Raw genomic sequence first — 72,089 nt, 5'->3', positions numbered from 1 at the left:
ACAACACCATTACCCATTGTGATCCAAGTTGTGTCACTCTTGTCAATTTTGCAAAAAATTGACTCATCTCTGGTCATGTGATTGCTGCACCCACTATCAACATACCACTCGTTATCATTTTTTCCAATAGCCGCTTGACATGCAAAAAATGTGCTTCCATCACTTTCACAATTCCTTTTCTCCTCGGTATAATTGGCATGCTCTCTTCTTTGATCTCGACAATCCTTTTGCATATGACCAAACCTCTTGTAATTAAAACATTGAGGTTTACCTTTATGATAACAGTCTTCTTCAACGTGACCCGATCTTTTACAATGATGGCAAAATTTGTTATCATGGAAGTTTCTACCTCCCCCTCGGCCACGCCCTCGACCTCTTCCATAACTTCCACTGCCACGCGAATATTGACGTTTACTCGAGCTTTAGTAGAATCTTCTTTTACACTCACTTTCGATTGAAAGGCACTTTCGATGGAAGCTTCGGTATATCGCTTCATCCGTTGTTCATGCATCTCAAGAGAACCCATCAAATCGTGAATACTGAGTGACGAGAGGTCTTTCATTTCTTCAATAATAGCCACCATATTGTCATACTTTGGAGAAAGACTTATCAAGATCTTCTCGCATACCATTTTGTCGGTCAAGTCATTGCCAAGACACTTGATTTGATTTACAACTTCGATCACCCTTGAGAAGTACTCTTGTAGAGTTTCTTTCTCCTTCATCCTTAAATTTTGAAACTCTCGTTTGAGAGTCAGGAGCTTCACTGTCTTCATTTTGTCGCTCCCTTCAAATTCCTTTTGCAATATATCCCACGCTTCCTTCGATGTATTAACCCCTATTATTCTCGGAAAAAACTTACGAGAAATACTTTGTTGAATAATAAATAAGGCCTTCGCATCTTTCTTTTTGTTCTCCTTTAACTTTTTATCGGATGAACGATCTGATGATCCTGCGGCATCTTGATCTTCAATGTGTCTGTTCTCCACCAAATCCCACAGATCTTGTGAGACTAGGAGTTTCTTCATCATAACACTCCAATAATCATAATCTTCTCCGTCGAAAATGAGTTGAGCTCCTCGTATCGGCCAAGAATCTCCTAGCATCGCCATGGATCGATCTTGAAGCTCTGATACCACTTTGTTGGGTTGAAGAGAAAAAATAAGGAACGAAGGTTACAAAAGGAAATGAAAGTATTATTATTTTGTTGTGATTCTCCAATCATCCCATTACAAGGTAAATATATAATAAAAATCAAAATCGTTTCGTTATCTTATAATTAAATATTGTAAATTATAACCTCCCAATATTATCCTAATCAATACCATAATTAATTAAAAATATTTATTTTAATTAAAAACATTAATTTCAACACATATCAGAATATGTAAAGCCTTCCAAAATAGGAGTATCACTTCCGAAGCATAAGCATGTTTTCGCAGAGCCTCGAAGATATCTGAGAATCCACTTAACAACCAACCAATGTTCTTCTCCCGGATTGGAGAGATACCGACTAACAACACCAACTGCGTGTGCTATGTCCGGTCTTGTACATACCATGACATACATAAGACTACCAACTGCAAAGGAATAAGGTACATTCTTCATTTCATCTTTCTCTTTCTCACTTTTAGGACATTGTTTAGAACTTAACTTGAAATGACCTACAAGTGGAACTAAAACCGGTTTTGCATTTTTCATTGCAAACCTCTCAAGTACCTTCTCAATATACTTCTCCTGTGATAGCCAAAGTGTTCTGTTCTTTCTGTCTCTTATGATTTCCATGCCTAGGATCTTCTTCACTGAACCCAAATCCTTCATCGCAAAAGACTTGTTCAAATCCCTTTTGAGCTTCTCAATTTTTCGCAATATCTTGTCCAATAATCAGCATATCATCAACATAGAGTAGAAGAATAACATAATCATCAACACCGTATCTCTTGATGAAAACACAATGATCAGAAGTAGTCTTACTATACCCATTTGCTTCCATGAAGGAGTCAAATTTTCTGTACCATTGTCTAGGCGCTTACTTGAGTCCATACAAGCTTTTCCTCAACCTGCAGACAAGATCTTCTTTACCTTTAACTTTGAAACTCTCGGGTTATTCCATATAGATCTCTTCCTCCATTGAAACAACAATTTCTCCAGCAAGTGGTATCAGAGCTGAGTTCGTTTGATGGTGATTCTTGTATAATTCAAATGGAAGAATCGTTGAGTAGTAATATCACGATGATCAAACTCGCAGCTACCAATTACACAATCTGGAAGTCACGGATGGAGGACTTATTGTGTAATTATGATTATGAAGATACTATTTTTGGTGATAAAGGCAAACTAGAGGCTATGACAGATGCAGATTGGAAGAAGCTGAACAGAAAGACAGTTGGTAAAATCAGACAATGGGTTGACAACAGTGTGTATCAACATGTGGCTACTGAGGTTAATGCTCATAAAGTGTGGACTATTTTGAGTGAGCTGTATGAGAAGTACAACACTCAAAACAGAGCATTTCTATTTAGGAAACTTTGCTCGTTGAAATATCAAGATGGGTCTTTTATGTCTGAGCATCTAAATGCTTTTCAGGGGATTCTAAATGAGTTGACTGCGATAGGAATGAAATTTGATGATGAGTTTCATGCTATGTGTTTGATTAATTCCCTGCCTGATAGTTGGGAGACACTTATGGTTTCAATTATTCATTATGTTCCACAAGGTAAGCTCACTTTGAAAATGATGAAAGAGAGCGTGTTGAATGAAGAGGCTAGAAGAAAAGAACAGAGCTTCTCGACTCCAAGTCAGGTGTTCGTGACCGAGAGAAGGGGTAGAAGTAAAAGTAAAACTCTAAAGAATCACAATGGTAGTTCAGACAGGTCACATGGAACATCCAACTCGAGAAAATAGATTACATGTTATCATTGTGGCAAGCCAGGACACAAGAAGTATCAGTGCAGATATTTGAAGCGGGAACAAAAGGAGAATAAGCAAGATGGAAGTAGTAAGGTTGCAGATGTGGGTGGTAACGACATTGATATTATTTACGACAATGATAGTATCAACCTTGTTTCTCAATATACACGATGGGTGGTAGACTTAGGTGCTTCTTATCATGTCACCAATCGTTGTGATATATTTGCTTCTTACATTAGTGGACAGTTTGGTTCAGTGACGTTGGGAAACCATGTTATGTGTAAGATTGTTAGAAAAGGAGATGTCTATTTGGATACTAACACTTCGTGCAAGCTACTTTTGAAGAATGTTCGACATGTTCCCAATATTCGGATGAATTTGATCTCTACTGGTATTCTTGATGATGAGGGCTATCATAGTTACTTTGGTGAAGGAAAATGGAAACTCACTAAGGGGTCTTTGGTGATAGCTAAAGGAAAGAATATCGGTTCTCTTTATGTGACAGAGACTAAATCTTACGGGGGAGAAGCAAATGAAGTTAATGATTGTTCAACACAACTTTGGCATAAGCGACTTGGTCACTTAAGTCAGAATGGCATGCGAGTTCTCTCCAAGACAATCGATCTTCAGGGCTTAAAGTCCACAGATTTGAAGACATGCACAGATTGCTTATTTGGTAAGCAACATGGAGTTTTCTTCAAAAGTTTCTCTCCATCTAGGAAGCCTAATATCCTAGATATGGTTCACACAGACATATGTTCTATGGATTCCTTGACTTTAGGTGGTGCTCATTATTACATCACTTTTATCGATGATTTCTCAAGGAAGGTGTGGGCTTATTGCTTGAAGACTAAGGATCAAGCATTTGTTTACTTCAAGTTGTTTCATGCTGAAGTGGATAGAGAAACTAAGAAGAAATTGAAATGTGTTCGTTCGGATAATGGTGGCGAATACAGAGGACCATTTGTGGAATGCTGTAAAATTCATGGGATCAAGCTTTTGAAGATTGTGCCAAAAACACCTCAACAGAATGGAGTCGCAGAGAGGATGAACATGTTTATCAATGAGAGAATTTTGTGTATGTTGTCTCATGTTAAGCTGCCAAAATCATTTTGGGGAGAGGCAATGAAGACAACGGTTGATCTGATAAATCTTTCACCCTCAAATCCTTTAGATGACGACGTTCCAGAAAGAGTTTGGAGAGGTAAAGACGTCTCTTATGATCACTTGAGAGTTTTGGTTGTAAAGTGTTTGTTCATGTTCCTCGAGATGAGAGAGCTAAGCTTGATAGCAAGACGAGACAGTGTATCTTTATTGGGTATGGCCACGGAGAATTTGGGTACCGATGTTGGGATCCGGTTAACAAGAAACTCATTAGAAGTAGAGATGTGGTATTCTTTGAAGATCAAACCATTGAAAACTTTGAGAAAAAAGAAAAGCCAAAGTCTACGGAGAAGGAATTGCCCGATAATGGTAGGATTCGTACACCAAAATCACAGCCCAATGATGTGGAAAATGCCCAAGTTGAGGTTGATGAGACTCCTTTAGTTGATGTTGTGCCAACAGAGGAAGCTGAACAAGATGATGATGATAGTTCTCTAGAGCCACCTGATGATCAACATATTAGAAGATCTAGTAGGCAACGACAACCTTCTAATAGGTATCCTCCTAATGAGCATGTGATGTTGACTGACGGGGGAGAACCAGAAACCTATCAAGAAGTATTGTCTCATGAAAACAAGAACAAGTGATCGGTGGCAATGCAAGAAGAGATAAATCCTTGCAAGAGAACGAGACTTATGACTTGGTGAAACTTCCGAAAGAAAAGAAGACTTTGAAGAACAAGTGGGTATTCAAGTTGAAGCATCAAGAGAATAGCTCACAACCTCGATACAAAGCAAGACTGGTTGTGAAGGGCTTTGGACAGAAAAAGGGGATTGATTTTGAAGAGATCTTCTCACCGGTTTTGAAGAGGTCATCCATCAGAGTTGTGTTAGCATTGACTGCTAGTCAAGATTTGGAAATTGAACAACTAGATGTGAAGACTGCATTTCTCCATGGTGACTTGGAGGAAGAGATCTATATGGAACAACCTGAGGGTTTTAAAGTTAAAGGTAAAGAAAATCTTGTCTACAGGTTGAGGAAAAGTTTATATGGGCTCAAGCAAGCGCCTAGACAATGGTACAGAAAATTTGACTCCTTCATGGAAGCAAATGTAATTGGTAGATGTTTCAAACCTATAACCATATAGAAAAATTACTCCATCTGTGACTTCAAAATTGTGTAATTGGTAGTTGTGAGTTTTATCATCGTGCCATTACTACTCAACGATTCTTCCATTTGAATTATACAAGAATCACCAGCAAATGAACTCAGCTCTAATACCACTTGTTGGAAAAATTGTTGTTTCAATGGAGGAAGAGCTGCTTCAATGGAGGAAGAGAGAGAGAGAAACAGCTCTTCCTCCATTGAAGCATCATTATATATATAGATTAGTTAGTTAAAATTTTGAACTTTTATTGTTAAAATGTCTCGCGTTCATCAAATTTGGTGTTGAATCTTAAACATAAAATGTTATTAGCCTAGCTGGTTAAAGTGTTGTACTTGTTTTGTTATGTTGCAAGTTCGAACTCTACAAATAATATTTTTAAATTTATTTTTAATCGTTTTAAGTTTATGGGTGGGTCAACCCACAATCCGACCCAAGTATCCATTTACTCTCACATAAATATCCAAATTAACCACAGTTGGGTCAACCCACAATCTGATCCAAGTATCCATTTACTTTCACATAAATATCCAAATTAACCACAACTCTCGACCCGGCAATCCGGACACTTTAAAAATGAAGCATCAATATATATATATAGATTAGTTAGTTAAAAATTTAAATTTTATTGTTAAAATGTCTCGCGTTTATCAAATTTGGTGTTGAATCTTAAATATAAAGTGTTGTTAGTTTAGTTGGTTAAAAGGTTGTACTTGTTTTGCTAGGTTGTAAGTTTGAAACCTAAAAATAACATTTTTAAATTTATTTTTAACTGTTTTAAGTTTATGGGCGGGTCAACCCACAATCCGACTCAAGTATCCATTTACTCTCACATAAATATCCAAATTAACCACAGCTCTCGACCCGGCAATCCAGACACTTTAAAAATTAAGCATCATTATATATATAGATTAGTTAGTTAAAAATTTGAACTTTTATTGTTAAAATGTCTCGCGTTCATCAAATTTGGTGTTGAATCTTAAATATAAAGTGTTGTTAGTCTAGTTGGTTAAAGGGTTGTACTTGTTTTGTTAGGTTGCAAGTTCGAAACCTACAAATAATATTTTTAAATTTATTTTTAACCGTTTTAAGTTTATGGGCGGGTCAACCCACAATCCGACCCAAGTATCCATTTACTCTCACATAAATATCCATATTAACCACAACTCTCGACCCGTAAGCATCATTATATATATATAGATTAGTTAGTTAAAAATTTGAACTTTTATTGTTAAAATATCTCGCGTTCATCAAATTTGGTGTTGAATCTTAAATATAAAGTGTTGTTAGCTTAGTTGGTTAAAGGGCTGTACTTGTTTTGTTAGGTTGCAAGTTCGAAACCTACAAATAACATTTTTAAATTTATTTTTAACCGTTTTAAGTTTATGGGCGAGTCAACCCATAATCCGACCCAAATATCCATTTACTCTCACATAAATATCCAAATTAACTACAGCTTTCGACCCGACAATCCGGACATTTTAAAAATTAAGCATGATTATATATATATATATTAGTTAGTTAAAAATTTGAACTTTTATTGTTAAAATGTTTTGCGTTCATCAAATTTTGTGTTAAATTTTAAATCTAAAGTCTTGTTAGCCTAGTTGTTTAAAGGGTTGTACTTATTTTGTTAGGTTATAAGTTCTAAACCTACAAATAACATTTTTAAATTTATTTTTAACCGTTTTAAGTTTATGGACGGGTAAACTCACAATCCGACCTAAATATCCATTTACTCTCACATAGATATTCAAATTAACCACAGTTCTCGACCCGGCAATCCGGACACTTTAAAAATTAAGCATTATTATATATTATATATATATATATATAAAAGATTAAAATATATTAAAGTAATACAAAATTATAAGAGATAAGTGATTAATGTCATGTTGCGTGTAAAGTACAATAGTTGAATAATCTTAAATAATGTTATAATGGATTGAGTTTAAATAATATTACAGTAATATAAAATTATAAGTTTGAATGGATTAATATGTTACCTAAATTACTATAATAGTTTAATAATCTTAAATAATGTTATAATAGATTGGGTTTAAATGATATTACAGTAATATAAAATTATAAGATTGAATTAATATGTTATCTAAATTATTACAATAATTGAATAATCTTAAATAATGTTATAATGGATTGAGTTTAAATGATAGTACAGTCATATAAAATTATAAGATTAAAGGGATTAATATGTTAACTAAAGTATTACAATAGTTGAATACTTACTAAATGTATAACTGAGATTAAATTATATTAAAGTAATATAAAATATAAACAATTTGAATCATGGCTCAAATATTTGTATTTATATGATTAAACTAAGCATATTGGTGGATGTGAATAATATGTTAGTGATAGTCTCGTAGGATTTATTTTCTCATAAGAATGAGTTATCTAAAATCTATCATGTGCAAACGTATAATTATTCTATTTATTTTTATCGGGCTTATCTTTCAAACTCATTTTATTATAGGCGAAGTTAACACCAGAAGAGTAGCTAATTTTCATGGAGAACAGTACATATTATTAGCAAAATGACAAAAGTACATATTATTAGCAACATGAAAAATGTTCTATCACCCTTAATTGTAAGATGTAAGCAAAAAAAAAATGATGATCATGGTCTTCAAACATTAAAGGCACAGATTACAATTGGATTTTGGTATCAATTTTTTTGGAAATACACTCTACTTTTTGTCATTTTTATTCAAATAACAGAGATACAATATTCGATGTGTTCAATAGCCAAATAAGTGATATTGCGCAAATGGCGCTGATTATTCATGTTTTTGGGTTGTGAACGAAGATTGTTTTTATTTAAGCAATGATAATAAAAAAATTTATAAAATAAATAATTGGTAGTGATAAGTTGATGCTAATTATAATGTTATTCTTTTTATCTACGTTGTATTGGAATAAAATTTAATTCTTATATTTTATAACTTGTTTGTTTTTTGTATTTTCATCTTATTTTATTTCTCCTTTATCTAAGGTCGAGAATTCATATTATTTAGATTCAGAATCTTAATCTTAGTCTTAATATTTAGGTTTGGTCCTAAGGTAAGGACAATCAAAAGGAATCAATTCTCAAACTAACATATTTTTTTCATTTATTCTCAAACTAATCTACTTCACTATTCAAATTCAGTTTTCATATTTTATTTTAATTTAATTTATTTATTTATTTTTATTATATTTAAATTTATTATTAAATAATTAATTTTATTAAAATATTTAAATTATTATTTTTATAAATTAGATTATTTATATTTTGATGTATATATACATTATTATTTATATTTTGATATATAATTTAAATTATTATTTTATAAATTTTATAATTTTAATTTTAATATATATATTTATATTTCAATATATTTAAAATATTTTAATCATAATCATATATAATAATTTAATAATTTATAAAAATAATTACAATCATTCTTCTCTAAATTATTCACAATTTTACTCAATAAATCTTTGACTACGTTTCGTATAACATTCTTGGTCACACCTCCAAAAAATTATGATCTTTCGTGAAAATAAATTATCATATTTCTCTCGACAATAATATTGATTTTCTTGAGTATATATAAAATTATTAACTATATTTTTAGGTTTGGTTTGTTCGTTGATAAACATTTTGACTTATGTTTTTATTATTGCTTCTCAAATGCTTAATCTCGTTATTTTTCACTTTATTTGTTGACACTTTAAACGATTCGTGTTTTTTATAATGTTTTTGTCATTATATTTAAAAAATTCTCATTTATATAATATTTAATTAAACATTTTAAAATAAAAATAATAAGTTATATAAAATAATAATTAAAAGTAAATATATATTAAAATATAAATAATCAAATTTATATAAATAATAAATTAAAATATTAATTAAATATATATATATATATATCAAAATATAAATAATCAAATTCGTATAAAAATAATAATTTTAATATTTTAATAAAAATAATAATTTATATATATATATTTAATAATAAGTTTAAATATAAATAAAAAAATGTGAATTTGAATTGTAGAGTAAGTTAGTTTGAGAATGAAAAAACCAAATAAATTACTTTGAGAAATTAAACGAGAAACAATGTTAGTTTGAGAATTGGTTCGATAGAAGCACCCAAAATAAAAATATATATATATAATTACATCCATGATTAATTCATATGCCACTGTATATATTAAAAAAAAATATAACAAATTAAACCTAAAATATAATTACTAAATTAAAACATAAGAATAAATATATTTTTTTGCTTCACATTAGGCCAGCTTATAGTGACTTTTTAATTTTAATTTAGAAAGAGACAAACTTTTTGAGATAAAAAAATACACTACCATAATATAATGGGCTAAAATTCGATCCGTGCGGCACTAAGCTAAATCGACTCTAATTATAGCTTAAAAAGTCTTTTTTAACTATCCAAGAAGAATACGACGGACTTAGAGAGAGAAAACTCTTGAGAATAAGATTATATTTAAAGAATGCTTGATAAACACAATGGAATACATTCAGAGTATTTATAAGACTTACACATATTAAATTAGGAATTGTCGTCTAATTACAATTTAATTACACTAATTTGGGATATCCCTTCCATAATAAGAATATCCTTACCTAATTTAGAATATCTCTTGTAATCTTTTCCTTAATTAGAATATATCTTCTAATCATTTCCTTAATTAGAATATATCTTTTAATCATTTCCTTAATTATGATATCTTCTAATTTCTTCCTTAATTAGAAGATTCATTGGACTTACTCAGGCAACTGGGATTCCCTTGGGCTAAGAAGATTGGCGCACTAGGAGGCCAAGACTTTAATGAGCCTCGATATCCCCTGGATTGGGTCGTGACACCAATGGGCCGTAACATACTCCCCCTAAGTCGTGGTCGTCCTCGATTCGACCTTGGACTGATACTCTTCAACCTGTTCCTTGAAACATTCCCTACCAATGGGCCGTAACATACTCCCCCTAAGTCGTGGCCGTCCTCGATTCGACCTTGGACTGATACTCTTCAACCTCTTCCTTGAAACATTCCCTACAATCGGTCCCTCGTATCTGTGCACAAGCCCCTTGAGCACGAATTGCATAGACTTGTATTCTGGAATATTCTGGAAATGCACCTCGTGGGCTTGACATGTGCACCCCATACCAATGAGTCATGACATACTCTCCCACCTAAGTCGTGACCGTCCTCAGTTCGACCTTGGACTGATACTCTTCAACCTCTTCCTTGAAACATTCCCTACAACCGGTCCCTCGTATCTGTGCACAAGCCCCTTGAGCACGGATTGCATAGACTTGCATTCTGGAATATTCTGGAAATCCACCTCGTGGGCTTGACATGTGCACCCCATACCAATGAGCCGTGACAATAAACTTATTGATTCACTTATTTTAAATAAGTCAACTTAATTAAATATTATTTTAAATTATCTCTAGTTTATTAAATTACTTAATTTATTAATTTAAAATTAAAATATCTACTAATTTATATTATTATTATTATTATACATATCTTCTTGACAGTTTTATTTTTTAATTATGTGAAACACATACATATTCTCAACATAATTTTCTGATGTTTTGGCAAATGCTGATGGAAGAGTTAGATTACTCCTTTTCTCATTACTGCTTATTGTGACATGGTGAGTAGAGTGCTCGAGAAAAATGAAACGAAATACTTTGAATGCATGGATTGAGTTAATGATTAAAAGAACTAATTAAAACATTGGTTTAAATTTTGAAGAGCTTCCAATTTATTTATATATATATATATATATATATATAATATATAATATGGTGAAGAAGTGGAGAAAAACCACTTCACTAAAATCTATTAGGTAAAAACATCTTAATTGATTAATCATATTTTTTTTTCTCCACACTACATCAAATTTTCAATTTTGAAGCTTTCTCATAAATCAATCTAATTTTATTTTCCGTCCTTTTAATCATTAATTCAATCCAAACTGTCTACAGTATTTCCCTCCACTTTCTTCCAGCATCCTACACACCATGATATTCACATTGTTATGCCTCCTTGAATTATCTCATCTTCATATGAATTTCATATTTCAATATATCTTGTAATTAAATCTCACAACAAATTTGATATATATATATATATATATATATATATATATATTAATCCACTTATGTTTCCTAAAATTCATTTTCATTTTTGTTTCTTAAAGAGGAAATAATAATGTGAGCATTGAAAACGTAACAATGAGTTGGTGATGCTCTTAAAACATTTTGTATTGATTTTTTGATGATCTTAGTTTGATTCAAGAGTTATTTTCATTTTTTCTTAAGTATGTTCCATAATATTCCATAGTGTAATAACTAAATTGGATATCTTTATTAAGTTTAAATGCTGAATTCTTTTATTTTATTTTTTTAATAGCTAATATTATATAAATTATCAATAATAAATAATTTACTATTCAATTATAGTTTTATGATTTTTTTACTCAAATTAATTTGAATTTGTTTTAATTTAATTTTAATTTTAAATATTAATAAATTTATTAAATGAATAAAAATTATTATATTAATAGATTGGTTTCTATAATTTTTAATTTAATTTAATTAAAATAAAAATTAAATAATAAATAATTAGATAAATAAAAGAAAAAATATCATTAATTAATAAAATTATTTGTGTATATTTAAACATTTTATTATTGTTAAAACATTACATCCATATATTTATATTAAAATATAAATTTATATTATTATAATAAATTTATATAAATATTCATATATGTAATTAATTAATTATTAAATAAGTTATATGAAAAAAAAGTAAATAAACATAAAAAATGATAAAAAAAAAATTTTAAAAAAAATGACACTTAACATGTTTTATATGTTTAGTTATAATTTTTTTTTTCTTTTGTCTTATGTGGAATTATAAGTTAAATATTTAAATAATTATGTTTGTTTTAATTATTCGAATAAAATATATTAATATAAAATAGTAATTTTGTAAGATGAATGAATATCCTGTTTAAAAATTTGAATATGCTGATCACTTCTACGCAAGGTATGAAGAGAAACAAAAATAATTTCGAATACATTTCTTATATATTTAATATAAACAACGCAAGGTATGAGGAGAAACAAAAATAATTTCGAATACATTTCTTATATATTTAATATAAACAAGTTTAATTGAAAATTATTTTTAATTTATAACTTTTATTTTTATTTTTTTATGTTTACTTGATATTTATAATAATTTTATATTTTTTATATTTAATTTATTATTTATATCAATATAATAAAAAAATATATCTTAAATATATTAAATTTTATAAAACTAAAAAAGGTCAAACCAGTTAAAATTAAAAAGAAATGTATAAATTATTTTTTAAAATTCATTATAATAAAAAATCTTGATATTTTTTAAAATATACAATTCTCTTATAAATATTTTAAAAAACGTTTATGAATTTGAACACTTTTCTAATTTTTTATATAAATAAAACTAAATAACTTGCTATATAGTTTTGTTTAATAAAATTATTATCAAAATTCAATTATATAAAATTTTATTTAAATAAAATAGGGTCTTTATATAATAAACAAATATTTAATAAAAATTTAGTAACAATAATACTTTATTATAAATTAAATTTGAAGGAAAATTTTTAACAATACATAAATTTATAGTTTATATTTTATTATTAATATAAAATCTAAAAATTCAATATTTATCTCTAAAATAAATATTATGATTTAAAAAAAAGAATAAACATAATAACTTTTTATTAAATAACATTATAATACTTAGAATATGATTAAAATAATAATTTTATATTAAAAATATATAAAAAAATATTAATAATTAAACAAAAACAAACGTAAAAATAAATTCAAAATCAAACAAATTCCCTCAAACTAATAAAAAAAACTTTACAAACTAATACACACTTTTATTTTTAGAGTTTAGTTTGCTATTATTACAGATGTTTCAAAATGAAAATAATTAGAGTGTGTTTAGGAAGACTGAAAACAAATGATTTAATTATTAAGTTGAAAACAGATGATTTAATTATTAAATTAAGTAGATAATTTAATATTAAGAATTTGAATTGAATTTGAATTTGAATTAAAATTAAAATTATAATAAAATTTAATATAGTGTAATTTTATATTTTTTAAATTGTATTTTTTTTAAAGTTAGATTTGTATTCTAAATTATATTTTTATGTTTGTTTAAATTTTTTATTATTATTTTATTATTTAAAATACGACTAAACTGTTAAATTAATAATTTTTTTTATTTAATAAGTTAACCTTTTGAAATATATATATATATATATATATATATATATATATTAATTATATTAATTTAAGAAGTTAAAATTTTAAATAATATTTTATTTTTAAATTTAGAAAGTTAAATGTGATATATTTTATTTTTTAAATATATAAAAAGTTAAAATGTTGAATCAATATTTTATTTTAATAAAAATTGGGAATTTAAAAAAATTAATCCTTGTATTATTTTAATTAATTATGTCAAATCAATATTTTAATAAAATAAATAATATATATTAAAATTATTTTTATTATATATATTTTTCAAATATAAAAATTAAAATTAAATTAAAATTTTATAATTTTCTTACATACAAAAATTGAAATTTATTATCAATTTTCATTAAATTAGAATTAAAATTTTAATGTAATCTTTATTGAATTCATAATAATCATGAGACTGTTTCAGACAAATTTCAATATTTCTTTTATTAACTAACACTAAATTTAAGACTTATTTAATAAAAATAAAGTAGGTGATGTTTTTAGTTTATTTTATTGTTTTGTTTTTCATTTAGATATTCTGTTATTAAATATGATAAATTTTGTCACGTAATTATTTGGTTAAATTTCATTGTTAAATGTACTAAAATTTTGTGGCACTAGTAAAATGAAATTTAAAAATTGTTTTAATGTCAAATAATTCGAATAGACCTATAGCAGTAAGAAAAATTATTACAATAATTACTCTGCAAGCAAAAGCAACATGTGACTCTGGTGAGAAGTCTGACTTGACATTGTGGATGGTAGGCTAGCAGTAAGAAAATTATTATACCTGGTTCTTTTGAATTTTTTTAAAAAAATTATTTAAAATTAATTTTTTAATTAATGACTTCTCAACTATCACATCATTCATTTCATTAATTAAAATATTAAAATATCATCTATTTTAAATTATTATTTTTTATTTTATTCATATATATTAATACTCTTTAAATCTTTTTATAAAAAATAATCATCACCTACTCAACATCCAATCATTACTTTTTTTTCGTTATTTTCAAAAATCTCAATTACAAAAAAAACTATATTCTATTTCTGATTGTATTTGAACGAGTAATTTATAAATCAATAAATAATTAAGACTAGTGAGTTAACTTATTTGTACCATATTTATATCACTAAGCCTCTTTAATTAGCAATTTCTTTCTCTAAACTTTTTTATATTGGTCCGTACAATCAACTGTTTGGTTAATTATAAGTCTAATTTCTGTTAAGAAGATAATTATAAATCTAATTACTGTTCTAATTTTTTTTTATTTTTTTTCTACCTCTTTTTTGAATTACAACTAATTCCCGCAAATGGTTTGATTTGATTGGTCAAAATGTATCCGTGTTTGATTTCTATAAAAAAAAATCACTCATTTTCAATAATTTATTAATAATATTATTTTATTCATTAAAAATATAAAAATATTATTTATTAAAAAACACATGATAAGTCCGAGCCTTGTAAATGCTTATTGAAATAGAATTTTGAATTATGTTATTGTTATTGTATGGAATCATCAAAATACACAAATTTAAAATGAAGCCTTGCTCGGTAACAGGTTGCTTAAAAGATACAATGAGGAATAATTTTGAAAAATTAATATTTTTTTAATAATTTATTTTAAAGGATATTAATATATATAAATAATAATAACTTATTTGCTAATCATTTGAGATGATCATAGGTAACTTATTTATATCACTAAGGCTCTTTAATTAGCAATTTCTTTCTCTAAACTTTTTTTTATATTGGTCCGTACAAGCAACTATTTGGTTAATTATAAGTCTAATTACTGTTAAGAAGATTTTTATTTATTTATTTTCTACCTCTTTTTTGAATTGTGACTAATTCCCGCGAATTATTTTATTTGATTTGATTGGTCAAAATGTATCCGTGTTTGATTTCTATAAAAAAAAAAAATCACTCATTTTCAATAATTTATTAATAATATTATTTTATTAATTAAAAAATATTAAAATATTATTTATTAAAAAGCACATGATAAGTCTGAGCCTTGTAAATGCTTATTGAAATAGAATTTTGAATTATGTTATTGTTATTGTTTTTGTATGGAATCATCAGAATACACAAATTTAAAATGAAGCAAGCAAATCTGGTTGGTTTGAGTTTTCAATTAACTTAAGCCTTGCTCGGTAACAGGTTGCTTAAAAGATAAAAAATAATGAATGATGAGAGATAATTTTAATAAATTAATATTTTTTTAATAATTTATTTTAAAGGATATTAATATATATAAATAATAATAATTTAAAATAAAATATTTTAATTAATAAATTAAATGATTTATAAAAAGGAAGTGAAATAATGTTTAATTTATATAAAATTATTTTAAAAACCATAAATGTCTTACATATCTTTTATGAATTAAATTATCACCTAACATACTTTCGTTTTTTTCTCTATCTTTTTATTCTATATCATTATTTCTTAATTGAAAATGTTTTATGTCACTAATGAAAACAAATATAAGCCTGATTCTTTGGGTTATTTAAAAAACCCATACAAAATCAATTTTCCAATCAATCACTTTTTACCAATCACATCACTCATATTATTAACCAAAATAAAAAAATACCCTCTATTTTAAATTATTATTTTTTATTTTATTTATATATATCAATACTTTTTAAGTCTTTTTATCAAAACTAATCATTAATTTCTCAAAATCATCACCCATCATCCAATCTTTCTCTCTCTTGGTTTTTTAAAAAACCCACAACCGACCATATTGATGTTTTTAAAAAAAATATTAAAAAGTATAAAATTAAATAATAAACTAATATCAAATCATTTGAAAAGATGCTGGATTTGATAGGTCAATGAATACAGTACTATAATTCCTCTTTAGACCCCACAATAGATATCAAATAGGTGTTAAAATAATATCAAATGTGCAGGAGATTATCAAAATTAAGTGTTAAAATATGGGTATCAAATTTTGATACGGGACCAAATTTGATGTGGCCCAATCACAGCATGCCAAGTAGCAGCGCTGGTGGTTACTTTTTGTTTTTTGTTTTCTTTTTTAAATACACTTTTGCATAATAATTGATCAAAATATATATATATATATATCATTATTTTTTATTTTTCGAGATCTATAAATATAGACTTGGTTTGTGTCATTTAGACACTAAAAAATTTCTGAAATTTTCCACCATATTATCATGCTTGTTTGTATCACCTTTTTTTGAAATCTTCAAACTCTTTCATGGATCCTTCACAAAACTACAACTTCTTTTCAAATTACTTCTCAAATCAAGCTCAAAACCCAAATATACAACCTTCGAACCAAAACATTGAACGTCCGGAAGATCTCATGAATACCGGAATTTATCCTAATTTTCCACAACAATATATGATGCCACCCAACTTTGGCATGCAATACCCGTATATAAATTTGGAATAACATATTCAATTGAAGAAAGATCTTGTCATGCACATTTAAAATAAATTTGGAACAACTCTCGATTAGAGTTTTAAAAACACTACTTAACAAATTACCAATATTTAGAGTGTTTGTTTTCTTTTTCGTTTTAAATAATATTTGTATGTTTGATTTACCAAGTGACGAATAATATTGTTTGTGGTTAAAAAAATGAAATTATGCATAAATAATGTGGAAGTGAGAGAAAGTGAAAAAGTAATTTTGATACCTTGAATAACACTCTGCTGTAGAATATGCTAAAAAGTGGGTGTTAAAATAGGTGTTAAAGTGACGTAGCAAGGTATTAAATGAAAATATTTGATACCATGCTGTGAATAGTCTTAGAATGTATGAATGTTGATTTTCAATGGCTAGCTGTAAAATAATAGGCTTTAAAGTATTTTTTATTTTAACTTTTATTGAATTAATTTTTAATTAATCACTCCTCACTACATTAATTATTTCATTAAACAAAATACTAAAATACACTTTAATTTAAAATATTATTTTATATTTTATTTATATATATCAATACATTTTAAGTTTTTTTTCAAAAAATAATCATTATATTTTCAAAATCATCATTTATCATCCAATTTTTCTCTCTCTTAATTTTTAAAAAAATTCAAAACCAAACAAAGCCATAAAGTTAAAAAAATGTTATTTCAATCGCTTCTTTATATAAAAATACTTACTTTTGCTTTTTCAGTTTTCATAATAATAATTATTATTATTATAATTGTGATCAAATATTCATTTTTAAATAAATTAAGAACTTATTATACAATTATTATTTAATGTATTTAATAATTTATTTTTTCAATTTTTATTATCTAAAAATAAAGTTGAGCCCGTTTATTCAGGATATTTGATAGTGTAATGATCTATTTGTTCCTATCATCGGGTGTATTTAATAATATATAACCTAATTTAAATTATGAAAAATGATAAATTCAGCTAAGTGATAGAGAAAGTAAGGGCTTGTTCGGTCCAGGCTATTTAAATAACTTAAAAAGAGAGAAAAATAATTATTGGTAATGATTGATGATAATTTTGAGGAAATGATTATGTTTTTTTGATAAAAAGACTTAAAGGTATTGATATATATATAAATAAAATAAATAATTATAATTTAAAATAGAGGGTATTTTAGTATTTTGGTTAATGACTTGATTGATTTGAAGGATGAGAGGAGAAGTAGAGTGACAATTGATTTGGTTGGATTATTTTGAAAACCCAATTACGAACAAAGCCTAAGTTTAGGGATCTGACGCGAGGCATGAAACGCGGCATTTCATGCGATAAGAAGAAAGAAATTTTAAAAAAATTTAAATTTTGAGTTTTGAATTATGCGATAAGTAAAAAGAAAATTTAAAAAATTTTAAATTTTGAGTTTTGAAATGTCTCTGGAAAAATAAATTTTGGGACTCAAAATGTCCCGAAATTAAATTTTTTATTTAGTTCAAATTCTGGTGTGGGATAATCGGATTTGTGGACTATATATAATAAAATGGATAATTTGATAATTAGAATGATTCTAAAATAATAAAATCCAATTTATACATAATTGGATAAACTCCACAAAATCTGAAAAACTGGTATCAAGTGAGTTATAAAAATTGTGAAATTATTTTACCTAGGCACTTGCTTGAATTATTTTCAAATTTGGATCATGTTTGTTTCCAATCTATATATACCATCTCCTCCTCGATGAAGAATGGAGAATGAAGAAACATGTTGTGCCTCACATTCTTTCAAATCTTCACTATAAAACTACTCCCTTTCTAATATTCAAGCTTAATACTTTCAGGTATCCATTTTAGCTTTGAATCTCTGGTTAATAATTAATTTTTATTATAATATTTATTTTATTACATTTTAAAAAATTATTTTAATATAAATTAAATTATAAAATTATTTTATTTTAAATATTTTATTAATTATATCAAATAAAAATTAAAACACGATATAAATTTAATTATAACATGTCATATTAAATTTTAAATAATTCAAATAAATAAATAGTTATATTAGAAAATAAAATTAATATATTTGAATAATAAATATTAATTAATTTATAAATATATCTCATATAAATTAAATATTTATGAAGAAATTTATTCTATTTTTATATATATAAACTAATTCTAAATAATCATTCTAAAGAAATATATTAATTAATTTAAGTTAATATTTTTTTTAATTTAATAAAATAAAAATATTATAACGTAATTTAATAAAGTAATGATAATAAAATTAAATGACATTTAAATTATAATTATACATAACTGAAACTATTTTATTTATAAAAATTTAATTAATTATATTAATTAAAATAAATATATAATATAAATAAAACTATAACATATTATATTATCTGATATAATATTTAAATTTTAATAATAATAATTTATAAAATTAATATTTATTTAAAATTTTATTTTTTTATTAATAAAAGTTAATACTAATATATTGTATAGTTTTTTAATATTTATTTTATTATATTTTAAATTTTAATTTAATAAAAATTAAATTATTTTATTTAAAAAAAGTATTATTGATTATAATATATATATATATATATTAAAATTTTATTTTTTTATTAATAAAAGTTAATATTAATATATTTATAGTTTTTTAATATTTATTTTATTATATTTCAAAATTTAATTTATTATAAATTAAATTAATTTATTTGAAAAAATATATTATTAATTATAATATATATAAATAAATAGAGTTTTTTATTAATAAAATTTAATATTAATATATTTAAAGTTTTTTAATATTTATTTTATTATATTTTAAAATTTTATTTCATTTCATATAAATTAAATTATTTCATTTACAAAATATATTATTAATATATATATATATATATATATATATATATATATATATATATATATATATATATATATATATATATATATATATATATATATATATATAAATAAGGTTATAATATGTATAAATTTTAAAAAACCTGATTTTTACCAATTTAATCACACAAGGATTATTTGGAAAAAAAATTAGGATTTATCCAAATAATCCTTCATCAAACAATCCAAATAACCATTCATCAAACAATTCAGTCTTGTTTGAAAAGAGGTTTTAAATTTAAAGATTATTTTTATTTTATTTTAGAGGATATAGTATAGGTGAAAGAATAATGTTTAGAGAAATATGATAAAATTATAGGATAATTTTGGTATTTAGATAATAAAATTATTTAATTTTATGGTTAATAAGAGTTTTGTATTTTGAGATAAGATATTTGTTTTTAAGTTTTTTTATTTTGTTTTTCATTTACATATTCTGTTATTAATTATGATAAATTTTGTTACGTAATTATTTGGTTAAATTTCATTTTTAGATGTACTATAATTTGGTAGCACTAATAAAATGAAATTTTAAAATTGTTTTTTAATGTCAAATAATTCGAATAGACATATATCTGATTTTAATAGGTGATTAGGGGTGTTCAATATTTGGTCTGAACAGAATATCCCACCGAATTCGAATAAACCGAATTCGAAATACATTTTCGGTTTTCGAATCGAATTTTAAACCGATTCGAATTTAAATACGGTTTTCGGTTTGGTTTTCGAGTTTAGGTTTCAACTCGAAAACCAAACCGAAAACCGAATTCATTTTTATTATTTATTTTTATTATATATTATATAACTTATTACATATTTATATTAAATTATCATGGACCTCGAGCTCCTACTAGATCCCTATATTAAATCTATAATCCCTAATTCATTTTCCCATTTCTCTAGTTGTCAACACCTCTCAACCGCCATATATTTTCGTCGGCGACACTATTTTACTTTCGTCGTTTAATTGTCGAATATATATTAGCGTTAAACTAAGTTTGCTTGATTTATATTTTTTTATAATTTAAGTAGATAAGATCTTATTAACAACTTATTTATTTTGTTCTCTTTTTAAAAAATATTATCTTATGGGTAGGTGATGTTCTATATTTGGTCTAAACCGAATATCCGACCGAATTCGAATTTACCGAATTCGAATTCACCGAATTCGAATAAACCGAATTCGAATTTATTCAAATCGGTTCGGTTTTCGAATTTGCTTAAAAAAATAAAAATTCGAAGAACCCGAACCGAAAACTCGAATAACCCGAAAACCGAACCGATAAACACCCCTATAGGTGATAGAGTACAATAATTACTTTACAAGCAACATGTGACTCCGATGAGAAGAGACTTGACATTGTAGATTGTAGGCTAGCAGTAAAAAAAAAATTATATCTTGTTTGATTCAGTTTGTTCTGCTGTATATTTGAACGTGTAATTTATAAATCAATAAATAATTAAGGCTAGTGAGTAGCTTATTTATATCACTAGAGTTTTTAATTAGCAATTTCTTTCTCTAAAGTTTTTTTTTATATTGTACTCATATTTGGTTCCTACTGTTTGGTTAATTATAATAGATTGTTTGATTTTTTTATTTTATAAAATTTGGATTTTTTTCTAAATAACCTTTGTTTAATAGAAATGGTAAAAAATTAGGTTTTTAATTAAAAATAGTTATTTTGTATGATGAATGAGTATTCAGATTAAAATAGATTTGATATGTGCATTCAAGTTACGAGGAGAAATATAAATAATTTCGAATACATTTAATATAAATAAGTTTAACTGAAAATTATTTTTAATTTTTAAGTTTACTTGATATGTATAATAATTTTATATTTTTTATATTTAATTTATTATTTATATCAATATAATAAAAAAATATATTAAGAATATTAAATTTTATAAAACTAAAAAAAATGTCAAACCAGTTAAAATAAAAAAATGTATAAATTGTTTTTTATAATTCATTATAATAAAAAATCTTGATATTTTTTAAAATATATAATTTTTTTTATAAATATTTTAGAAGACGTTTATGAATTTGAACACTGTTCTAATATTTTTTATATATAAAACTAAATAACTTTGTTATATAATTTTGTTTAATAAAATTTTATTTTACATAAAATATTGTCTTTATATAATAAATAAATATTTAATAAAAAAGTTAGTAACAATAATACTTTATTATAAATTAAATTTTAAGGAAATATTTTAACAATATATGAATTTATAGTTTATATTTAATTATTAATATATTATCTAAAAAATTCAATATTTATCTTTAAAATAAATATTATGATTTAAAAAAAATAATAATTTTTGTATTGAATTCAATATTAAATAATATTATAATACCTAGATTTTGATTAAAATAATATTTTTATATTAAAAAAATATAAAAAATAATAATTAAATATTAATTAAACAAAAAAAACATAAAAATAAATTCAAAATTAAACAAATTTCCTCACTAAAAAAAATAAATAAAAAATACAAAACTAATACAAAATTTTAGAAAGTTTAGCTAGGCTGGCCAAATGTTTTCAAACAAAAATGGTTAGTGTGAGTTGGATAAAATTGAAAATATAAAGACTAATCTTAAATGGGTAGATTCTTTAATATTAAGAATTAAAAATAAATAATTTGAATTAAAATTAAATTTAATATAATATAATTTTATAATTTTTAATTTCATTCTTTTTAAGTTAAAATTATATTCTGAATTATATTTTTATGTTATTCTAAACAAAAACATATTATTTTATTATTTAAAACACGATCAAATAATTTAATATAATTTTTAATTTTTAATTAATAATTTTGTTTTAATAGATGTCATTTTTTTTATATAGTAAGTTAATCTTTATAAATATATATATATATATAAATTAATTATATTAATTTAATAAATTAATATTTTGAATGATTTTTTATTTTTAAATTTAAAAAATTAAAATTTTAAACTTATATATTTTATTTTTAAAATCTATAAAGTTAAAATGTTAAAATGATGATATTTTGTTTTAGACCATCTCCAACTCATTCTTAAACCCAAACTCATTTTGCATTTTTCCTCTATAACCTAAACTTAAAAAAAAAAAAAGGTGAAAACGTCATTCTCTCCTAAATACCATGGGTATTAGATCATCTCCAACCCACCTGCAAACCCATCTCCATAATAGGTTTTAGCCCTCCAACCCACCGGTAAACTCAACTGCATTTTGAGTTTTTCTGCAAATTCTTTCTCCTCCATACCTAAATTTGCAGGGACACTGTTCACATACTCAAAACTTTTTAAAATTTTCATTTTAGTCCTTTTAGTTTGTTTTTAATTAATTTACATAACTTATTTATATTTTAATTTATTTACCTATTTTATTTATTTATATTTTAATTTATTTATATAATTTATTTATATTTTAATTTATTTATATTTTAAATTATGTATATGTTTAATTCATCATAATTTTAATTTGTTTATGTGATTAATTTATATTTAAATTTGTTTATATTTATATTTTATATTTTTTAAGTATTACAAATTTATAATAATAAATAATATTGTATAAATAATTGATTTATAATTAGAATTTAAAAGTAATTAATAAGTTGTTGTAAAGTTATGGGTTCAATTTGTAATTTTAGATAAATATATATATATAATATTGAAAAAATTAAAAATTATTATAAAAAGGAATATTTTAAGAATATTCTTTTGAGTTTGAGTTTGAGTTTTTGGGTTGGAGATAAGTTACTGTTTGATGAGATGAGATGTTTACTGCATTTTGGGTTTGAGAATAGGTATTTGGGTTGGAGATGGCCTTAGTATTACTATTAACAAACTCATTTACTTTTCAAAATTATAAATAAGTACATTTAACTTTTGGTATATGGATAAATATTTTTTTTTTAATTTACATTTATTTTATTTAGGATGTTTAATATAAAAAACTATTGATATGTATTAATTTTATATATTCAAATTTGTTATATATAATTTATTTTATATTTTTATATTATATTTTATAACTTAAATTTTATAAATTTATAATTTTAAAATTTATTATTTTGTTGTGCATGAATTATTAATATATAATTAATTTTATTAAATAAATAAAAAATATTGAAATTAAATATGTAAAGTTGATAAATATATAGATAATATTAATAAGGTTAAAAAAATAGTGAAAAAAATGAATATTCTAAAAATATTCTTTTGAGTTTGAAATTAGTTTTTGGGGTTAGAGATGAATTGCTGTTTGAAATAAGAATGACAATTTAAAATTGTCCCTCGAAAACCGAACTAAATTGCTCCGTTTGGGACCGATTTTCTCCGAAACCGAACGAGAATAGGGCTGAGATGGTATTTGTGTCCCCCGCCCTAACTTGTCCTCATTTCACCCCATTCTTCCCCGAACACCATAATCATAATTAAATATATTAAATCACTAATATATTTATTTATTCATTGTATTTTATAAAAGCATTAGGATTATTTCTTTATAATAATATAAAATTTTAATATATTATAATATATATTATATTAAAAACATCGTTTATATATAATTTTATTGTATAATTTTTATTTATTTATTTTTAAAAATAATTACTAACGTTGCCCTGCGGGATTCTCCGAAACCGAAAAAAACCGAACGGGACGAGAATGGTATTAAAAAAATCCCCAAAATTAAAACAGAGCGGGAATTTTAAATGCATTCCTCTTCCCGAACCGTCCAATTACCATCCCTAGTTTGAAGTGACATTTACTGTATTTTGAGTTTGAGAATAAGTCTGTGGGTTAGAAATGATCTTATTTAACTTTAAAAAAATTAATCCTGACACTATTTTAATTAGTTATGTCAAATCAATATTTTAATAAAATAGATAATATATATTAAAATTATTTTTATTATATATTTTTTTTATAAACATAATAATTGACATTAAATTAATATTTTACATAGGATTTATAATTTAAAGTATATTCTTATTTAATTTAAAATTAGAATTTTAATATCAATTTTAATTTATACCTCCAAAACTAATTTGGATTGAATTCGGAATCATGTGAATGTTTCAGACAAATTTCAATATTTTTTTATTAACATTATATACCATAACACTAAATTTAAAATTTATTTAATAAAAAATAAAAATAAAAATAAAATATTAGATATTTTTCTAGACTTTTTTTTTCTCACTTAGTATGGGTTGTTTTAAGGATTTTTTTTAATGTTTTTCATTCAGATATTCTATTATTAATTATGATAAATTTTGTTATGTAATTATTTGGTTGAATTTCATTTTTAAATGCACTATAATTTTGTGGCACTAAGACTACCCACAGCAGGGTGTTAAATTTTTTCATTTAACACCCTGCCACGTCAGCTTAACACCTCTTTTAACACCCACTTTTTAACATGTTATACAGCAGCGTGTTATTTAAAGTATCAAAATTACTTTTTCACTTTCTCTCACTTCCACATCATTTAAACATATACATAATTTCATTTTTTTTAACCACAAACAATATTATTCATCACTTGATAAATCAAACATACAAATATTATTTAAAACGAAGAAGAAAACAAACACTCTAAACAAGGATGAAAGAGTTTGAAGATTTTAAAAGAAAGGTGATACAAACAAGGATGATAATATGGTAGAAAATTTCTGAAATTTTTTGGTGTCCAAATGACACAAACCAAGTCTCTATTTATAGATCGTGAAAAATAAAAAATATTGATATAATTTTTTTTTTTTTTTTATTGATCAATCATTATTAAAATGTATTTTTAAAATAAGAAAAGTAAAATCAAAAGTAAATATTATCCTGCCACATGGCAGGATCTCATTGGCCAAACAAAATTTGACACCCGTGTCAAATTTTGACACCCAAAATTTGACACCCAAAATTGCCCCCTCCCACCCTCCTCTTTTTGACACCCAAATAACCCCTCAAATACTCCCCTGCTGCGGCTGGTCTAATAAAATGAAATTTTAAAATTGTTTTTTAATGTCAAATAATTCGAATAGACATATACCTGGTTTTGATAGGTGATAGAGTACAATAATTACTCTGTTAGCAACATGTGACTCTGGTGAAAAAAGACTTGAACAGTGTAGATGCAGTAAAAAATAATATTATATCCTGTTTGATTCAGTTTGTTCTATTATTTTATTTATACCGTGTTTCTGATTGTATTTAAAAGAGTAATTAATAAATCAATAAATAATTAAGGCTAGTGAGTTAGCTTATTTGCTAATCATTTGAGATACTCATATGTAACTTATTTATATCAATAAGTGTCTTTAATTAGCAATTTATTTCTCTAAACTTATTTATATTGGACTCATATTTGGTCCGTACAAGCAACTGTTTGGTTATTATAAGTCTAATTACTGTTAAGATTTTTATTTATTTTTTTAAACAATGGGTGCCTTTTTTTTTGGATTGGACTATTTTTCGCAAATTGTTTGATTTGATTGGTCAAAATATATCTGTGTTTGATTTCTATAAAAAAAATCACTCATTTTCAATAATTTATTAATAATATTATTTTATTTGTTAGAAAAATATTAAAATATTATTTATTAAAAAACACCTGATAACTCGTAGTCTTTGTTTGATTTTGGTTTATTTAAATAATCTAAAACAATCCAACATCTTTTTATTGTTCATCTAATCGATCAAATTAATAAATTTATTAAATAAATACTAAAATATTATTTATTTTAAATTATTAATTTTATTTTATTTATATATAACAATATTTTTTAAGTTCTTTTTTTTTTGAAATATAAGTTTTTTATTTTAGATATTTGTGAGAAATTATATTATTATTCTTATCTTTTTCTTTCTATGTAACAATCAAAATACATCAATTTAATCTTGTCATTTTATTAATCAAATTATCGAATAAAACCATTCTCTTATTTTTCTCTTTTCATTATATATTATTATTTCTTAATTTGTTTACCTATTATTTGTTATGTTATTATTTGGTTAATTTTATTTGAAAATGGACTATAATTAAGTTTTAAAAAAATGATTCGGGCTAGTTTGATTCAGCTTATTGACATCAACTTATCTAGTTTATTCTCAAGTACGTTTAATATGATTTTAACTTATTTAATCGTTAAGTTTTGGTAGGTTTGATTTAACTTATACGCTCAACTTATTTATTTTTTTATATTTATAATATTATTTAATAATTAATATTATATATATATATATATATAATGTTATATATATTTATTAATTTAATTTTAAATATTAATAGATGATTTAAATTAAAAAATAATATATATTTCAAAATAAATTATATTAATATATTAATTTTTATAATTTTTTAATATATAATTTTAAATATTAATAAATGACTTAAATTAAAAAATAATATATTCTTAAATAAATGATATGAATAAATTTTTTTTATTATTATTATATATATATTTCACATTTCCACACTCTACTTCCTATTTAATCTTTTCTATTTATTTTTGAGTTCTTTTACTCTATTTTACTCTATTCGTATTATCATTCAATTCATTTAAATAGTAATTGGATTTTTTAGATAATTAAGGTTAGTTTAATTTCTAAAATTATAATTATAAATAAAAAAATCCTAATGTATTTATATTTTATATTTTAAGATACATATATTATAAATAATAAATAAAAATATATTAAAATGTATATTTTTTCTTATTATAATTATTTTATATAAATATATAAAAATAATATAAATATATAAAATAGATGAGAGAATGAATAAAATGATTAGAGAGAGATTAAATTGATTAGAGAGATATTAAGTTGATGAGATAGAATAAAAAAAATGATTAGAAATGAATGAAATAGATAAGACAGAATGAATAAAAAATATTTAAAATTGATGAGAAAGAATAACACTGAGATTATAATCTTAAACACTAAGGAGGGAGTTAGAAAGAAATTTGAGTTTAAACGCAAAAGTGTGTTTAATTATAATTTTTTACGTGAACTTATTACGCAAAATATCAACTTATTACAGAAACGCCGATAAGCTGTTTATAAACGCCACATCAAACATGCCCGAAATAATTCGAAAAGACTTATCAAGCTTTAACAGGTCAAGCAGACTACAGTATGCATGTGACTCTGAAATTGACACTGTAGGGCGTAGGCCTAGCTGTAAAAAAATAATAAAGTGAAACAATTATATCATCTAAGGTTAGTTTGATTTAAAAAATAATAAATACCTAAGGACTTGTTTGGATCATGTCCGTTTCCAATCTATATATATCATCTCTATGAAGATACAAGTTCTGCCTCACATTCTTTCAAAGCTTCGCTCCTAAAACTACTCCCTTTATAATGTTCAAGCTTAATACTTTCAGGTATCCATTTTAGCTTTGAATCTCTTGTTAATAAGTAATTATTTTTTTGATTGTTAAAACGTTCTAATCAGACTTGTTTATTTAGTTATTTTTATAAATTAACTCGTTTATACCTTAATATATATTATAAACTAATTGTTTATTCTGCTTTTTTTTTTGTGTTTAAAAATGGTAAAGCATGCAGTTTATTAGGATTGATTTGGGTTTTGCCTTTTAGTTTTTGGATTTTCATAAATAAAATCAAAGAAAATTGAATTTAGATTCATGGAATAATAATATGAACTCTTTTAATTAATAATATAATTGTGTTTTATGATAACTTGAAAATGATCTCTTTGCAGGAATAATTTATGAAAGAAATATTAGCTTAACACTGTTCTTTTGATATGGATGATATGAATTTCAAAATTTAGAGGTAAAAACAACTCAGATTATTACATAATTAATCCGTTTAATTGTTAAGTTGTATTATTTCAATGATTAAGAAAATTTGAAACAAACATAAGACTTAAACCTTAACTAAGATTATTACATTTAAACTTTTTTTAATTAATAATATATAATTAAGATTAAATAATTTAAATATATATTATAAAGTAAAATAAAATACCTTACATAAAAATTAAAATATACATTAAACAAAAAATAAAATGCATATTTTATATTTGTAAATTCAATTTTAATCTAATACAATTTTTGTCATATTTTTATAATGACTTGTCATTATAATTTTTTTTTTCAATTTTATTTTTGTAATGATATGTTAATCTAGTTAATTATTATTATTATTATTTTTTTTGTGTGTGATTTGTCAATCCAATTTTTGTATTTTTATTTTTATAATGATTTATCAATTAACTTTTGAGTTCATAATTAATATCAATGTTTAAGTAAGATTTTAATTCAAATAATTTTTGTTATACTAAATTATAAATTTTCATAAAATTTAGATTCAAATAGACTATAGTTATATTTTTAAGTTATGTTAGAATATTTTACGAGGAGGCAACATATTGTTGTGATAGATTTGTATGGAGAATTTGAATTATGAAATCAAAAAAATTTGAGTCTTGTAACCACTAACTATTTAATGAATTTTTTTGTTTATTTTTTTTAGATCTTCACGACATGTGTAATGTTTTTAAAAATGGACTAAAAGTTTGTAAACTTTCTTGGGCATACGGTGATCACTAAAAAAAAAGGAAAAAGCTAAATTCAATTTGTTGTACCGGTTGAGGTTTGTAACAAAATTAATAATCCTTACCAAGAAGTTCGCACCTTAAAATAATCTTTTGACGCAGCCATATTCTCATTTAAGTAACAGTTACGTGTTTTTTTTTTCAATATTCAATCCTCAATATATCATGTTTACAGTTTTTTGGTTATTTTGTTTATAATTTCAACCATCCATGGGTACTTTAAAACGTATTTTAAATAGTTTATATTATTTATATTTGTATTCATTTGATTAGATATTAGATTTTTTTACGAAAATTGAATCTACAATTAACTGATATGTGATAAGTTTACAATCACACGGAAAAGAGAAACACATAGTGATGTGTGTGTGCAATTTTTGGTCAGGTAGGGATGTCTTTTATGACTAATAATTTATGTTTTAGATAATCTTCTAGAATAAATGGCGCATAGGTCCAACCAATTAACAGAATTGTTTTTTTTTAATTTGTCTAAGTTAAATTTAAATTTAAATTTTGTGTTACTTATTTCATATTTTTCCGCAACCAAAGTTGAATTAGAAAAATAAAATCTTGATAATAGAGTTTTGTTAAGGATTAATGAAACTGAGTTTGAAAATATTCATTATATGCAGAATATGATGAGGATGAATATAAACTTGTTTTTGAAATTAATACAACTAGCATTTAACCCGTGCATTTGCACGAGTAATAATATAAAAAACCGTAAAAAAATATTACGGATAACATTTTTAATTTTATTTTTAACCGTTTTAAGTTTATGTGTGGGTCAACACATAATCCGACTCAAGTATCCATTTACTCAACATCATTATATATTAGTTAGTTAAAAAGTTGAACTTATATTAATATTAAAACGTCCCGCATTTATCAAATTTGGTGTTTGAATTTTATATATAAAGTCTTTGTACCCTAGTTGGTTAAAGAGTTGTACTTGTTTTGTTAGGTTGCAAGTTCGAAACATACCTCTAGCATTTTTAATTTTATTTTTAACCGTTTTAAATTTAAAAACGGGTAAACCCACAATCCGACCCAAGTATCCAAATTAACCACAGCTCTCGATCCGGCAATTCGGACACTTTAAAAATTAAGCATCATTATATATATATATATAGATTAGTTAGTTAAAAAGTTGAACTTATATTAATGTTAAAACGTCCCGCGTTTATCAAATTTGGTGTTGAATTTAAAATATAAAGTCTTTGTAGCCTAGTTGGTTAAAGAGTTGTACTTGTTTTGTTAGGTTGCAAGTTCGAAACATACCTCTAGCATTTTTAATTTTATTTTTAACCGTTTTAAATTTAAAAACGGGTAAACCCACAATCCGACCTAAGTATCCAAATTAACCACAGCTCTCGATCCGGCAATCCGGACACTTTAAAAATTAAGCATCATTATATATATATAGATTAGTTAGTTAAAAAGTTGAACTTATATTAATGTTAAAACGTCCCGCGTTTATCAAATTTGGTGTTGAATTTAAAATATAAAGTCTTTGTAGCCTAGTTGGTTAAAGAGTTGTACTTGTTTTGTTAGGTTGCAAGTTCGAAACATACATCTAGCATTTTTAATTTTATTTTTAACCGTTTTAAATTTAAAAACGGGTAAACCCACAATCCGACCCAAGTATCCAAATTAACCACAGCTCGGCAATCTGAACACTTTAAAAATTAAGCATCATTATATATATATAGATTAGTTAGTCAAAAAGTTGAACTTATATTAATGTTAAAACGTCCCGCGTTTATCAAATTTGGTGTTGAATTTAAAATATAAAGTCTTTGTAGCCTAGTTGGTTAAAGAGTTGTACTTGTTTTGTTAGGTTGCAAGTTCGAAACATACCTCTAGCATTTTTAATTTTATTTTTAACCGTTTTAAATTTAAAAACGGGTAAACCCACAATCCGACCTAAGTATCCAAATTAACCACAGCTCTCGATCCGGCAATCCGGACACTTTAAAAATTAAGCATCATTATATATATATAGATTAGTTAGTTAAAAAGTTGAACTTATATTAATGTTAAAACGTCTCGCGTTTATCAAATTTGGTGTTGAATTTAAAATATAAAGTCTTTGTAGCCTAGTTGGTTAAAGAGTTGTACTTGTTTTGTTAGGTTGCAAGTTCGAAACATACCTCTAGCATTTTTAATTTTATTTTTAACCGTTTTAAATTTAAAAACGGGTAAACCCACAATCCGACCCAAGTATCCAAATTAACCACAGCTCGGCAATCTGAACACTTTAAAAATTAAGCATCATTATATATATATAGATTAGTTAGTCAAAAAGTTGAACTTATATTAATGTTAAAACGTCCCGCGTTTATCAAATTTGGTGTTGAATTTAAAATATAAAGTCTTTGTAGCCTAGTTGGTTAAAGAGTTGTACTTGTTTTGTTAGGTTGCAAGTTCGAAACATACCTCTAGCATTTTTAATTTTATTTTTAACCGTTTTAAATTTAAAAACGGGTAAACCCACAATCCGACCCAAGTATCCAAATTAACCACAGCTCGGCAATCCGGACACTTTAAAAATTAAGCATAATTATATATATATAGATTAGTTAGTTAAAAAGTTGAACTTATATTAATGTTAAAACGTCCCGCGTTTATCAAATTTGGTGTTGAATTTAAAATATAAAGTCTTTGTAGCCTAGTTGGTTAAAAAGTTGTACTTGTTTTGTTAGGTTGCAAGTTCGAAACATACCTCTAGCATTTTTAATTTTATTTTTAACCGTTTTAAATTTAAAAACGGGTAAACCCACAATCCGACCCAAGTATCCAAATTAACCACAGCTCTCGACCCGGCAATCCGGACACTTTAAAAATTAAGCATCATTATATATATATAGATTAGTTAGTTAAAAAGTTGAACTTATATTAATGTTAAAACGTCCCGCGTTTATCAAATTTGGTGTTGAATTTAAAATATAAAGTCTTTGTATCCTAGTTGGTTAAAGAGTTGTACTTGTTTTGTTAGGTTGCAAGTTCGAAACATACCTCTAGCATTTTTAATTTTATTTTTAACCGTTTTAAATTTAAAAACGGGTAAACCCACAATCCGACCCAAGTATCCAAATTAACCACAGCTCGGCAATCCGGACACTTTAAAAATTAAGCATCATTATATATATATATAGATTAGTTAGTCAAAAAGTTGAACTTATATTAATGTTAAAACGTCCCGCGTTTATCAAATTTGGTGTTGAATTTAAAATATAAAGTCTTTGTAGCCTAGTTGGTTAAAGAGTTGTACTTGTTTTGTTAGGTTGTAAGTTCGAAACATACCTCTAGCATTTTTAATTTTATTTTTAACCGTTTTAAATTTAAAAACGGGTAAACCCACAATCCGACCCAAGTATCCAAATTAACCACAGCTCTCGACCCGGCAATCCGGACACTTTAAAAATTAAGCATCATTATATATATATAGGATAGTTAGTTAAAAAGTTGAACTTATATTAATGTTAAAACGTCCCGCGTTTATCAAATTTGGTGTTGAATTTAAAATATAAAGTCTTTGTAGCCTAGTTGGTTAAAGAGTTGTACTTGTTTTGTTAGGTTGCAAGTTCGAAACATACATCTAGCATTTTTAATTTTATTTTTAACCGTTTTAAATTTAAAAACGGGTAAACCCACAATCCGACCCAAGTATCCAAATTAACCACAGCTCGGCAATCCGGACACTTTAAAAATTAAGCATCATTATATATATATATATAGATTAGTTAGTCAAAAAGTTGAACTTATATTAATGTTAAAACGTCCCGCGTTTATCAAATTTGGTGTTGAATTTAAAATATAAAGTCTTTGTAGCCTAGTTGGTTAAAGAGTTGTACTTGTTTTGTTAGGTTGCAAGTTCGAAACATACCTCTAGCATTTTTAATTTTATTTTTAACCGTTTTAAATTTAAAAACGGGTAAACTCACAATCCGACCCAAGTATCCAAATTAACCACAGCTCTCGACCCGGCAATCCGGACACTTTAAAAATTAAGCATCATTATATATATATAGATGTTATTATATGGAAGAACATTGTTTTATAGACAGAGGATGCATATAGTGCTTACATTGGAGGACGTTTTAAAAAATATGGGTATTCTTATTGATAGCACAGTTGTCACTAGGAAGGATTTTGGAAGAGTAGAAACTGAAGAGTTGTGTAATGAGTTATTGCGCGACACACTATATATTTCAGGCCGTAGCGGCACTGAAATATTATTGAAGGAGTTGAGAGAAAACCTATTGTATATCCCAGAGATTCGGAGGATATTGACATATATGTGCGTATGTTTATTGATTAATCTCTCCGGTGTTTTATCCATGTTTCTTAGCTTTTCTCAAAACTTTACTTGGGGAGTCGCTTTCTTGGCTCAATCAATGAATGATGTTCGTCATTTGAAGACTAACATTGATTCAGCTACGACTACGGGAGCTTGTATTCCATTTTTTATAGTAAGTTAATTTTATATATTTTTTTAAATATAATGTTTATTATTTACTAACATTTCTTTTTTAAATTATTGTTATTGTAGGTGTCTATGTAATCAGCGAATTCAAGGCACTTAGAGGCCAACTTGATTTTGGCTCCAACAAAACGAGGGTCACATCGCATTAATATCATGCAGATAGTTAGAAGGATTGAAAAATGACTTAGTCAAAGTTATTTTTAATTTCTAATGCATTTTAAGACCAATGATGGAGTCAAATTTCAATTACGATGTACACAACAAAATCAAGCAAAAAGTAGCATAAAATGAGAGTCACATCCTACTAAATAATGTAGATAGCTAGAAATCTTGAAGGTTTGGGAATTAGAGTGGGAAATAAGGAATAATTTAACCAATTGTTATATTTATGCAATGGCACACTGTGAGTCCTACCTAGGGATGATAAGAAATTAGAATGGTGATGTTTAGAAACTTCTCTTCATTGTGTTATTGTGTTTTTAATGTAATTGTGCTTTTGTCTACAACTGAACATGCGAGGGCATACAAAATTATACGAGTGAACATGCGAGGGCATACAAAATTATATATTAGTAAAATTTTTTTAATATTTTTGTTTTAAGCAAAACGAAAAGATTGAATAATATAAATAAATTTATTATATTTATGTTAGGGTAAAAAGAATACTATCTCAAAATGTACAACATATAGAGTCAAAAAAACGGATTGAAAAACAAAAAGCAATACCATATGTGTATGGCGATTTGATGATTTTTTTAGTATAATTGATGCATTTTAATAAAAAATGTCAAAGTCATCGTATTTCAACGTAACTCACGAAAGACTATAATTTGTAAAAAAATATAACTAAAAACGTCCTACAAGATATAACTAACGAAGTTTGAAATAAAATCCTCTATAATTAAAAAAAAGATGGTTGTAATTATTTTATAAATTATTAAATTACCGTATTATTATAGTTAAATATGTTTTAAATTTATTAGTGTTTATCAATTGAAATATATATATATATATATAAATAATTAAATTTATGATGTATTTAATAATGAGTTATAATTATTTAAATGTAAAAAAAAAATTGTAAGAAAATTGAATTTAAACATTAAATTATATTAGTTTGAAAATAGTGAACATAGTTAAATTAGTTTGAAAAATTAAATGTTATTCTTATATTTGAAAATCAATATTCAGAAAAGTGAATGAAAAATATGTATAATAAAAAAAAAATATAATTTGGGGTAGATGTGGAAATAATTTAGGATGTGTGGACTATGAATTTGTATACATTTGTTTTACCCTATAAAACTAAGATCTGATTTTGAAAATGTTGAAGAATAATATTGATATTTTTATATTAAATTGCAAGTACAAAAATGTTTGAGAGTATTTTTTTATTTTATTTAAAATACTTAATGTAATTTGATTTGGAACAAAATCTTTCATTTCTAATCCTCATTATCTAATCAAGTTTTCATTTTATCTTTCATTTATCTTCATCAAAATTATTTCTGATGTGCTTTCATTATTTTGATAAATTTTAAATTCAAACTAGAGTTAAAATTAGACGGAAAAAAATGACTCTTAAAAAAAAGGTAATGCAGAGGTGAGAAAAGAGAAATGAGTTATGAATCTGAGAATCAACATATGTTCTATGAGTGAGGAATCTACCCATCTAAATATCTTTAGATGGATCCTTAGTTCAGTTACAAAAGACCACCATAATTAAAATTGTAGCCTTCATAAATCATGTTTTGAGCTCAATAAATAAGTTAGATGTACGTATGAGAATTAACATATTGTTTAATCAATTATTCTTAAATTTACTATAAACAATGGGTTATTTATAATCATATATATCCAAATACATTCACAATAATAATAATAATCATTTATGTCCAGGAGGAGCCAGAATTTAAAAGCTACAGGCTAAACTGTTTTAAAATTTTTACCCGGACTATTATCCTTCAAAGAATACAAAATTACACTTTTAATGATGGGAATTATCAATAACGGTATTTTTCCGCCGTTATTGTCAAATGCATACAAAAGAAATTTGGCCTACCCGGGCTACAGCCCAAATAAGGATGAACGTGGCTCCGCCCCTGTTTATGTCTATTAATTATTGAATATTCTTTACAAGGTATTTCTTTATAAGTCTAGTATGATTTTTTTTTAAATTTGTTAAACCCTTATAAAAAGGTAAACTATCCATCTAGAAAAAGTATTACAAACTATAAATATAGTTTTCAGGTTTTATCTGATGAATGCTCTAGCTTTTTATGGTCTTAATTCCCATCATCAATAGAAAATTAAAAAAAAAAAAAATACTATTTAAAACATTGTTACAATTTCTACTATCATCCAAGATAAAAATTATTAACACCTTTTGGAAAATACTTTTGGAAGTAGAGGGTGAGAGGGTATGACTGGATATCATTCTTGTTCTTATTAATTAAAAAAAAAATTATAATGCTGATGTTTTGTATTGTGTATATATATATATGAATTCATTAGATATTAACACATCTTTTTTCAAAGAATTGATAATCACGTAAGTTTAATTTTGAGTTATCTTATAGACTAATTTGTTTGTTTTAAACTCCAAAGAAAAGAAGTGTGGAGATTAATTTGAGTTTAAACGCAAAAATGTGTTTATTGTAATTTTTTGCATGAGCTTATTACGCAAAGTTACTGTAACAGCTTATTACGCTTATTACGCAGACGCCCATACACATCTTATTAACGCCGAATCAAACGAGGTCTATATTTCGAACTCTAAAGATTCTGGTCCTAGTTGACTTTATTTGGTATTGGGTTAAACTCAGTTATATACGCGACGTCTAACTAAGGGCTGTTCTCTTTGGGTTTTAAAAAAAACTCATCCAAAATTATTTTTCAAATCAATCACTTCTCAACAATTACATTACGCATTCTATTAACCAAAATACTAAAATACCTTCTATTTTAAATTATTATTTTTTATTTTATTCATATATATCAATACTTTTAAGTCTTTTTATCAAAAAAAATAATCATCACCTCCTTAAAATTATCACCAATCATTACTTTTTTCCATATTTAGATTTTTTCGAAAACCCCAATCCAAACAAGACCTAAGTTTATATTTAGAAACTGATTTAAACAAAAAAAATAAAATAAATTAACTAGGATTATCTCCAATCCAAAATTTATTCTCACAAAATGTAGTAATGAACACATCAAACTCCAACCCAAATATTCGTTCAACAAATTTTTAGTTTTGTAATACTATTTATATATTTTTTTTATTAATTTTACAAATTAAAACACAATATTTGTTCTCATTAAATTAAAAAATTTATAATAAAATTAATAATTTATAAAAAAAAAACAAATTAAACATTATTAAATAAACACAAATTACGAACCTACCAAATCAATCAAAATAAACATTATTAAAAAAATTAAACATTATTTAATAAACTCAAATTAAGTCATTTGATAAAAACAATATTAATAAAAAAAATATATAATAAAAACTAAAAATTACATAAATAAAAAAGTTATACAAAATACTAAATATATAACCGATTTTTTATATATAAAACTAAATAACTTATTATATAATTTTGTTTAATAAAATTATTATCAAAATTCAATAATATAAAATTTTAATTTAAATAAAATAAAGTCTTTATATAATAAACAAATATTTAATAAAAAGTTAATAACTATAATTCTTTATTATAAATTTAAGGATTTTTTTAACCATATATAAATTTATAGTATATATTTTATTATTAATATATGATCTAAAAAATTCAATATTTATCTCTAAAATAAATATTATGATTTAAAAAAAAAGAATAAACATAATAACTTTTCATTGAATTGAATATTAAATAACATTATAATTAGATTATGATTAAAATATTATTTTTATATTGAAAATATATTAAATTTTTTATTAATTAAATTTTAATTAAATACAAACATACATAAAAATAAGAGAAATGATAAACTCAACGAAAAAATCAGCGAAAACAAGTCCACGAATCCAACGTGGTTTTCTAAGTTGTCCCCACGTCTCGAAAATGCTCATTTCTGGTCCCGAAAACGCTCATTTAAGGTCCCGAAATGGTCATTTCGGTTTTATTTATTTTGTCCCGAAATAAGCGTTTCGAGACATTTTTAAAATTTTATCTCTCCTACCCACATGGTATGCCACGTTAATTTGTGAACTTACTTTCGCTGATTTTCTAATTGAGTTTATCATTTTTTTAAAAAATAAATTTAAAATTAAATAAATTCCCTCAAACTAATTAAAAAAACATTACAAACTAATACAAACAATTTTTTTTAGAGAGCTTAGCTTAGTTGGCCGAAATGTTTGATAAACTAAAATGGGAGGTTTTATAGATTTTTTAATATTAAGAATTAGAATTTCAATGGTATAATTAAATAAAGTATAATTTTATAATTTACAATTTCATTTTTTTTAGATTAGAATTATATTCTAAATTTTATTTTATTTTTATGTTTTTTCAAACAAAATAACTTATTATTTTATTATTTAAAACACGATTAAAATTTTTAATTAATAATTATTTTTAATTATTTTTAAAAATTTAGTAGGTTAAAATATTAAATCAATGTCTTTTATTTTTATTTTTTTAGTTAATAAGCTAACATTTATATATATATATATATATATATATATATATATATATATATATATATATATATATATATATATATATATATATATTAATTATATTAATTTAAGAAATTAAATTTTGAATGATATTTTATTTTTATAGTACATGAAGTTAACATATTAAAATAATATTTTATTTCATTAAATTCATACTTAAAAATAAATTTAACACTTATGCTATTTTAATTGGTTATTTCAAATCAATATTTTAATAAAATATATAATATATATTAAATTATTTTTATTATATTTTTTTCTCAAATATAACAATTAAGATTGAATTAAAATTCTACAGTTATCTCAAACATAATTTAATGTCAATTCTTATTAAAAATTGAAAATAAAATTATAATGTCAATTCCAATTTGAACCCTCCAAACATATATTTGTTTAATTCGGAATTATGTGACTCTTTCATACAAATTTTAATATTTTTTTATTAATATTTCCTACCATAACACTAAATTTAAGACTTATTTAATAAAAATTATAAATAAAATATTAGATCTTTTTCTAGAATTTTTTTTTCTCACTTAGTATGTGTTGTTTTTAGGATTTTTTTTTATGTTTTGCATTTAAATATTCTGTTATTAATTATGATAAATTTTGTTATGTAATTATTTGGTTGAATTTTATTTTTAAGGTCATTTTCAACCCAAATACATATTCTCAAACCTAAAATAAATAAACATCTCATCAAACAGTAATTCAACTCCAACCTAAAAATTCAAACTTAAAAGAATATTTTCAGAATATTCATTTTTATAATAATTTTTATTTTTTTCAATATTATCTATATATTTATCTAAAATTACAAATTGAACTCATAATTTTACGACAACTTATTAATTACTTTTAAATTCTCATTCAATTAAAGAAAATGTTGATATAATTAATTATAAATCAATTATTTATACAACTGCATAAAATAAATTAAACATTATTAAATAAACACAAATTAAATTTCACAAACAAAAAAATTACAACAAAACAAACTTTATTTAAACATACTTTCCACACATAAAATAAACGATTTATCAATTCTCGAAATTGGTGTATTCCTTCCACGAATGATCAATTTAAAATATAAATTAATCATATAAACAAATTTAAATATAAGAATTAAACATATAAATAAATTATATAAATAAATTAAAATATATTTAAATTAAAATATAAATAAATAAAATATGTAAACAAATTAAAATATAAATAAGTTTTATAAATTAATTAAAAACAAACTAAAAGGACTGAAATGAAAGTTTTGAAAACTTTTGAATATGTGAACAGTGTTCCTGCATATTTGGGTTTGGAGGAGAGAGATTTTGAAGGAAAACCTAAAATACAGTTGAGTTTTCAGGTGAGTTGGAGATGATCTAAATGTACTATAATTTTGTAGCACTAATAAAATTAAAATTTAAAATTGTTTTTTAATGTCAAATAATTCAAATAGACATATAGCAGGTTTTTATAGGTGACAGAGTACAATAATTACTCTACAAGCAACCTGTGACTCTGGTGAAAAGTGTTAGAAATAATGTCTTGAAATAACAGAAAATATATATAAAATGATGTTACAAATAAATTAAAAAATACAATATTACAAAAAACGAAATCATCAGATTAAATGTTGATTCGAGGCATGTGTTAAACACATATCCCTTAAAACAGTTCCATCGTCTCCGGTTTGTGTTGGAGCTTATCGTAGATGACTGTTTCCCAGGGTACAACGAATCTAGTTATGATTCTGCACTGAAATCACTACTCGTAGAACTTGATCAGCGTACCTGAACTATCACCGGGTTTCAACGGAAATATCGAGTAAAAAACTCGAAGAACACTCACAAAAACAAGAAGAGGGCTTTTGGAATTCTAGAGTGAGAAAATATAATATGATTAAGTGATGTAAAATGAATAATGAATGGGTATATATTGCTGAGAATTAAACCTTCAAATAAAATCATCCAAACGTTTATTAGCAATAAATATTGCTCATTCATTTGTTAATTAATCCACAACTAATTAACATCAGTCTATACGTTGATTTACAGAAATACAATGTTAAACATTCAATGCTAGCTAATTGAAGAGTCCATACGTTATCCAATAGGCCAATTAAAGCTAAATGTTTATCCTAACATTATGCTTTAATTTTCTAATTAGGCATTAAATATTAATTAAATAATTAATATTTAATTATAATTTGGATTAAATTCACTGTTAATTCACGTTTGAATTTGTGTGAATTTTATTTGATTTTATTTATTTACAATCTTATTTCCATTCATTAATGGAGTTAGCTTAATTTCAACAATCCTCCACATTAATGGAAATTGAAAGATTAACCCGATGAAAGGTTTAACAGTTGAATTCTACATAGGATAGATAGGTGTAACCCTTTGAACATTCCCTTATGAAAGTATATAACTTTACTAGCCGATTAGTAGACTCGATGTCCTTGAATTATTCTGCCATTTATGTAAACGATTACACACTTTCACATAGAATTCTTCCGGATACATGTCAAGCTCTCATGGTTGTGTCCATTTTGGCCATGGAACACGTGGCTGGTTCTGTGAGAGTGTCCAGAATTGAGTCGTGCAATTCTTTCAAAGCGGTCCCACTTCTCCCTCACATAGGTGATCTATTTTCTCACAAAGAATCATTAAAAGCGATATGCTTATCCTCGTCAAAATATATATTGTTTCGTTATAGGATTAATCCTCAACAATAACTTTCCAAGTTAGTATAATTAGGTTTTCCTATTGAACCTAGTTTTTGGGATCTCCAGTCTTCATAGGTTGGATTTTCCTTCATTTTCCTTCATACCAACTTATAGTAGGCTGATGTCTCAAAAGACTTCAAACTATCTCTCTATTCAATAATCTGATTAGTGGATCCACAATATTATCTTTGACTTACATAGTAAAATTTGATAACTCCATTAGAGAGTATAGTCTAATGACATTATGTCTAAGACATGTATGTCTAGACTTATCATTGACTCTAAGCTTGTCCAATTTCAAATTACTATCACAATAATTAGAAATTTTTGTTGGTACATTCTTAGTTAATCTTGAAACATATTCTAATAAGAAACATAGTCATTCGTACATGCTTATCATTTAATTTTTTTTATGAAAATATTGTTTACTTGGCTAACTAGTAGACAAAATGCCTTTGAACTATTCTGACTTCGTGTAAACGATTATATATTTTGCAAAAAATATTTTATTTTCCGACATAAGTCAAAAATATAGATTATAACGTTTAATCTATTCATAATAAGTTTCTTAAAAGATTTCCATATGTAGATTTTACTTCTAAGTGTAAACATATTCACTTTTAGACGTAAAGTATTTCATTTAATAATATCAATATATCATTTGATAACAACATGATATTTCGTGTAGTGCAATTCAAATCCTTAATGGATTTAATTATTTTTATCGTAATTTTCAACGATAAAAATATCGTACAAAAGACATGTAATAAATAATTTTCATTGTCTTCATGATATTTATAATTGTCACATACACTTTTTAATAAAAGTATAATTAAGTTTTCATATCATTATTATCAAATTTATTATAAGTCATATCAAGACTTTATAAACTTTTATTTTCATTTATTTCATAAAATTCTTTTGAAGACATTGATTCTTCAAAATTTTTATGAAAGTAATGTCAAAATATGACACGTTTCTTGATTTCAAAATCCTCAAATTTTAAATATCGATTTGAGCACCAACTCAACAAATATAAACAAGACATTTTCTTGATATTTTCTTTCTTTTTGTAAAACAAGACATATTTCTCTAACAATAAATTATCTTTTTATTTATCATAATATACACAATTATTTTTGTGTTATAATCAATAAAAATATTTTCCCCCACATTCTTGTTGGTATCCTTTTTAAATCACACACATTTATATGATTTAAATCAATGATTTTCTAATTAAGAAATTGTCACACAGTTCTTTTACAGATTTCTTTTGTTATACTTATCATACAATGAATAAGATAACTATATCATAAATATTTAATTAAATAAAATATAATTTCTATATACAAGAGATTATAATGTTTATTCATGTATAAATCATTCTTCACATAATCTCTACATAAGAAATTAAAAATATTTAATCAATTAAAATATTTATTTCAACACTTAATTTCTATAAAAGAAATTAGAATATTTAATCAAATAAATATTCACCATATCACATGATTTCTACAAAATAAATCATAATGTTTCAAGCATCTTTGACCGAAGTCGCTTAAACATTTATTTCCGGTTGCACGTTTGCATCCCGTAATATCGGCAAGTTTGCCACATTATTCTCAAATCAAATAAGATTTTGCTTGTAATTATTTGATTTCAAAATTATCAAATTAAGTAAGTCTTAATGATGTAATTGAACAATGTATATCAAATATATTATATTAAACCAAAATTAATATATTCATATATATGATATTATATATTATTTCTTCTTTCATTTTAGTCACCACGATGACAAAACAACTATAATATATATATAGTCAATAACATATAAACGTAATTAGATAAATAATATGTCATTTATATTATTAAATAAATATATATACAACTTCATTTATCATTAAAAATACCGTTTAAAAAAATACATAATAATTAATTAGAATATTAATTATTACACTTAATTAAAATGTTGATCATTTATCTTTAATCGAATATAAAACTAACTAATTATAAAAATAAATATTAATGTCATCAATTATTCGTTTCTTAATTAATTATATGACCTTTAACATTCTATAACAAATCTTTGTCAATCAAAGAACACATGATTTGTGACAAATTTCAAAATTATCTATTAAAATAAAAATAGATAGAAAATAAATCTTAATTTATATATATATATATATATATATATATATATATATATATATAAATTTCTAGATAATCATACTTATTATGAATAACATGAATCATCATATTATTAGCTAATATGCATGATTTATATTAATAATCAATTAGCACATAATCAAATATATTTCATATATTAATCGAAGCACTTACATTGCCATGTTTTGAACAATAATCGACGTGAAACGACTATGCATGCTCAAAATAAATCTAAGTAGATTGTTCTCACCGAGACAATTTTTGCAAAGACAATTTCGACTAACATAGTCGTGTCTATTTAAATGCATGATTAGAATAAGTTCTAAAATAAATAACTTATTTAATCTCATTATACATATGACCTTTATTTTCTGTCATTATGAATCACATAATTTCTATAGTGTCCCATTTCATTTAATAATTTTTACACAAGAAATTAGAATGATTCTAACATCCATGGTTAATGTCATTTAGACAAATTATATTATATATTTTTATATAAAAATCATTATGAACTCATTAATCTCATAATTTATACACAAGAAATTAGAATGGTTTCAACATAAATGACTTTATCAAGTTTGATTTCTACAAAAAAAATCATTGACAATCTCATTCATCTCATAATTTCTACACAAAAAATTGGAATGGTTTTTAACATCAATGACCATAGTCATTTCATCTCATCAACTGGATTCAAACACGGGACCTCCCATCCGTCACGCACCATTGCGTCTGAACTTTGAACCACTACGCCAATGCACATTTTCATCATTCTACCGCTTTTATGACCTTTTGTATCCTTTAATTAGAAGAATCTATTTGTTTTCTTTGACTCAACTCTGTCAACAAACAAATATATACACACATTTTAAAATGATATCTTAATACCATAATAAAATATAGTATGTAAAATAATGTAGATCATCTCTCCTTATTTAGTAATCATCCTACCACATTCTTATTAATTATCAACTCCTAATTAATTTAAGAATGCATATATTATAATTAATTATTAAAACTGAAACCATATGTTTTAATTATAATTAATTTTAATTACTATTAAATATAACCACTAATTTTATTTTATTTTAAAAATTATAAGTTAACCTTTTAGTTACCTTTTCATTTATTAAAAATAATAATTCTAGTAACTATCAAACTTTTAATGAAAAAGAAAACAAATTATTGTTTTCTAAATTATTTTCAAGAAAACATTTATATAATGAATATACATAATTTTTTTTAGAATATAAATCTACATCAACATATATTATCTTATAAAAGTAAGCTTTCATACAAATAATATTAATAATAATTAACATTATATGTATACAATAAAGACTTATCTTTATTTGTAAATTCTTCTATTTAGATGAACAACTTTATCTTATCGAAATAAGTCATCATCCCCTTTGCAATATCGCGACTCGTATTTACTGAAACATCAAAGACAAATTTTCGACGGCAAAAGCTACTAAATAACTTAGCACACGAAACTGTTTTAAGATTGTTAGAAATAATATCTTGAAATAATAGAAAATATATATAAAATGATGTTGCAAATAAATTAAATAAATACAATATTACAAAGAACGAAATCACCAGATTAAATGTTGATTCGAGGCATGTGTTAGACACACTTCCCTTAAAACAGTTCTATCGTCTCCCATTTGTGTTGGAGCTTATCGTAGATGGTTGTCTCCTAGGGTACAACGAATCTAGTAGTGATTTTGCACTGAAATCACTACTCGCCGAACATGATCAACGTACCTGAACTATCACCGGGTTTCAACGGAAATATCGAGTAAAGAACTCGAAGAACACTCACAAAAACAAGAAGAGGTCTTTTAAAATTCTAGAGTGAGAAAATATAAGATGATTAAGTAATGTAAAATGAATAATGAATGAGTATATATTACTGAGAATTAAACCTTCAAATAAAATCATCCAAACATTTATTAACAATAAATATTGCTAATTCATTTGTTAATTAATCCATAACTAATTAACATCAGTCTTGATTTGCAGAAATGCAATGTTAGACATTCAATGCTAGTTAATTGAAGAGTCCATACGTTAGCCAATAGGCCAATTAAAGCTAAATGTTTATCGTAACATTATGCTTTAATTTTCTAATTAGACATTAAATATTAATTAAAAAATTAATATTTAATTATAATTTAGATTAAATTCTCCTTTAATTTACTTTTGAATTTGTGTGAATTTGATTTGATTTAATTCACTGCAGTGTAGTGTAGGTGTAGATTGTAGGCTAGAAGTAAGATTGTATTTGAACAGAGTAATTTATAAATCAATAATGAACGAGTAATTTATAAATCAATAAATAATTAAGGCTAGTGAGTTAGCTTATTTGCTAATCATTTCAGATGATCATATGTAACTTATTTATATCACCAAGTGTCTTTAATTAATAATTTCTTTCTTTAATTTATTTATATATATAAATAAAATAAAAATATTTTAATAAATTAATTGATTAATTATAGACGAGATTAGTGTAGAGTGATTTTGATTTTTTGAGTTATTTGAATAACCCAAAATCGAACAACTACTAACAGTTACATTTACCTTAGATTCTTAGACTTACAATTCGTTTTTGGTGAAAGTCTAACTTTTAAAATATTTTTCTCCTATGAAGTAAATACACCACTTTTGGCACATTCAATGGAGAACCACTTTTGCTTGTCATCTTGACCATTTCTCGCTCCTAACATACAAATGCCGAAACTCTTTGTTTGGGCATAAGTCTTATAATACTCACGAAGGTCATTTTCGGAATGAAGTAGTGGGGATTTGAACATCGTGATGAGATGATGATGATTGATCCATGAAATTACAGAAAAAGAGAGAAATTTCAGTTTAAAATATAACATGACAATGCTTCATTAAGAACATGACAACGAAGCGTTGAAAACATGACATGCACTTTTAAAGTTTAATCCAACAAAAATTAAAAATATAGATTGTCAATTTTAATGTTGTATTAAACTGGAATATCATGTTTATTATTTTATTTTCATAAACATGACATTCTAGTTTAATACAATATAACAATTCAACTTAAAAAGATTGAATTGGAGATTAATAAAATAATTATTTAAATTTAAAACATGACATGACACTTATTTGAAAAAATGATATGCATTTTTCAGGTTTAATCCAATATAAATTAAAAATACAGGTTGTCAATTTTAATGTTGTATTAAACTGGAATGTCATGTTCTTATTTCACTTTCATAAACAAGACATTCTAATTTAATACAACATGAAAATTCAGTTTTAAAAAAATGAATTGCAGTTTAATAAAAATAATTTTAGTTTAAAACATGACAAGACAACGTTTCGTTGAGAACATAATATGCACTTTCAAGTTTAATCCAACAAAAATTAAAAATACATATTGTCAATTTTAATATTGTAATAAACTGAATGAAAAATGTCATGTTTGTTATCTCACTTTCATAAAATGACATTCTAGTTTAATACAACATGACAATGCAGTTTAAAAAAAATTGAATTACAATTTAAGATAAATATTTTTAGTTTAAAATATGACATAACAACGATTCGTTGTGAACATAACAACGAAGCATTGAGAAATGGCAACGCTTTGTTGAGAACATAACAATAAAGCGTTGAGAACATGACATGCACTTTTCAAGTTTAATAAACTTATCAACTTATAGAAACATTTTCAAAATGTTTCCAGAAAATTTTAAATCAAATTTATATATTTCTTAATGTTCTTGAACAACAAATTACTAGATTTCGACATATCTGTCTACGTTTATTCGTTTCTTCAAGGTTAAAGGAAAGGAGTTTCCGATAGTGAAAACGAAGATTCAGATGGTGAAAATAGAGATTGGGATGGTAAAAACAAATTGCTAGCTTGCGATAGAGAAGGAGTTTGCGATAAAGAAAATTGAGCTTACGAGCTTGCACGCCTTTTTTTTAATAGAGAGGGTTAGGGTTAAAAAAGAGGAAGATACACTAATTATGTAACTTTTTTTATTCCACTTAGGGACATTCGTATATCTTATGTACAATTAAATAACAATAAATACATAGATCATTTTATAATATGAACAAACCAAAATAAGTAAAAACATCATTTTATCATATGAAAACAACAAATAATAATTAAGAATTTATCCATGTCTTTTCTTTTATTACTATTTTTTTCTTAATTAAATAGAATAGTTATTAGTATTGGTTTGGATTTTGTCACTTAGATTTTGGAATTTCATAAATAAAATCAAAAAAAAATTAAACTTAAGTTCTTAAAAAATAAAAGATGATTACAAAACTTGTTAAACAATTATAATGTTTGATTTTATATTCAAACACGACTTATAATCCTTGAAAACCGAATTATATAGAGAAATACGACTTAAAATATTTGAAAACTTATATATAAAAATATAATTTTTATGTAAAACTATTTACACTTTCATGTAAAATAATTTACACATTTATGTAAAACCATTGCACTTTCATGTAAACCGTATTTCACACTTGTAATGCGTTTTATTGAAGTTTTTAAAAGATAGTTTTACACGATAATTTGATGCATATACGCCTATAGTTATGAATACATGGTAATTTTACATGATAATTTCTTCTATATACGCCATATAGTTATAAATAAAAGATAGTTTTACATGATAATTTGTTGTATGTTAGCCTATAGTTATGAAAAATGATAGTTTTACATGATAGTTTCCTACATATACACCTATAGTTATGAATAAAGGATAATTTTACACAATAATTTTATTCATATACACCTATAGTTATGAATAAATGATAGTTTGCATGATAATTTGCTGCATATACGTCAATAGTTATGAATACACGATAGTTTTACATGATAATTTGTTGTATATACGCCTACAATTATCAATAAATGATAGTTTACATGATAATTTATTGCATATACGCATATAGTTATGAATACAAGATAGTTTTACATGATAATTTGTTGCATATACGCCTATAGTTATGAATAAATGATAGTTTTACATGATAATTTGTTGCACATACACCTATAGTTATGAATAAATGATAGTTTTCTATAATAATCTCTTTGATATACGACATGTAGTTATAAATAAATGATAGTTTAACATTATAATTTGTTGCATATACGTCTATAGTTATGAATAAATTACAGTTTTACATGATAATTTGGTGCATACACTAGTAAAAAGTAACATTTAAGGGTGGTTTTTACCGTGTTATGACATATTTTACCGCTGTTAAAATACAATTACGACGATAAAATTACTTTAGTCTACCTCCGTTAAAGAGATTTTGACTATTAAGGGTGGTGAATTTACCGCAGGTAATAGCCTTTAACTGCGGTTTATAAAACCGCAGTTCATAGTATCTAACTACAGTTTATAAGACCGTAGTTAATAGTCTCTAACTGTGGTTCCTAAAATCGTAGTAAATTGTTTACTTATAAATGTGGGATTTTCACCATAGGTAATAGTTTTTAAATGCGGTTTAAAAACCGCAGTTAATAATGATTATAAAGACGGTATAAAAACTATAGTTAATAGTTAGTTGGCTATATATAAATGCGGTATTTTCACCGCAAGTAATAGTCTTTAACTTCTGTTTAAAAACCGTAGTTAATAGTGGTTATAAGTTAATAGTTAATTGGCTATATATAAAAACGATATTTTTACCGCAAATAATTATCTCTAATTACGGTTTAAAAACAGTGGTTAATAATAGTTATAAGTGTAATTAATAGTCAGTTGGCAACAATAAAAATCATTTAAAATAATATTATATAAAAAATAATTATATCCAAATATAATTATATCAAAATATATATAATATTCAAAGTCATACAAAATAAACATTATTATATCAATAAAAATGATAAAATCCCAAAATTTTAAACAACTCCTCTTCATTCTCCCGAACCTATAAAACATTCCAATGAAAACTTATCAATTAGTAACAAATTACACTTTTTTACTCTCTTTTTAACAAGTAAGAACTAAGTAAAATATTTCATATATTAAATAAATAAATATAAATTACATATGATAAATTCATTGGAAGAGAGAATTCATACTAACCTGCTAATGTGGCGCTACAAATTTCCCTCAAAAATTTTTTAGTGTTGCAACGATTTGTCCTGGTCTTAAATTGGACTCCAAAAGAGATCACTCAAATAAAATCATGGAGAAAAATGAGAAAATGAATTTAGCTAAATTTATATTAATGACAACCACATTATGATGAACCTAAAATTCATAAATAAAATTTATTATATTCAATGACCCATTTTTTTATCATGCTTATCATTATCTCCAAGATGGAGGACCCATTTTTTTATCATGCTTATCATTATCTCCAAGATGGAGGAATTAGTTGCGCCGAAGAAAGAAAAGTACTATAGTTACAATTATACAGAAATCTTCTTCAAATGTACCAGAGAGCAAGGTGAAGCTATGCAGAAATCTTCTTCAAATATAACACGGAGCAAGGTCAAGCGTGAGAAAGATAATAGGGAATGTAAATAATGTGCGGAAAAAAATAGGGAATATAGATAGTGCTCGATTCCTTAACATATTAAATGGAGACGGAGTAGAATAGAATAACCCTTAATTCCTGAATATTAATAAATACATAATATTAAATGCAATAATTCTCAATTATATTTATAAATTAACATATTATATAATTCAAAGATATTATATGCATTTTATTTTTTAATTAAATTCTTATATATTTATTTTTATTCATATTTAAAAATTATAAATATTTTTTTTTCTACTTATAAGTACAAATATTATAAAAATTACAAACTAATATTAATTAAAACTGATATAAAATTATAAATTATATATACAATAGTTTTTTATAAAAAAATATTTATATTCTCAAATTGTACAAAATTTATATTTTTTCATCCTTTTCATCGTTACTTATGATTATTAAATTATCTATATATTTATACATAAATTAGAAATAAAATAAAAAATTATTTTTACACACTTTCTTAATTTGTTTATTATTATTATTTTTTAATTTTTAATAATTAAAACACACAAATATTTTTATTATATTTTATAATTTTTAAATTAAAATACAAAAATATTATCAATAATTAAACAAATTATAATTTTAAATACTTTTGAGTTTAAACTAAATTCAGAAACAAATACAACAAAAATGTTATTAATCAATTAGAAAATATTAAAATAGTCATTGAAAACATATTTTAGGAATTTAAATAAGATAAAAATGACTAGTCCTTCATATTTTTAGAATTTCTTTAACTTAATAAAATAATAGTGCATACCAAATTATAAAAGTTTACACAAAAATGATAAAAAAAATTATCTTAATAAATATAAATATATATATATATATATATATATATAATGTTACTAAAGTAATTTATATAAATTTTGATTAAAATGATAGAGAGTTTATTTTTAATTAAAATATATGAATATTATATATATATATATATATATATATTATTTGAAATTTAGATATATTATTTATAAACATGATTAAATTATTTATAATTATATTAACTAATCTTAAATAAAAAATTAAAAATATTTATATAATTGTGATGCACATGAGAAATTACTTAGTTTTTAATGATATTTGTTATTTATATAAATATGAATTTATAAATTAGATTTTTGTTATTTATTGTTAATACTAATTTTATAAATCACTTCTATTATAATTTAAATATTATATAAGATAATATAGTATATTATAAATTTATTTATATTGTATATTTATTTATATTTAATATAATTAATATATTTTTTTTACGTGAAATAAATTTTATAAGATAATAACCAAAAATTATTAAACTATTTGTTTAGAATAATTGTTTAAAGTTAGTTTATATTAAAATAAAATTAAATATTTTTTTTATAAATATTTTATTTAAATGAGATATATTTATAAATTAATTAATATTTTTTTATTTAAATATATTTGACTTTATTTTCTAATATAATTAATTATTTAAATTATTTAAAATATATATTAGGTTATAATTTTATTTTAATTTTGAATTTATTTTTATTTAATATATATTTTTTTTAAAATGAAATAAGTTATTAATTTTATTTATTTAAAAATAAATTTTATAATGTAATCAAATAAATATAAGAGATAAGGTATATTTATAAATTAATTAATATTTGTTAGTTAAATATATTAATTTTATTTTTTAATATAATTATTTATTTATTTGAATTATTTAAAATTTAAATATTATATTAGATAATATAGTGTGTTAAGTTGAATTTATATTGAGTTTTAACTTTTATTTAAGGTAATTAAAAAAATAATATTAAATTTAATTAGAAATAATTTTAATATTTAATAGTTAATAAGATGATTAAGTTTTTGAAATAAAACTAAAAACTGAGTTTTATTTAGTTTTATTAAAAAAAATCCTTTCATGCATTTGTGTCCGAAGGTATTTATTTATTTTTTTAAATAATGTATTTTGCTATTTATTGAACTAATTCCATACGATTGTTTGATTTGACAGGGCAAAATGTATCCGCGTTTGATTTGTATAAAAAAAATACTTATTATTAATAATTAATAATAATATTATTTTATTTGTTAAAAAAATATTAAAATATTATTTATTATAAAAAACATAATAACTCTTAGGCCTTGTTAATGCTTATTGAAAGGGAAATTTGAGGAGATGACCCCAATAATAAGCCTAAATACTAAATGTGGAAAGTGCGAGGACATAAATTAAATAACATTGGTGACTCTTTTTTTTGTTTAATAAAATGTCCTCTATTGCGTCACTTGACGCAATTTTATATTTTTTTATTTTTTAAAAAATTTTAATTATGAATTTTTTTTTAAGAAAATGGCCCAGTTGCTTCACGGTAATCGCGTCACGCAACTTCAGGTTGTGTGACGCAATTTTCTATTTTTTTATTTTTCAAAAAAATTTAATTATAAACTTTTTTGGAAGAAAATGGCCCAGTTGCGTCACGCAACCCCAGTTGCGAGACGAAAAAAAATAATTTATGTCGCGATTCCGATCGTCCAAAAACCGTAAAAGGGGTCAACAACACTTTTTTTTTTAAGCTCTGCACTTTCCGCATTTAAGACCTTTTTGAGGGTCATCTCCTCAAATTTCCCTATTAAAATTGAATTTTGAATTTTGTTCTTGTTTTTTTATATGGATCATCAAAATAAACAAATTTAAAATGAAGCAAGTAAATCAAAAAGATAAAAAATAATGAATAATAAGTGATGATTTGAGAAACTAATATTTTTTTTTGATAAAAAAATAAAAAAAATATTAATTTATATAAATAATAATAATTTAGAATAAAATATTTTAATTAATAAATTAAGTGATATGATTAATGAAAAATAGTAAATTAATGTTTGATTTTAATAAAGTTATTTGAAAAAATCATACCAAACAACACCTTAAATGTCTTTTATGAATTAAATTATCACCTAACATACTTTTATTCTTTTCTCTATTTTTTTTTATTATATATCATTATTTTTTAATTGAAAATGTTTTATAATATTAATAAAAACAAATATATTTATGTTTTAAAAAGTATAAAACTAAATAATAAACTAATATCAAATAATTTGAAAAATTGCTGGATTTGAGAGGTCATGATGAATACGAACCCTTTCCCATCGTACCCACATTTCAAACAAATTTTCTCAAACTACCCACATTCCCTCTTTACAATATTAATTAACTCATTAATTAACTCACTCTCTCTTTTAAACTTTATTGTATATTGAAAATGATTAAAAAAATAAAATACATAATAAATATTAATAATTTTATTGTATATTGAATATGCATTTTATTTATATTGAACGTGATTAATAAAATAAAATACATAATAAATGTTAATCATTTTATTAAATATTGAATATGTCTTTTATTGTATATTAAACGTGATTAATATTTATTATGTATTTTATTTTATATAATGTTTATGTATTTTATTGTGATGTAATGTATTTTATTTCAAGTTTTAAGTTTCGTTTATGTATTCTATTTTATTTTAATTTATAATAGTTATTTAAATTATTTAATTTAGTGTATTTAATTTGAATTATATATATTATATTTATAGATTTAAATAAAAATAAAATATATGTGTTATTTTATTTTAATATTTATATAATATATTTTAATTATTTGATTGAGATATAATGAATTAATTAATAGTTTAAAATTGAGGATATTAATTAATAGTTGAGAGAGAATGGGTTAATTAATGTGTTTAGAGAGAGATAGTTAATTAGTGAGTTAAAAGAGAGAGTGAGTTAATTAATGAGTTAATTAATATTGTAAAGAGGGAAGGTGGATAATTTAAAAATGGTGGATAGTTTAAAAATGAGAATGAAAAAGTGGATAGTTTAAGAAAATTTGTTTAAAATGGGACAAGACAAAGGGTTCCATGAATAAAGTATAATAATTACTCTATAGTCTATAGTATGTATGCTTGTGGCTTTTTAATGGCTAGCAGTTAAACAATAAAGTCAAAAAAATGTTATTTCAATCACATCTTTATATCAAAATACCCAATTTTGCTTTTTCAATTTTCGATAATACTAATAATAATTATAATTGTGCAAAATACTCATTTTCAAATAAATTAATAACTTATTATATAATTATTATTTAAAATATTTAATAATTTAATTTTTCAATTTTTATTATCTAAAATAAAATTGAGCCCGTTTATTCAGGATATAACACTACAACAAAAATGACTTTCGGCGACGCTTAAAAAGACTTCTGCCAACTTTTAAAAGCGTCGCTAAAATCATTACCGACACTTATTCTTGCGTCGCCAGAAGCAGGGTGGACGCAAGTTTTTACCACGCTTATTTAAGCGTCGGTACAAGCGTTGCCGAAAGGCAAAAGTTTTAACAACGCTTATTTAAGCGTTGGCAAAATTAAAAAAACGTCGCTAAAAGTCTATTTTATTTTTAAACTATTTTTTTAAAATTTATTTTTTTCTATTTTCATTTTAGATGTTATTTTTTTATCTCCACTATTATCACATTTGCCCTTCATCTCTCAAGTACCTGATGAACATAACCCTAAACTCTTAGGGTGAACCCATAGTCCAGCACATTATAACCTTAAAAACACTTCAAAAACTAATGAACTCTCTCATATTTTATATACTAAAAACTTTTTCTTTTTCTCCAATGTGGGATAAATGTCATATTAACACTTCGGAGGCTACTTATAATTAAATTTAAATAATAATTAAATAAAAGACATATATTAATAAATACTATAAAAAGTTTAAAATTTATGTTATATAAAAAATATTAATTAAATTTTAATGTTAACAAAATTTTAAGTCAAATTAAAATAAAATATTTACAAAGTTTAAAAATAAAACATAAAAATTATTAAAATTTAAAATATTTAAATTATAAGGTTTTAACAAAGTTACAAAGTTGGTATATAAAAAAAATAAAGGTGGTGGTATAGATATAAAGGTTGGCAAAAGTTGTTTTCTTTTAATTTTTACTCACGCTTAATATGAGTTGGCATATAAGGGTCGCTGAAAATATGTTTTGTTGTAGTGTAATTTATGTTTTAATGTATTCCTATATATGTATTCTTCATCTCTCTCATTTCTCTTCCAATAGAATACTATCCTCCTAACATTCACCAGTGAAAAAATGGTTTTATCGGAAGATATTTGTGACAGATTTAGTATAGGTGCTGAAAGGAAAAAAATGTCATTTTTCATTTACTTTTTTTTTAAGGTTAGGTATTGAAAGATATATACTATATTTTTCAGCTTTAATCCTTTCAAAATTTTTTTTCAGAAAAACGGCTTAAGTACTGATTTTTCTTTAAGGTATATACCAAAAGATATGTACTATATCTTTCGGGTATGATCATTTTCAAAAAAAATTCAGAAAAACGACTAAGTGTTGTATTTTCTTTGAGTGATATACCGAAAGATAGAGTCTATATCTTTCGGTTTTGATCCCTTCCAAAAAGAATGGGTGGACGAAGTGTACGTAAAGTGTGTGAGTGGTGATTGAATTGTGTGTGGTGGACCGATCCTTGCCTAGAGAAACGAAGTCTATTCCCTCCTTTCCTATTCAATCATGTTACAAATGCAATAAAAACATTTGGCATTGGATCAAAACCGGCTAAGTTGTTGGTTTTTCTTAAGGGTAATATCGAAAGATATACACTATATCTTTCGGTTTTGCCCACTTCACAAACACTTTGTTTATTGGGTTATTTAAGGCCAAAGCTGAAAGAATTGAGTATATCTTTCGGTTTTGCTAAAGAATACCGAAAGATTTACCCTAAATCTTTTCGGCTTTGGTCACTCTTTACAAATTTCATACCTCTCTTTCAATTGGTATTTTGATTCTAAGTACATAAATCCTGTTTAATTGTCCAAATATATCAATTGTGATTCAATATTTCAAGTAGATGGATTGTGATTGAAATAGTTAAAAGTATAAGATTTGTGTTTGAGTATATAAAATGTATATAAGGTTTGTGTTTTATATTATATACTTAGGTAACGTTTGGTACGTTGTACACATTATATAGAGGTATAAGTTGTATAAATGTATAAATTGTAATGAGGTATAAATAATATAGGGTAGTATAAATTATATAGGTTATTGATGTTTGATATGAATTATAAGAAATGATATTAATTGTATATAGTTTATAATTTTGTGTTCGGTATATAGTATAAGAAAGTAATATAAGTTGTATAAATATTAATTTAAAATGTTAATTATTATTATTATTATATATATATATTTATATTATAAATGATTGTACTATTATTTAATAATTAATGTAAATTTAATTAACATATAAAAAATTAATTATAATATAAACGATAATTTATGTTTATTTAATTTAAATATTATTAATAATTGTAATAAAATAAAATATTATTTATAATATAAGTAAATATAGAAAATAATAATTAATAAAATTATCGTTATAAAAATAAATAAATATTTTTTAATTAAAATATTGAATTATTTAAAAAATATCAATATTAAAAATAATTAAATATATAATAATAATATTATTAAAACTAAATAAAATATATTTAATATATTATATAATAATATAATATTAATGAAGAGTATAATGAGAAATTAAAAATTAAATGATATAAGAATAGTGTTGTGCCTAAAGGGACTAGTTACTATTTTATAGTAAATATGAGGTACAAATTATATAGGGATATAAATTTATACCAATAATAAAAATGTAAAAAACACCGTATTAAAACACTATTGGTATAGTTTATACTATACCAATAGTGTAGTACCCCTTTGTACCACTAACCAAACGCACCCTTAGAATAAGTGAATATGTCTAATTATATTTGTATGTATAAGGATTTGTGTTTGATTTATAATGTAAGATTGTGTTTAGGTTTAAAAGATAAAATATAATAATGTTTAATCCAGTAAAATAATAAATTTGAAAAGAGCCTAATACTGAAAGATATACCCCATATCTTTCGGCTTTACCATTGAATACAGAAAGATTTATCTAAATCTTTCGGTTTTGCCCAATTTTTACACTTTGATTTTTTTGGTTATTTAATGCCAAAGCCGAAAAAATTGAGTATATCTTTCGGTTTGCTAAAGAATACCGAAAGATTTACCCTAAATCTTTTGTCTTTGGTCACTCCTTACAAATTTCTTACCCCTCTTCCAATTGGTGTTTTGGTTTCTAAGTTCATTAATCTTGTTTAATTGTTTAAACATATCCATTGCGAGTCAATATTTCAAGTGGAGGAGTTGTGATTAAAGTTACAATTATAGGGTTGTGTTTGATTATAGTATGATGTATAAGGTTTGTGTTTGATTATGAAAGAGTGAATATGTTTAATTTTATTTGTATGTGTAAGAATTTGTGTTTGATTTATAATGTAGGATTGTGTTTAAGTTTGAAGGATAAAATATAATAATGCTTCAATCCAGTAAAATAATAAATTTTAAAAGAGCCTAATATCGAAAGATATACCCCATATCTTTTGGCTTTACCATTGAATACCGAAAGATTTATCTAAATCTTTCGGTTTTGCCCAATTTCCAGCAGTTTGATTTTTTGGGTTATTTAATGCCAAAGCCGAAAAAATTGAGTATATCTTTCGGTTTTGCTAAAGAATACCGAAAGATTTACTCTAAATCTTTCGGCTTTGGTCGCTCTTTACAAATTTCTTGACCCTCTTCCAATTGGTGTTTTGGTTTTTAAGGGCATGAATCTTGTTTAATTGTTTAAACATATCCATTGTGAGTCAATATTTTAAGTAGAGTGACTGTGATTAAAGTTACAATTATAGGGTTGTGTTTGATTATAGTATGATGTATAAGGTTTGTGTTTGATTATGAATGAGTGAATATGCTTAATTATATTTGTATGTGTAAGGATTTGTGTTTGATTTATAATGTATGATTGTGTTTAGGTTTGAAGGATAAAATATAATAATCCTTCAATGCAGTAAAATAATAAATTTGAAAAGAGCCTAATACCGAAAGATATACCCCATATCTTTCGGATTTACCATTGAATACCGAAAGATTTATCTAAATCTTTTGGTTTTGCCCAATTTCCAGCACTTTGATTTCTTGGGTTATTTAATGTCAAAGCCGAAAGAATTGAGTATATCTTTCGGTTTTGCTAAAGAATACCGAAAGATTTACCCTAAATCTTTCAGCTTTGGTCGCTCTTTACAAATTACTTGCCCCTCTTCCAATTGGTGTTTTGGTTTTTTTAGTGCATGAATCTTGTTTAATTGTTTAAACATATCCATTGTGAGTCAATATTTCAAGTAGAGGGATTGTGATTAAAGTTACAATTATAGGGTTGTGTTTGATTATAGTATGATGTATAAGGTTTGTGTTTGATTATGAATGAGTGAATATGTTTAATTATATTTGTATGTGTAAGGATTTGTGTTTGATTTATAATATAGGATTGTGTTTAGGTTTGAAAGATAAAACATAATAATGCTTCAATCTAGTAAAATAATTAATTTGAAAAGAGCTTAATACCGAAAGATATACCTCATATCTTTCGACTTTACCATTGAATACCGAAAGAATAATCTAAATCTTTCAGCTTTGCCTAATTTCTAGCAATTTGATTTTTTGGGTTATTTAAGGCCAAAGCCGAAAGAATTGAGTATATTTTTCGGTTTTGCTAAAGAATACCGAAAGATTTACCCTAAATCTTTCCGGTTTTGGTTGCTCTTTACAAATTTCTTGCCCTCTTCCAATTGGTATTTTGGTTTATAAGTGCATGAATCTTGTTTAATTGTTTAAACATATCCATTGTGAGTCAATATTTCAAGTAGAGGGGTTGTGATTCAAGTTACAATTATAGGGTTGTGTTTGATTATAGTACGATGTATAAGGTTTGTGTTTGATTATGAATGAGTATTATGTTTTATATTTCTATGTATAGGGGTTTTGTTTGATCTATAAATATAGGATTGTCTTTAGACTTTAAGGATAAAATATAATAATGCTTCAATCCAGTAAAATAATAAATTTGAAAAAAGCCTAATACCGAAAGATTTACCCCATATCTTTCGGTTTTACCATTGAATACCGAAAGAATAGTTTAAAGCTTTCGGGTTTGCCCACTTCCCAGACACTTTGTTTTTTTGTTTATTTAAGGCCAAAGCCGAAAGATTTGAGTATATCTTTCGATTTTGCTAATGAATACCGAATGATTTACTCTAAATCTTTCGGTTTTGGTCGCTCTTTACAAATTTCTTGCCCCTCTTCCAATTGGTATTTTGGTTTTTAAGTGCATGAATCTTGATTAATTGTTTAAACATATCCATTGTGAGTCAATATTTCAAGTAGAGCGGTTGTGATTAAAGTTACAATTATAGAGTTGTGTTTGATTATAGTATGATGTATAAGGTTTGTGTTTGATTATGTTTTATATTTCTATGTATAGGAGTTTTGTTTGATCTATAAATATAAGATTGTCTTTAGACTTTAATGATAAAATATAATAATACTTCAATCCAGTAAAATAATAAATTTGAAAAGAGCTTAATACCGAAAGATATTCCATATATCTTTCGGCTTTACCATTGAATACCGAAAGAATTATTTAAATCTTTCGGGTTTGCCCACTTCCCAAGAACTTTGTTTTTTTGTTTATTTAAGGCCAAAGCCAAAAGATTTGGGTATATCTTTCGGTTTTGCTAGTGAATACCGAAAGATTTACCCTAAATCTTTCGCTTTTGGTCGCTCTTTACAAATTTCTTGTCCCTCTTCCAATCGGTGTTTTTTTTAAGTACATGAATCTTATTTAATTGTCCAAGCATGTCAATTGAGATTTAATATTTCAAGTAGATGGATTGTGATTGAAATAGTTACAAGTATAATTAAGATTTGAATTTTAGTATATAAAATGTGTACAAGGTTTGTGTTTGATCATTATAAACTTAGAATAAGTGAATATGTTTTAAATTTGTATGTGTAAAGATTTGTGTTTGATTTATAATGTAGAATTGTGTTTAGGTTTGAAGGATAATATATAATAATGGTTAAATCAAGTGAAAATAACAAATTGTAAAAGTTCAAATACTGAAAGATTTAGAGTAATTCATTCGGTTTTGCCCACTTCTAGGCAGTTTGTTTTTTTATTTAAGGCCAAAGCCGAAAGATATACCTAAATCTTTTGGTTTTTCCACAGCCAAAGCCGAAAATTTTCCCAAAACTGTCGCCCAATAGGTAAAATTGTCGGTATTAATTCTTTATATCAAAAAATCGGACAAAAACCCTTTCCTTCTCTCTCTCTCCGCCTCTCCGTCGAAACCCTCAACCGCCCTCCTCTCTTTTCACCGCGAATCCGACGCTGCCTCTCCCTCTCCGACGACGCCTCTCCCTTTCCGACGCCGCCTCCTCTGACTCCACCACTCTCTCCGACGCCGCTCTCTTTCAGCCGAACAGTTCGTCGATCACGTTCGCAGGTGTAGATCGGCCTTCTTTTCTTTCTTTTGTTTATAGATCCGTTCGTTGATCCTGTTCTTGGTTAATTCTTTGTTTCTTCTTTTGTTTACAGATCTATTCCCCATTTCTTTGAATTCATAAAGTTTGGTCTTCAATCAGGTTAGCATCTCTAATTTATATATTTAGAATCTCTAGTTTGGTCTTTTGTGATATTAATTAGAATTATTAGTTCATTTAGATAAGTTTTTGAAATAAGTATGAAATTATTGTGAGATTAGGCTGAAATTTATTGAATTAGTTCAATAGGCTGAAAATTTGTGAACTTTGTGTAAAGTTATTGTGAGATTAGGCTAAAATTTGATGATTAGTTCAATTGACTGAAAACTTGTGAACTTTGTATGAATTTATTATGATATTAGGCTGAAATTTGATGAATTAGTTTAATTGGCTGAAAATTTGTGAACTTTGTATGAAGTTATTGTGAACTTTGTATGAAGTTATTGTGAAATTAGTTTAACTAGCATTTAGCCCGTGCATTTGCAAGAGTAATAATATAAAAAATCGTGAAAAAAATTACGGATAACATTTTTAATTTTATTTTTAACAGTTTTAAATTTATGGGTGGGTCAACCCACAATCCGACCCAAATATCCATTTACTCAACATCATTATATATTAGTTAGTTAAAAAGTTGAACTTATATTAATATTAAAATGTCCCGCGTTTATCAAATTTGGTGTTGAATTTAAAATATAAAGTCTTTGTAGCCTAGTTGGTTAAAGAGTTGTACTTGTTTAGTTAGGTTGCAAGTTCGAAACATACCTCTAGCATTTTTAATTTTATTTATAACCGTTTTAAATATTAAAACGTCATGCGTTTATCAAATTTGGTGTTGAATTTAAAATATAAAGTTTTTGTAGCCTAGTTGGTTAAAGAGTTGTACTTGTTTAGTTAGGTTTCAAGTTCAAAACATACCTCTAGCATTTTTAATTTTATTTATAACTGTTTTAAATATTAAAACATCCAGCGTTTATCAAATTTGGTGTTGAATTTAAAATATAAAGTCTTTGTAGCCTAACTGGTTAAAGAGTTGTATTTGTTTAGTTATGTTGCAAGTTTGAAACATACCTCTAGCATTTTTAATTTATTTATAACCGTTTTAAATTTAAAAACGGGTCAACCCCACAATCCCACCCAAGTATCCAAATTAACCACAGCTCTCGACCCGGCGATCCAGACACTTTAAAAATTAAGCATCATTATATATATAGAGATTAATTAGTTAAAAAACGTCCGGACACATCATTATATATTAGTTAGTTAAAAAGTTGAACTTATATTAATATTAAAACGTCTCGCGTTTATCAAATTTGGTGTTGAATTTAAAATAAAAAGTCTTTGTAGCCTAGTTGGTTAAAGAGTTGTACTTGTTTAGTTAAGTTGCAAGTTCAAAACATACCTCTAGCATTTTTAATTTTATTTATAACCGTTTTAAATATTAAAACGTCCCGCGTTTATCAAATTTAGTGTTGAATTTAAAATATAAAGTTTTTGTAGTCTAGTTGGTTAAAGAGTTGTACTTGTTTAGTTAGGTTGCAAGTTCGAAACATACCTCTAACATTTTTAATTTTATTTATAACCGTTTTAAATATTAAAACGTCCCGCGTTTATCAAATTTGGTGTTGAATTTAAAATATAAAGTCTTTGTAGCCTAGCTGGTTAAAGAGTTGTATTTTTTTAGTTAGGTTGCAAGTTCGAAACATACCTCTAGCATTTTTAATTTTATTTATAACCGTTTTAAATTTAAAAACGGGTCAACCCACAATCCGACCCAAGTATCCAAATTAACCACAGCTCTCGACCCGGCAATCCAGACACTTTAAAAATTAAGCATCATTATATATATAGAGATTGACTGGAAATTTGTGAACTTTGTATGAAGTTATTGTGAAAATAGTTCAATTGGATGAAAATTTGTATGAAGTTGTGAAATTATATCAATTGGCTGAAAATTTGGTGAAGTTAGTTTGTAATTTTTTTTTGAATGATTTTCATTGTGATATTGAACCTGAACTTAGTATGTATTGTGATATTGCAATGAGGATTAATAGTTAATTTGGTGAAATTAATATGAAGTTATTGTACATTTTGATGATTAAAAGTATATGGATTAATATTGAAACTTTAAAATGTGTAGGCGGAGATGGAGCAAGTAATTAGTGACACACCCGATATCTCCGACTTTGAGGTGACTGAGAGAGTCTTCGGGCCCCAACTACACGGGACGGTGATGGGTATGGGGTTAGGCGTCCGACCATCGCGCTTTCACGGTGATCGGCGGAGGAACGACAATACTTAACGTGAAGGGTCGTCGTTAAGAGAAGAGAATGAACAGCTCCGGGCGCGGGTCAATGAACTAGAAGAGTTAGTTCAAGTTAATAACGAAAGAACGCAATAACAAATTACAAAAATATTAGCAAGGTTACAGAATCAACCACCACCGCTGAGTTAGTACATTTATTATGTACATTTTGGATTAGTTTATCGTGTTTGGAACAAGTATGTTGGATTATGTTTTTGGATTAGTGCATGTGTTTGTAATACCGATAGTCTGATGAGTTGTCAAGGAAAGGCCTTTACCGACAGATATAGGGCTTTTACCGAGAGATTATACTTTCAGTAAAAGACCTATTTTTACTAGTGATTCATTTCCTCGTTCGTCTTCTTCTTTGAAAAGTTTTTGTTTTTTTGTGTTGATCAATCGGTAAAACACGAATTATTTTTGGTAAACCCTGTTTCACAACTATTTAGGGTTCCAAGTTTTTGGAAACTTGTTCTCCATGGAAGTAGATATTTTTCGATGGATAGTGGAGTTTCTTCTCCCAATAAATATCAATGATAAAACTTTAAAGGAGCTTCTTGATCTCGTTCTCCCTGTCCCCGACCCCAACTTAAAGAAGGTCATGCTCATTCGAGCCATTGTGTCGGAGATATTCAAATTTGTCGGCGTAGCTTCCCAGAAAATGCTGGAGCTGATGGAACAAATGGAGGAGTTAGATTACCAGTCTAGTCTGTCGCCTTCTTTTGCCCTCCAGACCGCCTATTGCGACGTGGCCGTGGATGTCACGGTCAACATACTAAAACAAAGTGAGGAGAAATATACCGAATCTGTCAATATATTGTGAAAGAAAAGAATTGGATTAATGATTAATAGGTCGAATAATAATAATAATGGGCTCGTTTGTGAGGACCTACGAGAATGAAAATATATAATGAAGGCATTTGTATTGGACGATACCTACAGTCTTCTTTGTGAAGATGATCTTTGGAGCCAGGGCTAGGAATTATATTTCTGATATTAACCCAATTCGGTTCATTGTTCTGTGGTATCTCTTTAATCACATGATGTACGAGATGGGGGTGCTCCATTCAACATTGTGTTGGGCCTAGATGGATCTACCTCCTACTGTACAACTATCATATATCGACAATTTGGCCTGCGGAATCCCCTACCTTGGAATGCACTCAATCCTCTTGCGGACTTGATGCCTATTTCTATTGATCTTTACCTCGAGTACGCATCAAGATTGGAGTTTGCTGTTATAGTTCAATTCTCAATCGATGGATGAATGTTGTGAACGAAATAATTCAACTATACATTTTACCCGTCGTCGAACAAGAATTCGTAGCGATGACAGGACCGAATGACGAGTCAAGCTCTAATACAGATTAGAGCTTAATTTATTTATGTACAACTTCTAGCTTGTGAACGGTTGTTTGGTTGCTTAATCTGTATAATTTATCTATATAAATTATGAATTGTTTTTGTGTTTTTGTGTACCCAAATGCAAATCAATTGTTGTGAAGTTATAGTTTGAATCATTATCGTTATGAATGAATGATTGCAATATGGATGTCATTTTCATTTAAAACTATAATATAAAAACAATTATGCATTCATGTAAAACCCCTTGTATATTATTTAACAAGCATAACAAATGATGATCGAATTTAATGCATGTGTTTGGTTTTTCTGGTTTTTGTAAAATTTCGATGAGGCAGTCATTTTGTTGTGTGAATGCTATTGAATTTTGACAAGAATTTTTATTATTAGATTGTGTATTTAATAATATATAACCTATTTAAATTATTATTATTATTTTAATGTGAAAAACTTGTATAGTCATCATTTCTATTTTAATTTTTTTTTTGGTTAGATGTGTTTAATAAATGTAATAGTTTATTATTTTGTTCAGTATATTTGATAGGATATTTAAGACACGTTCGGATTAAGTTTTTTTAAATAAACTAAAAAGAAAAAAATAATAATTGTTTTGAATAAATAAAAACATTTTTAATAAAAATTTAAATTAGTATTAATTTATAATAATAAAATAATGGACTTAATTCTCACTAAAATTTGATTAGAAGTTGCCACCTACTATCTTATGGGGTGATGAATGTCATTGTGGAGGTGTTATTATAGTTATTATTATATATTTTAATATTTGTGTGAATTAGTTGATTGATATGATAAACAGATAAATAAAAAGTAAGTTAAATAATGTCAATTAATTATTTTAGATAACTCAAATATATCAAACCCTTTGGCTTTGTTTGTTGAAGTGGTTAATTGGGGTTTAGTTTGAGTTTTTTTTTTCTTTCCCAAAAACTCAAATTTGATTAAAATTAAGTAAAATCTGGTTTTTATTTATCAAATTATCTTTCCCGAATTTATTTTTTATTATACTAAAATATCTTTTAATTTAAATTATTATTTTATATTTTATTTATATATATATATATATATATACCCTTTATATTTTTTTACCAAAAATAAGTATTACATCCTTCTTAAAATCATCACCCATCAATCATCATTCAATTTTTCTCTTTCTTAGTTTTTTAAAAACCCATAACCCAACAAGGCCCTAGTTTGTTTTAAATAAAAGTTAAACATACTATTTAAAAAAAAAATCATTAAAAATGAATTTATTATTTTAAATATAATAGAATTATGGTTATATATAAATTTATAATATGTTTATAATTTTTTTTTATATTCAGAATTTATCAAAAAAATAAATAAAGTATTACCAAGTTAATTTCTATCTTCATAATAAGAGATGAAAATGTAATAATATATATAATATAATTTACTATTCTATTGTATTAAATAACATAATTGTTATTTCTTATATATATTAGGTTAATAAATTATAAATTAATAATTTAATATATAAATTAAAATATTAGTATTTATTTTTATTTAATATTAAATATATTAAAATTATAAACAAATATAATTAATATATAAGAGTATAATAAGTTTAGTATTATTTTTTATATTAATTTTAGATATTATAACTAGTTTAAATATTAAATACTTAAAGATTAACTGTTTTTATTTAGTTAATTAAATTTTTTCATTTCATATATTTAAATTAGTAGGCATTTTAAATTCAATATTAAAGATTTATATATTAATTTTTAGTTTTATAATTACTGTGTTTACTCTTATTTTTAGGAACTTGTTTGATCATGATTTTTTTTTTCTAAAAACTTTTGTTTGTTTAATGGATTTGAATTTTTAATTAATTTAATTATCAAGAATATATTATTATATTTAAATTTAATAAAAGTGAATAAATGTATTTTGTTCGATAAAATTAACTATTTTATAATTGGTGTTTGTTTGATCTTGGTTTTTTTATAGTTTTGTTTAAAAATTTTGTTTAAGTCATCTCCAACCCAAATACCTATTCTCAAATCCAAAATGCAGTAAACATCTCATTAAACAGAAATTCATCTCCAATCCAAAACCCAAACTCAAACTCAAAAGAATATTATCAGAATATTCATTTTTATAATAATTTTTAATTTTTTTAATATTATCTATATATTTATCTAAAATTACAAATTGAACCCATAACTTTACAACAACTTATTAACTACTTTTAAATTCTAATTATAAATCAATTATTTATACAACACATAAAACAAATTAAACATTATTAAATAAACACAAATTATATTTCACAAACAAAAAAAAAATACAACAAAACAAACCTTATTAAACCATACTTTCCACACATAAAATTAAAATATAAATGTGAATAAATTTAATTATATAAACAAATTAAATTTTTTATGAATTAAATATATAAATAAAGTAAAATATAAATAAATTAAAATATAAATAAATTATATAAATAAATTAAAATATAAATAAATAAAATAAGTAAACAAATTAAAATATAAATAAATTATGCAAATTAATTAAAAACAAACTAAAAGAACTGAAATAAAAGTTTTGAAAACTTTTGAGTATGTGAACAGTGTCTCTGCAAATTTGGGTTTTGAGGAGAGAGAATTTGCAGAAAAACTCAAAATGCAGTTGAGTTTGGAGGTGGGTTGGAGGGCTAAAACCTATTATGGAGATGAGTTTGCAGGTGGGTTGGAGATGATCTTATAAAAGATAATTATAATTTAATTTTTTAATTGATTTAGTTATAATTTTTCTATTTATATTTAAAATTTAAATTTAATAAAAAAATAAAATTATTTTAAAATTTTAGTTGATGAATTAATAATTTGATTATAAAGAAATAATTGAAATCAAATTTATACAAATCTGGATAAAAATCACAAAGAAAAGATTTGAAAAAACCCAGATTAATTATCTCTTATCGGGAAATTTGATCAAATAATTCTAAAAATGCCTTTAAATGAGCCGATGACCAACACATAATTTTAATTGTGTTGGTAAATACTTTATATATATATTTTTAATATTACATGGAAAAATATTTGGAAGAACATTTAAATTCTTTAAAAAATGAATTTGAAGAAGCGATCCTTTCATGTAAAATTATATGGTTTGAAATCAATTCTTTTGTCAATAGAAGAAAAGAGAAGTTACTTTTTGTAATGGACTTTATTTTATTTTTATAATTTTTTTTTAATAATATTAGTTTGTTTTTATATATTAATACTTTTTAAGTCTTTTTACCAATAAAATAACTTACTCAAAATTATCACTAATATTTATTGAATATTTATTGTGATATTTTTTTTAGAAATATAAGTTTTTTATATTGAGATTTTTTTGTTTTAGATCTTGATGGTATGAGATTGGAATGTTAACAAACACCATAAATTTTGGTTACTAGTTTACAATGATGTCTGTGTTTTTGTTAGTTAAAAAGTTTATTGAAACTCACTTTTTTTTTTTTTATATTATTATTCTCATATTTTTTTTTTCTTTTTATGTAATCAGGGCCGGCCTTGGGGTAAGTCCGGCAAGCCCTCGGGCTAGGGCATCCCACTCCACAAGGCAGCCCATTTGTTAAAAATATTAAAATATTTAGTTATATTTATTGTAATTTTAAACATAAATGGTTGTAGCTTGGTGGTTCAAAATATGCATTTAAAGTTTTAATGTGATTATGGGTTCAAATTTCACCAAAAATAATTTTTTTTTATTTATCAATTTTTAAAACTAGATTTAGACAACAAAAAAAATTTATCAAACTTTTTCTACCGAGGCTAAGGCAACCCAAACCTTGGGGCCGGGTCTATATGTAAGTATGTAACCATGCATCGAAATACACAAATTAAAAACGAAGCAAGCAAGACTGGTCTCTTATTTAGTTTTCAGCTAACTTATCATTTTATTAATCAAATTAACGAATAAAGCCATTATCTTATTTTTCTCTTTTCATTATATATTATTATTATTTCTTAATTTATTTACCTATTATTTGTAATTATTTGGTTAATTTTATTTGAAAATGGACTATAATTAAGTTTAAAAAATGAAATGATTCGAAAAGACCTATCAAGCTTTAATAGGTCAAGCCGACTACAATATGCATGTGACTTTGAAATTGACACTGTAAGCCTAGCTGTAAAAAATAATAAAGTGAAACAATTAAGGTGTATTTATAGTCAGTTTATTTGATAAATTGTTTTTTTTTTAAGATTTAATTGTTATATCAAATTAATATTTTAATAAACTATATTACAAGATTTTTTATTATATTTTTACTATTTCAGACAAATTTTAATTATTTTCTTTATTAACATTACATAGCATAATACTAAATTTAAGACTTATTTAATACAAATTAAAAATAAAATATTAGATCTTTTTATCACTTAATATGGGTTGTTTAAAGGATTTTTATTTTATGTTTTTCATTCAGATATTCTGTTATTAATTATGATAAATTTTGTTACGTAATTATTTAGTTGAATTTCATTTTTAAATGTACTAAAATTTTGTGGCACTAATAAAATGAAATTTTAAAATTGTTTTTTAATGTCAAATAATTCAAATAGACATATAGCTGGTTTTGATAAGTGATAGAGTACAATAATTACTCTGCAAGCAACATGTGACTCTTGTGAAAAGAGACTTGACAGTGTAGATGCAGTCAATTTTTTTTTTTATTATTATATCTCGTTTGATTCAGTTTGTTCTATTATATTTGATTATATTTGATAGCGTATTATTTTATTTATACCGCTATTTCTGATTGTATTTGGAAGAGTAATTTATAAATCAATAAATAATTAAGGCTATTGAGTTAGCTTATTTGCTAATCATTTGAGAGGATCATTGGTAACTTATTTATATCAATAAGTGTCTTTAATTAGTAATTTATTTCTCTTAAGAAAAGAAAAGAGTTTTTTTTGGGTTTTATTTGAATTTTATCTTAAAAATTTTGTTTGATAAAAATTATGAAAAAATTAGTTTTTAAAATTGGAAGACTAATTTATCTTATAATTTTAGAGGATATGATATAAGTGAAAGAATGATGATTTAGAGAGAATAAAATTATAAGATAATTTTGGTATTTAAATAATTAAATTATTTGATTTAATGATTGATAATATATTTTATTTTATCTCAAAAATCATTTCATAAAAAACTCGCTCTTATTTATATTGGACTCATATTTAGTCAGTTGCTCGCAACTGCTTGGTTATTATAAAAGCTTGTTTGATGAAGGGGTGTTATTTGGATAAATTTTGAGTTTTTTTTTTCAAATAACCCTTATTTGATAAAATTAGTAAAAAATTTGATTTTTTAAATTTTATTTCTATTATACCCTTCACTTATATATATATATATATATATATATATATATATATATATATATATATATATATATATATATATATATATTATGATTAATAATATTTTTTAAATGAAATAATTTAATTTATATTAAATAAAATTTTAAAATATAACAAAATAAATATTAAAAAATTATAAATAAGTTAATATTAACTTTTATTAATACATGAATAAAATTTTAAATAAATACTAATTTTATAAATTACTATTATTATAATTTAAATATTACATAAAATAATATAGTATATTATAATTTTATTTATATTGTGTATTTATATAAAATAAATATTATAAGATAATAATCAAAATTCAAATAAGTTTATTAAAATATTTATTTAGAATAATTGTTTGAAATTAGTTTATATATAAAAGTTAAATAATTTTTTTATAAATATTTAATTTAAATAAGATATATTTATAAGTTAATTACTATTTTTATTTAAATATATTTAAACTATTTAAAATTTAAATGGTATATTAGATAATATAGTAAGTTATAATTTTATTTATATTTTAAATTTATTTATATTTAATATATATTTTTTTTAAATGAAATAATATATTAATTTAATTTATATGAAAATAAAATTTATAATATAATAAAATAAATATAAGATATATATATATATATTGTTTTTTATTAATATAAAATAAAATATTTAAGTAAGAATAATTTAAATATTTTAATTAATAAAATAATCGATTTGATTTATTATGGTATGGGATGGTTAGTTTTTGGAATAAAACTTGGGTTTTATTCTAAAACCTAAATATCAAACAAGCCCTTAAGTCTAATGACTGTTAAAGAAGATTTTTATTTATTTTTTTAAACAATGGTTATATTTTGGATTGGGACTAATTTTAGGCTTGATTCAGGTTTTTTTTTTAAATATAGAGGGAGAAAAAATATAATAATTGGTAATGATTCTAAGGAGTTAATATTTATTTTTGATAAAAAGTTTGAAAGGTATTGATATATATAAATAAAATAAAAAATTAAAATTTAAAATAAAATGTATTTTAGTATTTTAGTTAATAAAATGAATGATATAATTATTGAGAAATGATTGATTTAAAAATTAATTTTAATTAATTTGTTTTTAAAAACTAGAAGAGAACCGCAATTAGAAGAGATTGTTTGATTTGATTGGTCAAAATATATCTGTTTTTGATTTCTATAAAAAAAAATCACTCATTCTCAATAGCTTATTAATAATATTATTTTATTTGTTAAAAAAAATATTAAAATATTATTTATTAAAAAACACACTATAAATTTTAAGCATGGTTTGATTTTGGTTTATTCAAATAATCTAAAACAATCCAACATCACTTCATTGTCTATCTTGTTTATTAAATTAATTGATTCATTAATTAAAATATTAAAATATTTTTTATTTTAAATTATTAATTTTATTTTATTTATATATATTAATACTTTTTAAATTTTTTTTACCAATAATATGATTTTCAAATAATCATAAATTATCATTTTTTTTTTCTTTTTAAATGATTTAAATAACCCAACGAATAAGGCCTTAGTTTATTGTGATATTTTTTAGAAATATAAGTTTTTTATTTTGAGATTTTTTGTTTTAGATATTGGTGATAAATTATATTATTATTCTTATCTTTTTCTTTCTATGTAACAATCAAAATACACAAATTTAAAACGAAGCAAAGTAAGACTGGTCTCTGATTAAGTTTTCAATTAACTTATCATTTTATTAATCAAATTATCGAATAAAACCATTCTCTTGTTTTTCTCTTTTCATTATATATTATTATTTCTTAATTTGTTTATTTATATTTGTTATGTAATTATTTGGTTAATTTTATTTGAAAATGGACTATAATTAAGTTTAAAAAAGTGAAATAATTCGAAAAGACCTATCAAGCTTTAATAGGTCAAGCATACTACAGTATGCATGTGACTCTGAAATTGACACTGTAGGCCTATCTATAAAAAATAATAAAGTGAAACATAAAGTTAGATTGATTTAAAAAGAAATAAAAATAAAAATTGAGAAATTATTTTACCTAGGACTTGTTTGGATCATGTTTGTTTCCAATCTATATATACCATCTCCTCGATGAAGAATGGAGAATGAAGAAACATGTTGTGCCTTACATGTTGCTATTCCCTTTCTAATGTTCAAGCTTAATACTTTCAGGTATCCATTTTACATGTTGTGTTACTTGTTTCAGATTTTTACCCGCAACCATCAAATTGAATTAACAAAATGGAATCTCGATAACCGACTTTGCTAAGGATTAATGAAACTGAGTTTGAAAATATTCATCATATACAGAATATAGAATATGATGAGGATGTATATAAACTTGTTTTTGGGTTATTATAT

Source organism: Impatiens glandulifera, chromosome 1, assembly GCF_907164915.1.
Source record: "Impatiens glandulifera chromosome 1, dImpGla2.1, whole genome shotgun sequence".
Taxonomy (NCBI): Eukaryota; Viridiplantae; Streptophyta; class Magnoliopsida; order Ericales; family Balsaminaceae; genus Impatiens; species Impatiens glandulifera.
Note: the sequence above shows the minus strand (reverse complement) of the source record.